Source organism: Clarias gariepinus, chromosome 15 (assembly GCF_024256425.1).
Source record: "Clarias gariepinus isolate MV-2021 ecotype Netherlands chromosome 15, CGAR_prim_01v2, whole genome shotgun sequence".
NCBI lineage: Eukaryota > Metazoa > Chordata > Actinopteri > Siluriformes > Clariidae > Clarias > Clarias gariepinus.
In genome coordinates, this window is record NC_071114.1 from 25784485 (window position 1) to 25856573 (window position 72089).

Here is a 72089-nt window from a genome sequence, read left to right on the forward strand (position 1 = left end):
ATGTCTTTTAGAACCTGTTATTGTTTGCATCTTTTTCATTTCAGCTCTTGTCACAAGTTTATGCTCTGATTTTACGATGTTCCCGAGTCACGTGACTAAGTATGCTTTTTAAAAACATTTACCACATTTTTGCCAGGTTATTCATTACTAATAAAAAATATTTGAAATGAACTAGCAGGTAGCACTGTGGCCTCACACCTTCAGTTTCCTCCCACTGTCCAAAGACATGCACATTAGGCTAACTGCTGTTTCCCAAATTTCCCAGAGTGTGTGTGTGTGTGTGTGTGTGTGCGCGTGCGCGATGGATTGGCACCCCGCTCAGGGCAAGTCTCCTGGGAAGGCCCCCGCGAGCTTGTGTACAGGATAAGTGGTATAGACCAGGGGTCTCCAAAGGGCCAGTGATCAGCACAGTTTGTAATTCACCAACACCCACTGAACCTAGTAATTAACAGATTAGTTAATAATCTGTTTTTGAGAAAAAGAATCACCAAACTGTGTTGGACACTGGCCCTCCAGGACTGGATTTAAAGACTCCTGAGTGAGTGACTTTAGATTGTGTTCTCGATACTGTCTCATTGACATGTCCTGCAGAGGGCGCTGCTGTCAAAATAACGAGAAAATGAAACGCTTCTTAATGTATAGGAAAAAGTAGTTGTTATATAATTAATTATTACATTTTGGTTTTAGATATAAAAACTACATATAAAATGAGTAAAATATTATAATAATAATATATAATAAGAATAATTTAATGGAAAAGAGGAAGAAAGGTAGCAGTGGTGAAAATATAATAATAATAATTATTGTTATTATAACATTTGCACATTGTAGTTATATTACACATTTTTATATTTCTAAAATAAAATACACATCGAGTATAATAAAAATAATAATCATTATTATTAATTTTATAACAATAATAATTTAAGGAGGAAAATAGGAAAATAGTGGCAGTTATACAATTATTATTATTATTATTATTATTATTATAGGCTAATCATGGTTGTGATAAAAGGCCAGCACTGGTAAGCTAGCGAAAAAGCTCGTGAGTGACATGTCTGTATTTATCTGGATCCATCAGCAGGAAGTGAGTGATGATCTGACGGGGTGATTAATGTAATTATTAAGCGGATGTGAATTATATAGTTATAGACTGATATTTTTATTGCTAAAGTCGAGGCTGGTTATATAAATCATACTCTTGTTATTACACCGCGAGACTTTTATTTTGAATTCCAGTGAGGCTCGCTGACCGGAAGTCGGTCTGGTTAGAGCTAGTTCACGTTACTTGGAGAGAGCAGTAAAGAAAAGGAGGAAAAGCAGCCGCTACCTGGAAGGACACGGGCTGTAGTTTTATATGTTGTGATTAAAGATTATTTCCGCGTAAAGAAAACGACGAATCCCAAGAAGGCAGTTAAAACAATCAGTTCGCCCGGCCGACAGCTCTGCTCCAGCGGCTGTGTGAGTGAGTAAGTCATTAGAGCGTTGCTAACTGATTAGTTGCTAGGTTGCTAGCTAGCAAGCTAATCATGGTTGTGTTAAACGACTAGCATTAAACGGTTAGCTAGCTGAGTGACAAGTCTGTATTTAGCTGTGTTTATAAGCGGTGAATGCGTGAGAATCTGACGGAGTGAATAATAAAAATGTCAGCTAAGGCTATTAAGCATTTCCGCGAACGTGCATGTTACTTTGAGTTAGCTCGTTAGCAGGAAGCTAATTTTTAATAGTATTTTCGTTGTATTTCTGTTTGAGTATATGATCTTAAAATTGCGGTTTTCTTATCATAATCATTATTATAATGCGGTGTTGCTCCTAATTATAATATTTATATTGGCGGAAAGATGAATCTCTCCCGGCTTACAGCTTGTACGAACCGAACAGTGGTAGTGTTCCAAATTGCGCCGCTCTCCCTAGACAAGTGCACTTCAAAGATGATAAGATAATGACTCGTGCTTTCTATGTAGTGCACTCTGCGCTCAGCATGTAGCGGATTAAGACAGCGCCACTGAGCTGTTCGTATCGCCATTCATAAGGGCTTTTGTCCTCACTGGGGGGGGGACTCAGAGGTTGCTAACGTTAGCTCACTCGATCATGGTAGAGAGTGAGATACTGTCAGTGTTGCATCTTATATGATCATTGAATTTGTATTTTCTATAGAAAACTAGTGATGAGTGAATCTTACAGGCTACAGGGATCCATCATCATCATCAGGCCTTGATGTTCATTTAATTTGCTCTGTGTTAAATGTTAAATCAGCCTACGATCAGGGCAGATCTTCCTTACACACAGGGTCTCTGTAGGAATCCATTCGTGATGCCGGGCTTCCTCCTGAGATAATCTCTCTTCTAAAGGTTAATGACTTTAGGTCAGCATTTTAATGGGTGCAGGAATTTCCCTCGTGTGCATCAGGAAGTATGTTTTTCAGTCACCTGGTAACATCCCTAGTTATATTGTTATCTAATACATATTATCATTTACCGATTTCTTTTGTGAATGATAAAACCGGTCTTTCTTCCTTGATGTTACTTATGAAACCCCGGAGCGTTTACTTTTGCTCAAATTGGCTCTCAGATTTCACGAGTCAGCACATTCAGTATTAATGACGTACGCGAGCTGGAGCTGCTCCCGATACACTGATAATGTGTGGTGTCTCTTGTAAAGGCAGGGTTTTATGTAGGAATCAAACACACTCGTACACATTGTGGAGATGGAGCGCACTGTAGGAAAGCACCTGATTGTTCCTGTTTAAACAGCGACATGGATATTCTTCAAGAATGGGGAAAAGCTCAAGATTTATTTATGTATTATTATTTTTTTAAATCATAAATAAAATCATTGTTATATGAACACACAAGTAAGAGGAAAGGTTCTTTTGTGGAGAGCGTGAACAAGATAAAAATGACAGAAACGATATAGACCTTTTGTAGATAAGTGATGGTTAATATTAACATGCACTTTATCTTTAATACTATATTATAATAAATTTTTTAAGATACTTGTATCATGAGGACTCTGTCGTCATCGATGACTAATATTAAGGGGACTTCTAGTTATTTATCCAGCGTATAATTGCTGATGTAGTGACATTTTCTGTCATTTATGGAAGGAGTCTTTTAAACAGTAGGCCCTTTTGGATGTGCACAAATTTTCGATAAATCTGACGGCCTCTGAACATGTTTGATTCATGTCTTCTTTTTTAGACCCTGTTTCTGGTTGGCCCTCTGGACCTCGTAACAGGTTGGATCTATGGACTGTGGACCTCATAAACGTTACTTGATCACTTTTAACATGGAACGTATTTTAGTTTTTTCTCAGCTCCCAGTGTACCTGGTTTAACTAATAAACTAATTACCAGTGTTATTTTATGCAATTGAAGTGGGTCTGGTAGTGCAGTCTCCTTAATCCAATGTTTCTCGACATTATTCCTAAAGGACCACTTTCCTGCGTTGTTCGTTACTTGTGTTTTTCCTGCACTACCACACCCACTTCAATGTTATATATATTTTTTTTATTTAAAAAACAAACAAACACCCTGGTAATTAATTTATTAGTTAAACCAAGTACATTGGGAGCTGAGAAAGAACTAAAATAGACATGAAAGGGCCCCTCTAGGACCAGGGTTTAGAACCCCTGATTTAATGCATCGGCATTCGCAAGATTATGATGTACTGACCTAAGACTTACTGGACCTACAAGACGCAAAACTTTAGGGAATGAGTTTTTAAAAGATGGGCTTTTGTAGATAATGAGAATTTCAACTAGGGATTTGTATGTGATGGACTATAGTTTTCAACTAGTTGGACTTTTGTAGATAATGAGAATTGGGCTTATTTCAGTTTTCTACTAAAATAGTAAGTGAACACGACAACTGACAAGAATTACAGGAGTTTTTTTTAGCACTGCCCAGGTGGGATTTTGTCAGTGTAATCTGGCAACCCTGACTGCACCTTAATCACAGACACTGTTGAGAAGCTGCTGGTATAACTGAAAGGAAGAATTATTTTGACTTTCGAGCAAAAGCAAACAAAATGGCGTTTATATATATATATATATATATATATATATATATATATATTATTCATAAATGATTTGAAAATTCACAATTTATTTAATAATGAAAATATGCATAATCTTTATCAAGTTACAGTATTATAAAGTAACAATGCATTAAACACTATAAAATGCTATAACATCCTGTTTTTTTAGTATTTGTTACATATCAAGCTGCATTTCAAACAGCTAAAATTTGCACATCTGTATTTTTTACATGCTTGCACATCTAGCATGTTAATGGGAGTTTGGTGGTATGAAAGGTGAAACCAGGTTCATATTTTGATGTCTGCGCTCTCTCTAAACACCACCAAGAATTCCTGCTGATACAGAGGTCAACCCAGTCGGCCATGGTGTCAATTACTCGAATGTTAGTTCGACTTTTCAGCAATGCAAGTTAGCGTGCTGGCGATAGGACCATTATTGTCATGCTTAATCATGGGTTTAGAAGCTAGCAATGCATTGTTAATTAAAGGGATCTGCTGTAGACAGCTCAGTTATTTATGCAGTGCGTTTTACAGTACAGAAAAAGTTTTTTTTTCACTGTGTTAAAGTTTGAGACCTCACACCAGCATACAAGTCTAAATAGTTACTTGGATATGGTGAAATGTAAAGTTGCATCTGACTAAAGCGTATAACTTAAAAGCATTATCTGACTGGCCCTTGAATGCCGAACGAGATCTAGGAATTTCTACTTCAGGGGTGGGGAGGGAATCAGGAATCCCAACCACAAGTTCAGCAAGTTTCATCAAATCAAAATGGCTGCTCAAAACATCAAGGATAAACAAATGAGGATATTGTGTGTGTACTACCTTTTGCTTTCGATTCATTAACCTAATGACATGTTTGCTTCTTAAATCTATAACACTGTAGTTTGCTTTTTTGAGGAGGTTAATAGGCGTGTTTCATCACAAGCACTGTGGCATCCACGTCTCTGAAAGAGTTTTAATGGTACATACAAATTTTGCTTGTTTGAATTAGTGTACAATTATTATTTTATTTTAGAATATCGAATTAGGAACATTTGTTGAATATTTGTTGCACCCTTAAAAAAAACAAACACAAGGAAAGTAAAATGTAGTCATAAAATTTAAGAAGGTACTGTAGGTTGGATGTAGTTTATGTAAAATATAATCAGTCATTAATTAATATTAAGCAAATTATTAAATAAAATGGTTAGTTATGTAAAGCGAGCCAAATCTGTCTACATAGTATTAAAATAAGCCAGTTACGTTTAAAATCTCACAAGGTTGTTTACACTGATGGGAACAACTAAATTATACTATTTAAATAATATAGTGTGAGTGTGTGTTTCCCTGTTAAGCAGTACTCGTGACTAAATGTGGTCGTTAAAGCACAGCTCGAGGATTCATAATCAGACAGTGTGTCGTGTAGTTTAATAGGGATGCGATATCATGATACCTGGGTGTCGAATCGATTTGTATCGTAATTGTATAAGTAACACAATTTTATACTTATCCCAATTAGTTATTATTATTGTTTTGTTTTTAGATCATGTTAAAATTCTAAACAAACTTTACCTTTAAAATTATTTGTTGCTAAAACACCAGACACTGTGCTGCGATGTGTAAATAGTTTAGTACGCACCACCTGTATAGAGGAAAGGCAACATTATCACTTCAAATTCAAGCACGTATTAATATATTTTTGGGGGATTTTTTGGGGGATAGTGTGGCGCTATACAAATTTTCACTTAAAAAAATACAGATACTTCACTGAATTGATTTTTTTTTCCTTATCTCTTTCATCTCTAGTTATTATACTACTCATCTGTATGTTATTAGCTTTCCCCTCCCGCTGTACATCAAATCCGTTCATATCTTCGACCCGACAAGCCAATGCTGTAAAGCTAATAAGCAAGACCATTAATCTTATTTATTTATGTATTGAGTTATTTGCCAGGTTTTTATGCCTACGTTTAAACTTTTTCGTGCCAGAAATTCTAGAGCTCTTCTGCTACTACTAATATTGCACCAACGAAATCTGACTGATCTAGAACCAAGAAATGGTTAGAGCTTGAGGGTGGAGTCGACGGTGTCATCACTGTGGCAGTAAATCAAACAAATTAAGGTTTGTTTAAAATGCAAACAGGACTAAATCGAAGAAGTGTTTTTTAATGAAAAATTCTCATTGTCAGGAAACAAATCAGCCATTTTTGCCTCCGTTTAAGCAAACAAAAATCTTTAAGAACTAAAGTTTTAATTATAAGATGTCTGTTAAACCCCTTCAGTCAGAGCGTCTTTACTTTGGAAAGTGTTTGCATTTCCGATCTCTCCGGTCGAAGTAAATGCTTGCGGGTTCTCCGCACCACATAGCGTGTCTGTTGAAAAGCGATCTTTGCATCTTCGTATTCCCTGAGACGCCCTTGTAGCTGTTTATTTAGTCATGCACTGCGTTAGGTTTTATGCAACCAGAGCTCTGTAACACTGCCCTTCAGATTAACAGACTCTCTAACACAGTGATTTGTATCTGATGGAAGTGATGGAATTTATTTTCTTAACCGTGTGGCCTTCATTATTATTATATCACGCAGCATGGACTAATCAGACATTATTATTATTATTACTGTACAGGCATATGTTATGAAAAAAAAAATCCTATACTGCACATAAAAAAATAAACCTTGGCGGTTAATCCTTCCTCTACTTCTATTTATAGCAATAGTAAACCTTTATGGTTTGAAGTGAAATTAATCTACTAGGTTTTTACCCAATCTTTGTTTTTCCCCCTCTTTGTGTGTGTGTTTTCTAGTGTGGTTGTGTACAGGTGCCTTCTTTTCAGCCTGGTAGTAGTGACGGGCGCGGGGCAGTCGTCCCATGAGCTTTCTGTCAGCCTGACGTGAGCGCTGTGGGCCCAGGCCTGTTTTCTCTGGATCAGTGCGTGTTCAGCACTGCAGTGATGGATCACCCCAGAGATAAAGAAGGCGAGAGGCCGGCGAGGAGCAGCAAAGTGGCCCAGGGACGCAGCGGACACTCGCGGCCTTCAAGCTCCTCCACGTCCTCCGGTGTCCTCATGGTGGGACCGAACTTCCGCGTGGGCAAGAAGATCGGCTGCGGAAACTTCGGCGAGCTAAAACTCGGTAAAAAGCTGGGATTTTTTATTATTTTCATTAGGGCTGTAGCGATACACTAATCTCACGATACGATACGATACACGATATTCAGCTCACGATACGATATATATCACGATATTTAGCCAACGATACGATTCGATATAATTCGATACGATTCGATATAATTCGATACGATTCGATATAATTCGATACGCTTACATCATTTTCTGATCGATTTAAAAGAGACAGAGTGATTTTGGTGACATCATGTGAGTGTTTCATTTACTTGGATTGAATTAATTAAAATAAACTCAAAAAACATCAGACAGCTTGCAAAATAAATGCTGGACAAAATTAATCAAAGATGTGTTGAGAAAATTAGTTTAACTTAGCTTACAAGCGTTTGAAAAGTAAATAAAGTGCAACATTGCAATTTGCAATTAACAATGGAGAGTTAAAGTGCAAGTGGCCTGTTCTGAACAGTTTCTTTGACCTTAGGCTGTAAACTTGTCAGTATTTTGTCTGATATTTCATATCAAATATGCCTTTTCAGCAAAACCATAATGCCAAAATAGAGACCCATCAGATACAGTCTCAAGACATTAATAATAATAATAATAATATTACAATAATAATAATAATAATAATTATTATTATTATTATTATTATTATTATTATTATGCGAGATAATTAGCATTTTATCCGTGTGATGTCAATTCACTAGGTCACATCTATTTAAATAAACCCAAACTGCATATGAAAGAAATCAGCACTCGTAGTGGTCCATTTATTTATATTAAATATATACTGTATTTTTTAAAAATCCCTTGATAAAATAGCATAAATAAATAAATCATGGGTAGTGTATACCAGTGATTAAATATAAACAATACAACGCATGTACTGACATGTTTACAGCCTACAAGTGACTCAGCCGAGGTTCATCATTGTAAATATGTCCAAGATAACAAGGGAAACACATCCTGATGGCTCGAGTTCGTCAGGGATTAAAAAACGCTAACTGTCCGTTTTGGCCTTTACTGCGCTCCGTAGAATCTCAGTGGTCCGCGCATAACCCTTCGCGGGCGAGCCTTCTACTAAATGCGCGTTCCCTGTGCCGATTTCACGGGGGTGGGGCTAAAAAAACGTATCCTGATGGGGGAACCAACTTCAACACAGCACCGGAATATTTAACGTTAGTGCCACATAGCTTAGTCGTTGCTTTTCTTCTTTTTTTTTTTTAACCAAAGTGCTCCCACACATCTGCTTGTAAGCAGGCAGGTGCTGGATTTATATTCGCCGCCATTCTCTGAATATAGGTAGAGATCTGCGTCTGTGTAAAGTTAGTACGGGTAACTTGCTCTACAGCAACACTAGCGACTGGCTGACCAAATCGCTCTTCCTGCAACGCGAACGGGGGTAAACAACACGGGGGATTTGAATGGGACGTATATATCGATACTCGCGGCTAAAAAATCGATACTTTCTTTGGAAAAAAATATCGATTTATATCGCAGAATCGATAAAATCGTCCAGCCCTAATTTTCATGTGTTTTTTTTACCCGGTAACTGATACTTGACTAATCAAGCATTCTGAATTGTAGTTGCCATGTTGCTTTGTTTTTGGAGTTTATAAATAAATAAAGAAATACAGTTAAAATATTAACTAAGTTTGTACATTTGCATGGTGGGATGTTTAATAGTTGAAGCATCATCAGAATCATCTAACGTAACAACTCACTTGACTGAGTTATCACACATAGCATGATGGATGTCTTTTTTTAAACTCTGAAACTGCTTTAAAACATGAGATTTTAAACAGTATGGCCTCTAAAACCCTTTTTTCTTTTTATTCAATTGTATATAAAATGTTTGTTTGTTATTGGAATCCACAAAATTATTTTTGTGTTTTCTGGATAAAATTTGCATTGCTAGCAGTTGCTTCTTCGCAGTATTGCGGGTCCAGGTTTGCATCATGTTTCTTAGAAATGTAATCAACGATCTTGATATGATATACAGTTGAGTCTGCAAAATGTAAAAGAATAATTGTGACCACTTACCACGGAAAATTGCTAATTGAATGCAGTCTGTAGGAAACGGGGTTGAACAGCATCGATTAAAATTTAGGTGAGAAACGCAGTAATACTGAGATGAGTTTTAGAGAAAATGTAGAAATGTTGAATAGCTAGCTAATCCCCCCCCCCCCATTCTATTTGTTTATCAATCAACTTTCAAAAAAGTAAACGAATTTCTAAAAAAGCAAATGAAAGTTTGGGGTAAGAAGTGACGCATCATTGAAACCAAGAGAACAAAACTGACCGTGCAGTCTGGGTAGCACTTTATCCAAGAAAGCAGAAACACGTAGTAAAATAAGTAACACTGATGCGTTTATTTGTCGTATTTAATCCTGATAAATAGTTGGTTTTTTTATTGTCGGGAGTGTTATTACCTGTGGGCAGCACAGCAGCAGTAGTAGTAGTATGTGCATTTTTACACACTGTGGCCATTTTTTGTAGCTTCTATAATATGTAATATGATTAGTTTATTCATTTTAACATTTATCATACCATGTTAGAGAATTTTTAAAGGTCTACACATAAAATTGTTCTGTAATCTTCTTTTGTCTGGAGAAGGAACATGATCATTGCAAACTCTTTCCGTATGAACATAATAGAGACAATCATGAAGTCATGCAAAATCATGCATCTGTATGTAATTTCTTTGTCTCAGTCCATAATCCGCAACATCCCAATTTACTCAACGCCCAACATTTTATATATATATTTTTTTTTTGCTGGTTTTGTTTGTTTTATGACTTCAATAGAAAAATAATAAGAACCATATTAAAGGATTCAGTCCAGCATTTTCAGGAGTACAAATGTAATTTAGTCCCATCATCTCGTTCATCATTTAGGGTCATAGTTTAGTTTAACAGTCGAAACCACCATGTAGTCATGACGCTAAAATGCTTATAATAGTGCGTTGAAAATGGAAGACGACTGTACGTCCATGTGTAATGGTGTATAATAGGGCCCTGGTCCGATTTAAATGAAAACGAGATACAATAGAGGAATCGGCAATTAGACACGAGTTTGTTATTTTAGACATGAAAATCGTTCGGCTGGAGTAAAGGCATATTAACAGGGTTTTGTAGCTTGGTGATTGTTGGCGATATGGAGAATAACAGAGTTCCAGGCGCTGCTTAGCTGTCTGTATGGATTGCATCAGTGTGTGGGTGCTTTCTCAGGGTGCATTTGTTTTTAGATCACGCATCTGAAGTTTGGGCGTTTTGTCCCGATTTAGCTCATCGTACAGGTTTGGCTGCCTGAAAGCAAATGTGTTCCAGCTGAGTGTTTGTAACGTAGAGGTGAAAAAATATTCTTGAACTTGGAATGCTTAGTGCTTCTCTGTGCGCCACTGTTTGATCACATATCCACATATAATCACATAGTATTACATACCATGTACCTGAGATGAGGGAAAATAGATAATGTGATGTATCATGATTGTTTCGTCAGGCGGCGCACTCTAAACTATTCACACAGCATCCCGTGTGGTAGGAGCAAATTAATTGCTGATTTAATTTAGAATTTAAGCAAAATCAGAAAAAAAATACTATTTAATTGGTGTGTGTATGTATATATGTAGCCCATGGGAACAGCTTTTGACACACAAATGTAATCTCATAAAAGAATCACAGAAAATGGGAGTTCTTCTCTTTTCTTCCCTATAAGACACGCCTTTGTGATGGTTGGTGTACTAAAGTGTTACCCTGCCATAGTATTAAAGAATCAACAATAACAATATGGTTGACTTTTTTTTTTTTTTCTGTTTCAGGAAAGAACCTCTACACGAACGAGTATGTTGCGATCAAACTGGTATGTACACATTACTTCCTAACTTTCTCTTTTATCCTGAGTCTAAATAAAGGCGCTTTGATAAATTGCGTTGGTATAAAATACGTGCGGTGTGACTGTGTAACCATGAGAACAAGAAAATGGTTTCTGAGAACAAAGCGCAGAAAGCTCTGCCCAGCTGTGTCGAATTAAATCACTGGATGCTGTTTCCTTCAGATTCCAGCCAAGACCCAGGGCACGGGGGTGAACTCGGATTCTTGGCTTACGAAATCCGCTACCGGAGCCCTGACGTTTTATATTTTAACTCCAGCCAGTAATTAATAAGGAGCGTCTTTAACGAGCACACAAAAACTGAAATATTAGGAAGATGTGTTTATGGTGGTCTTATTTTATTTTGAAATAATACTTGTGTGCAAATCAAACATGGATTCAGGTTAGGATTAATCTGTGACAGATATTGGTAATAAGTTAGGAGCGTATAACGCACGTGGGGATGCAAGAGTAAAATACATGACGTTAAACAATAGCTGGTGAAAATGCTGGCCTGCATAAGAGTCCTGTGACCTTGGTCGAGTAAATTCCCAGTCAGGAAATCTCTATGGTGTGGTTATAACTGCTGAACTGAGATTTACATGGACTGTCTGAACACCTTCTAATCATTTTTCCATCTCCACCCCTTAAAGGAACCCGTGAAATCCAGAGCACCGCAGCTCCATTTGGAATACCGGTTTTACAAAACGTTAGGGAGCACAGGTAAGGTTTTTAAAACGCTTCTCGTTTCCTTTAATTCCTTGTTTCAGCCAACTCCTGTTGCTTTTCAGCTTTGTTACAGGGTGTGTGTGTTTTTTTTTTTTTTTTTTTTTATGTATAGGGCAATAAATGGCAGGATTTACCAGGTCATGGGTTTGTCCAAGCACTAAAGAGACGTACTGTTGGCTTTGTGGTTTGAACTGGCACAACAGGTTTCCCGCTCTAGTTGTTTGGCGTCTGAAAAACGCAACAAAAGGTTGGCAGGGACGAAATACACAAACGCGCCAACGATACACTGGAACGACACGACTCAGTATCAGAATATTCAAATGCCGTAGTCATCAGCGAGCACAGGCATCAGGTCATGTGCTGCACTGCGGGAAGAACAGCAGGCCATAAAAGGTTGTTGGGATGTGAGGTGATTCTCCGCGACGCAGTCAGCCATTTCTGTGATTTCTCACCCAATTCGGAGGCAGGTGCAGAGATGCATTTCCTTACCCCTAGAGCGCTGAAAGTAAGATGGCCAGATCGGCCGCCCGCACAACAGCGTCGTCAAGCCTGATAAGTGGCTCATCAGTCGTCGTCAGTAGTGTGACTGATGGGATCACTCTTTTTTTTCTGCGAACTTGTTCTCCCTGGCTCGATCCTTTCGCTCTGTGCTCTAATCCAGGAAGTGGCAGCTCGGGCGTCACTGCGCAGCTCGGTGACACCGTTTCCATGGCGACGTCATGCAAATGCCCTCGCTACTTTCGGAGCGGTGCAGTTTGAGAGCTGCCGCTGTACAAGCCCTTTTGAGCTTACACGATAGAGTTGCAGTACTATAGAAAACAACAGCCGTACAATTTTGCTGAGTTTTTTTTTTTTTTTTTTTTTTTTTTTTTGTAAGGCGATCCAGGAAAGGGAAAAGGAACGTGGCGTGTTTAGTTTGTCTCGGCTTCCTTTTTTTAAAAAAGCATCAATGCTCATTGCCCAAGGGGAACCCGTGGGAGCCTAAAATCTCAGAAATGAGCAAGTTATTATTATAATACATATGGTTTGGTTAGGATTTTACGTAATAATACAGAGGGCAAGGATTGCTGGCTTCTTTACGGCAGTGCGTAGAGGTAAAGGGTAGCAGCATCCGACTGAGCAGCATCTCATCAATAATTCAGAGCACAGTGCTGTTTATGCACCACCCTGAAGTCTGTCGTTGGCTCACTCAGCCAGCCTTTTAAAATACTGCCTCACATAGTGTTGTATTTTTTTTTTCTTTGTTTTTTTTTTTGCAAAAAATGCAAAAACCGAGTTGTTTGTAGCTACTGTACTTTTTTTTTTTTTTATTTTTTTTTTTTTACATTTTTTATTTAGGTGTCTCTTTTCTAGCAGCGTGCAGGTTTTCAGGTTGTTTCTCACAAAATCTGGTTCATGCCTGAAATTCATTCCATTGTAGTGATGCGTTATCTGGTTCGCATTTCTTCGTGGCAGCGTTACAGCAGGCCTTTTAAGCCTGGGTAGAGAATCTGTGGTAGTGATGAATCAGTACTTCTGAAAAGGTGGCATTCGTGCCAAGAGCAGTTCCTGGATACCCTCTAAGACCTGTAGTCATAGGATATTGAGAAGGAATCAACTCATTAAACTAGAATTTTGAAAGAAAAAAATAAATAAATATATATATATATATATATATATATATATATTTATATATATATATGTGTGTGTGTGTGTATATATGTATGTATGTATATACGTGTGTGTGTATATATGTATGTATGTATATACATGTGTGTGTGTGTATATATATACATATATATATATATATATATATATATATTTATTTATTTATTTTTTTTTGGCTGTGGTTGGTCATTGCAGTACCGACACCCAATCAATCATTTACATGAGTTTATTTGTTACTACTAATTCCTGTTCTCTTTGTTTTTTTTTTTTTGCTTTGGCCTGGCTGGCATTGTAAATCCCCTGCTGAGTGCCTAATGATGGATCTAAGCGAGAAATGCTGACGCCACCCTCATGACGTGCGTGAAGGACTAAGGCTTTATCAGATCGTATCAGAAAGGCTTGATGTCTCAGCACAAGCAAAAAAGCTGTAGAGATGAGAACACCAGCCGTATGAAAGTTGATACAATCCTAGACGGGATGCGACCGACTCCTTCCTTTTAGTCGATAATCAGATTGGTTCCCTATAACCCCTCCTATTACGATCTGGAAAAGCACTATCACGAAGCGGCGTTGTCTTCTTCGACCACGAGGCTCGATTGAAGTAATGCTGTAGCAGAGCAGTGGTGCAGGGTGCCGTTTTTATTTATGATCCACTCCTTGTTTGATGCAGCTGTTTGATCAGTCTGGTGTAGGAAAATATTACTGTTACTACAGTGAAATTTCACGTCTAAGAAACACTGGGGGGATGTGCTGCTGTTGAAAACTTAATCAGTGACTTTAATTTTGTAAAGCAACACACATAAATATTATACTGTATGTTTAAATCACAACCATTTTACCCTATTTTCTTTAACACATAAATAAATAAAAAATTTCATTTAGGCCCTGTTACACTCCGATGTAGACCCCATGCATCCTAAACATTTGAATTCAGTGGTCAAAATGGGAAAATATTAATTTATATGTGAAGTACTACTACCTAGCTACATCCCTGTCAGGTTCTCTATGTGTCCCCTCTGTAGTCACTAATTTCCTATCATGGACTAATCACACACGTTGAACTGCGTTGTTTTGAAGTTGGCGGGCAGGAGTAACTCACTAGAAGACAGCAGGCAGGGGTATCTCGGCAATTAAGGTGAACGCAAGGTCCCAGTTTCAATCTCCAGCATCAAGAAGTCACCACCTGTTAGGTCTTTGAGCATGGCTCTTAACCCTTGACTGCTTATGTGTGTAATGTAATAAGTGCAAGTCGCCCCAGATAAGGGTGTCTGCCAAATGCTGTAAATGTAAAAGAACGTATTATGAAATCAATGCTGTCTTCTACAACGTAGCATGAACCTACCATGGTCATGGTATAAGCCAACTCTGTTGACGTAGCAGCAAGTCAAATAACAACTCAGTCAAAGCGCCAATGCTTGTAGTGCGTCAGTGAAGTCCCTAAAAGGTGTCTTGCTTTCTCGGCAGGTTTTTTAAAAAAAAATTTTTATATAAACCTTTTCCAGCCCCTTCAAGGTACACAATACTACGTCATTACCGGTTCCAACGAAGTTGCACATGTTAATGCTGCATTCACCCATTTTTGGCGGACATAGCGGGAACATTTATAGTATAGTTACATTTAATATTATGAACGATCTGTGAAACAATACAGTTTCTGTTATCACTTGGCATGTCCTGATTTGTCCAGACGTAGTTACTGATTTTGACTTTTACAAAGTACTGACACTGGAGACTCCTTCCCCCACTAGAGAACTATAAATGCTTCCATAAGTCCCCGTGTAAGCATTAATCAAATTCCTAAGTAATAAATTGTTGCTAATTGATCTTATTTAAGAATTGAACAGCAGAACTGCCATTATAAAAAAAAAAAGATAGTAAATATTTAATATTATTTAAATTATATTTCGCAAACAGTTCTCCCGCATGAAGAAAAAGATAAGGTCTCTGAGATCATGTTGTAGCAACTCGGACAAACCATGTTTAGGAACCAGTCAGACAGCGTTAGACGTCCTTTTCTCATTTCCATGTCCCAAGAACAGGATGAAAGCTTTAACAGATAAGCTGAGATCATAGCCACGAATTAGATTACTGCTGTATTCATCATGTTGCAGGCAGGACAGAACAGAGGGAGAGGGAGAGAGATCTGTCTGTTCCTAAGCCTTGCCATTCTACAATCAAGCTAAACCTTTATTCCCTCGATAGTTTCGTGACCGTGGGTCGACTGAAGGCACGAGGAAAATGTCATCACATGCCGGTTTGCATAGTCAACCTGTTTCAGTTTGAAACGTCCATTCTGTCCATGTCATTTAATCTGACAGTCTCCTGATTGGACCTATTTGATTGTGTAAACTTTGAGTAATGTGTCATTTAAACAAATACATTTTTCAATTAAAACACACTCACTAGTATTGCAGAAATGGTATATGCTAGGTGTGTAACGGTACGCAATAGTCAGTTCAGTGCGCAAATAAATGTCTGTAGATTTTATTTCATTTCAAACGCTGCTTAAGAAAAAAAAAAAAGGATGTAATTGTAAACCCATATACTGTACAGTACTGTACTGCTGTGTCTCCCTCAGTACTTGAATGTAAAATACAGATGTTACCCCCATATGTACTGAAATTCATGTAAGTTTTTTTGGATATGAGCGGTCGTTTACTTTGGTGACCATCCCAAGCTGCATTTTCCTCTAGAGTTGCTTTATGTTCTCTCTACAGTACTTTATAAAATTTATACAGTATTATATTTTATATGGAAATTTAGTTGAATTTACATTACTATTTGTTACAATATTAGTTAATTATAGTAGTTTTAATAGTTTAGTTTTAAAACACATGAAAATTATATGTTGGCACAAAAAAAAAAGCATACAACAAAAAATTACGGACGATATTGCGGATTCCTCAAAATTGCAGGGCTTTCTATGAAAAATTATTGGTTGGTTTCTAAGGAAAATCTACTAACAACTGAGGACACACACTCTGAATCGGGGTCGACTGTATCTGTTTATCATTTCTGAATTATTGTATGTCCAGAACAGTTTAATATTTCCACACATAATTAAAAAATTAATAAAAACATATTACCATTTATTTACCAAATATCATTATAATTTATTTGCATGCCTGTAAATAAATCAACATAATACTTGACAGACCAGTTTTCAAATAATAAAAAAAAAAAGGGTCCTGGGTTTTTAATAAAAATAGAAAGTTGACAAAGTTATGCATGTTCTCCAGAATGCTCAGTAAAACCTAACCAATGTTTCATCTATAAAACTACACAAATCTATATCTAACACTACTGATTATTTTCAAGCAAAGATTTTCACACCAAATATTGACTACTGGGTTTATTTTATTACTCTTCAGTGCTCTTTATTGATGTTTCCTTCATGTAGAAATGTTTTCAAAGTCAATTTAAGGATTTGATAATTTCCTTGGATTTTTATATAAATTTGGCTTTAGAGTTGACAAACAGGAATTAACTCAAATAGGCACTCTGTACGATCATGGTGAGCAGAAAAGTATCTTAAAAAGAATCCTTAGCACATTGAACCTTAAGGCAGATCTGCTTTAAACGGTAGAATTTTACATTGGATTCCAATTCTGTTAGACGTGAATTGTGATCTGAAACAAGAGTGAATCTATCCCCTAAACTGGACATTTGAAACATTGCTTGGTCTGTGCGTGAGCCTGTTTCAATCGTAACCTCGGATAACGACGCTGAAGGCAGAGAAATGCATTTTGGGATGGAAATACTGTGACGTCTCTTCTTACTGATGGACCTCAAGTTCCATCTCAAACAGTATAAAGTATAAAGCAGCCCTGTCAAGTGATTAATTTTGGCGAGACCAAAGCGCCGTGGTGAATGAGTAGCTCTGGGACAGGTGTAGGAGATGTGATTGTGATCCTGGCGTCCTCAGGATGTACTTCCCATGACGTCCTCTCCAGCTGTGGAGCTGATCCTCGAGTCCGCCCTTCCCTTCCCCCGCCCCCCAGACTGAACTTCTGGTGTTAAAGGAAGTGCTCCTGTTTTTCGTCACCCTCCGCTGAGCGCCAGGGTGGAAATCTGAACACAGTTTCACGTGGACCCTGTAGACCAGGCCTTGAAAAAGTTGGATCTAGTAGATAACGATGCAGTTGAAAGCTCAGAGGTTAAGCCTAGAAGCCTAGAATGTGTGTGAAGGGAGGTTGGACCAACGCCTGTAAGAGTTTAAGCTCATGCCTTGTGGATAAAAATGGGTGGGGGATGGGCCGAAGAAGGCTTGATCCCATTTTTTTTCGACTTCCCCTCTTTTCTTTTTTCTTTTTTTCTTTTTTTTTAAACTTACTCGGCACTTGTGGGGGGCTGATGGATCAGCAACATCTGCTGTGTACCATTAAGAGCACTTTTTAGTTCTGTGTTGTTCAGATTTCTTGTCCAGACATTTTAAGAGGCAAAAACTATAGTTTCCATCCACTTGTTTTGATGTAAAGGTGATCTAAGGTAAAGTTGTTCCAGACGGGAATTTCCACAGACTGTGTTTGTACCTGAGCCTCCAATAATGAAAGTGGGCTTCATATTAACTTAAACACATTTTCTGTTATACTAAACTTAAATGGATTCCCTGCTGATTCTGGTTTTTTTCAAGGTTTCTCTCATGGAGGTTTTTTTTTCATCACCAACGTTGCCCTTAGCTTGCTCAACAGGGACAATCTGATTAGATTTATACATATTTTTTTCTACGTTAAAAGCACTATATAAATAAAACTAAATTTAATTAAATTAATCTTATTCTACATATCAGAAAATTCATTTGAGGCTGCGGATTGTCTTAAGCTCTTTTGTCACTTTTCTGGCCATGAGCTTCAGGATCTACAAAGTTGATCTATAAAGTGTCGAGCAGGTCATTTCAACTATTTGTAAAAACTATGAATGCACAGGTTCAGTTTGATAGAAAAGAATCATTATTTGGTTATTAAGAAAACAACTTGAATACACTTAAAGTATTTGAAAATATAAAGATATCTTTATGGTCTTTCTCAAGGACACCAAAGCGTGAACCATGTTTCTTATTTCAGTCATAATCCCTAGACAGTTTCCAAGGGGTTTGCCCGAGTGCGATAATGGCTCCTTCGCCGAGCGCTCGTCGCACTAACATGTCCAGACACGAGCGCGGCTTTTCTTTCGGGTGGCATCGTTTACTTACTCTTCATGGCTGTAGCGTTAATCTGCCGGAGAAGATTGCAATCTGTTGTGTTGGACTGCGCCGTTCTCGCATTTGGAGGAAAAATAAAACGGCCTTTTATCAGCTTTGAAAGGAGGGAATGTGAAAGAGAAAACGTTCAGCCTGAACAACAATACATGTAGCTTTTAAAGGTCTGATGGAGCTTTTAGAAAGGATCCATTTCTTATAAAGGTAAAGTGGAAGCTGTTTTCTCCTGTGCGCTAATGTACGCACTCACACACATAGGACGGCCTACATACCGGCATGTTATTGATGATTAGTCATCTTCCCCTGCAAGCGCACGGTGTAGGGAGATCATAGTGATCACTGTTTCGCTCGTGCTTGTTCTTATCAACATAAGGGCAGGGACATGTTACTCGTGAAATGGAAACTCCACACGATTGGCAAAGATGAAATCATTTTTTTATTATGATCACGTGCCTTGCGGTATTTATACTTTAAATAAATGATGCTTGTAAAGATATAAGGAGACAAGTTGAATGTCATGGCCTTTTACACTACGAGAGAGAGAATGAGAGTTTAACATATTCACTAAAACAGCACCATGCTCAAAAGTTTGCGGTCACCTCACATCACAAAAGCACGCAGTTGTACAGGATATCTGTGTGCTATAGCTTTACAGTTTCCTTTCACTAGAGCTAAGAGCGAAACTTGTCCCGCCTTGTCATGACGCCGCTCCAGCTCGTTGAAGAGATGGTTTGCCAAGTTTCATGTGAAAGACATTCGAGAATCCTGACCTCGACCCAAATAAACACCTTTGAGATGTATTGGAATGCCATCCAGACTTCAGGTCCCCTGCTTCTAACCTGCTGGTGACTTAAAAAAATTTTTTAAATTTAATTTATTAAAAAATAATAATAATTGCACTCCTTTAGTTACAACCTTTCTACTCTTTTATTCTTGTTTCTTTGTTTCAAAATTTGTGTGTATTTGGTTACATCAAACATAGTGGAGTGGTGGAGTAAAAAGTAATTCATCCTTTCAGTGGGAAGTCCAGCAAGGAGCGAGACACGCACGCAAACACACACACACACACAGGCAGCCAATCTACCAGTGATGCTGATTGACCGGCTGCGTCTGTTCACCAACAGGAACTTGCCCCATCCACTCTTTCCTTTGCCGCCCTTTGTTTGTTTAGCAGTGGTCTGGAGGTCCCACGTGGCCCAAAGCTGCCGAAGTTTAGAAATCTCTACTTCCAGTCAAGTGGGCAGCCTGCTTAATCCCACTGCTCTGACCAGAGTTTGCAGCGTAGGAGTGCAACCGTTACTCAGTAAAGCCATGGGTGGCTGGTGGGAGGTGGCTGTTCTCTCAATCTCTCAGTGCTTATACAACCATCGTTCATCCTCTCTGTCTGTCTTTTAATCATGAATCAGTACCATACACACAATGGTTTAGGTTTTTGACCAGACGTGTTTCCTGTGGAAAAGTTCGGAGCTTTACTTCGGTTTGTATTTCTGTCGCTTGCTGACTTTGCCTCTTGTCCGGGAGCGAGGCCATGTTTATTTATGACACTGTTCATGTCTCATCAGCGTTCCAGTAACCATCTAGTCAAGGCACTGGATACATGAAGCATCTTGGAATTGTACTTTTAATTCCCTCGTGCAAGCAGTAACTGGCATTTTCTGGTCTTAAGACACATGGCGATCATTTGTGGATTTGAAATGCACAAAACTGCAGAAGTGAGAAATTCATAGTGTTTTTATTTATTTATTTTTTTTATCATTTTTCTTTTTTTCCCAAAGATTGTACGAATCAAATGATTTACTCTCTGGGTATAAAATGTATTTTAATGACCTTTTTTCGAAGAACACCTACATAATTTTTTAACCCTTTTCAATAAAACATGTTCATCTTTAAACAAGCTTTCGCATTCCCACATTAAAAAAAAATGTTTAAGGCTGAGCTGCGTGTCACAAGAGCACCGCTGTCTTCACTTCTTCTTCAGAATCCCAAAAAAAATTTTTTTTCAGCTGATGGTCGTCATTTTAACTTTTTTTCATTCGGCGATTAAGGATGTCTCCGTTTCAAATTCTGCCGTTTACTCTCAGGCTTGTCATGATGAATCCATGTCACCAGTAATGATTCTTTTTAAGGATGGTAAAAGTTTCTTGGAGTATTCTGTTTAAATTTTGTTTGCAGATTTGTCTGTTTATCCAAACACTTTTATTTTGGCACCAGAAACAACCTTAGACCACAAAAAAAAATCTCTGCATGCAGCTTTTCTTTCATGTCATTGCATGACAGTTACAGATGTACTGATGTACCACGTTTACACCTGACTGGGGAGACAGTAGCCTTGAACGGAAGCGCTGATGAGAACTAACCGGAGTGCAAATCATTTTTGACTCGTGTTTTTATTTATTTTATTTTGCAACACAAAGGATGGCACTGTTATTATTGTGTGAAAAAAAAAAAATTTGCTATACCATCCGCATTTCTCCAGTGGGACATGTAACCGTTTATCTTATAAATAAACAATCATTGCATTTCTGTTGAGGCAATAATTAGCAACCTATCCAACCATATGTGTCATTCTGGCCGAGTGCTCAGTGTGCGCTGAAGCCCAGCCATGTGAAAATCCCCCCCCCTCACTTGCATCGTGCCTACTCCTCCAGGAAGAAAGCCCATCCCTGAGGCCCAGTACAGTTCTTCTTTTGTTTCTGGTTAATGTGTAGCTAGTATTGTGCTGAACTCTGATACTCCTCCTGGCTAGAAGCCCTGGCATTCTGGCTTAACCGAATGCTTTTGGCCGAGCTTTAGCTTGGCCACCGATCAACCGACTCTTCACACAGCAGAGTGGCCGAGGCCTTCTTTAAGATTTGTCAGTGCGTGTGTAGGGATGCTGGTGTGGCCTCGGGGTAGTCTGATGCACTGTATATAAACTAGAGGTTCGCATGTTACACTCGTGCATCTCTGATTCAGCAGGCGTGGGTGGGTGGTCTGAAACGGGCCCGCTGGCAGATGGTGCTTTGTTGGAGCAGAGAGGCCGAGTGGAGCTGACTGTAAGGGGGGAATGTACAGTTTGACAGACAGACAGAGCTCGGGTCTTGTTCATGACTGTATTACGATCTCATATAACGTACATGTTTGTTTGGAAAATTACAGTTTAAAAAGTGTGAGTAATCAACATGGAATTAGTCTGTTTATATATATTTTTTATTTTATTTTTATTAATACTACAAGCACCGTCGTCAAAGCTTTTTGTATTCTGCAGTTTCTTTTCAAACTGCATTCTGATTTATAGACTTGTAAGTAATGCCACTCATCTTCCCCCATCTTCTGAACGTCTTAGTCAGTGTTAAACGTCGCCGGTTTGTTTGTTGCTTGTGTTTTTTTGTTGCTTGTGCTTTTTTTTTTTCTGGTGCGTTCGCTACTTTTCTGCTCCTCTCGCTTGTCACCGGTTCAGCGTGTACCAGCGGGTGTAATCAGAGAGTAGCTAGCGAAAGTGTTAATCACCACGGAGACACTCTGCCGAGAACGTGCGACGTACAGCCCCGAACGCGGATGAGTCATCGTCAGACCAGCGTGCGTTCCATTCTCAGGGGTGTTACAAACATAACCACACAATGCTCTGTTCAGGACCACGCCACCGCTACCCACTGCAGCCTCGCTGGATTCACAGAGACGATGATAATTATACGATACAAGCCCAGGCGCTGGCTTAGAGATGGGTTTCATGCATTATATAGAGAGGTATGAAATATATACCCTCGTGTGTGCGAAAATGAATCTGCTTTACACACAAAGATGGAGACATGGCATTGTGGATTCAATTCTGTGGAGTTTTATCGTGCACAACATTGCAGGTGCTGGTATGGTATGGCATAGCAGCTCGGATTCTACCCAGTGTGTGTGTGTGTGTGCTTCTGTGTGCTTTCTCACACTTCTGCCACCCAGTGGGAGGATGAATAGTTAATTGGATGGCTTGGACTGGAGTGCAACCTGCTAGAGAATGAGCAGGTTTTTTCATAACCTAATTTTTTATTTTGTACATCAGTGATGACGCTCCATCAATTCAAGACCTTTTATTACTGATCTTTCACTGCACTCATACTGACAGTACTAACCCTAACCCTAGTGGTGGCTAAAAGCATGTATTAAAAAGTTTAAAGATGTATTAATTATTTAATTTTTAAGAATATTTTGAACTAAATGTGGATAAAGAAAAGTTCTGACTGAAAAAGATGCGCTATTTTCGATTTATAAACAAAAGTAGTATTTTTGTCTGTAGGAGAGGTAGTCCCCAACTTACAAATTCAAGTTACGAATTTCCGCAGATGCGAACGGACTGCGGTTCTACTTCCAGTTCAATTACGGAAGTAGCTCATTTGTATTGTACAAAGAAATAAGCACCAGATACCAATATTTACAATTATATACAATATTTTCAGTGTCTAAGTGAATGTATAAAATGTCTAAAGTTTGGTGTATTGTATGTGTGCCCGTGTGGGGGTGCTGGAGACATGAATCAGGGAGCACGATGATAGAAAATGTAATGCTGTTCTAATGGGGAATAATCCTAATTTCTGAAAATCCTCAAAAAAAAAAAGAAAAGTTCAGTGTTATACAGTGGAAAACAGCTCTGATACAAAATGGCGTCCGGGATTCCTTTGCCGATTTAAAGGCCCTGAGACAATACTTACATTTGTGAGATTTATTTCCTTAGGCGTGATTACAGTCCACATGTTGGCAGTGATGGGGAAGAGGACAGATTTAGTGAAGTGGATTGGCTATGCTTTACATTGTATATCTGTGCCAAAGGTTTACAAGCCTTACTTTGTCAGACTTAAGAACAAATCGGACTTACAAACGTGCCCCCAAAGTGGAACTTCTGTTTGTAAGTCAGGGACTACCTGTATAAGACTAGGCTGGTTGGCAAAATAAAAAGAAAGGGAGAAAAAATTTCACAGGGTCCATCAGAACTCAACAGACCACATCACCCTTTTTTCATCGCTCCAAAATCGAACCCGAACGAGCTAAAGCTTTTTTCTTATTAACTTTACTATAGGGTGGTTTTCTTATGGGGACATGGCTGTTTAGTCCAAATCCTGAGAGTTCTCGTCAAATTGTGTCTGTATGGAAATGGTCTTACTTTCACTATTAAACATATCTGTAATTTTGATCATTTTTATGTTTTCATTTTTTTAATGATGCATCATCGCTAAGCGATTTTGATTTTTGTTGATCTTCAATGACATTGATGATGGTTCACCACGATCTTCCTAGATTTTAATATGATGTCAAGCTGTTCATAATCCAGTTTCCAATTGTTTTCTTTGTTTGCTCTTCTGAAAAGGTGACTGTATATAAAATGTTTGATATTTTAAAAATAAATAAACAGATAAATAAACATGATTCAGTACACAAACAGACTGGCCCAGGGACTTTAACAATGATCATCTGAAATCTAATGAGCTTCACAGCAGAATTAGAGCTCCAAAGTTGGCTAAAATGTCTGGTTTCTGCGACTGCTGTAGTGCTGTTTAAAAGCTACTCAATAGCTTTTTAACCATTTAAAATGTGAAATGTGATTTGGCTACAGGTATCAGTGCAAAATGAGGAATTTACAATGTAAATAAGTCAATGGTCTTGCTGATAGAGAGGGCGGCATGATGGCATAGTGGTTAGCACCGTAACCTTGCACCTCTAGGTCCTAGGTTCGATTCCCGCCTTGGGGTCTTTGTGCATGGAGTTGGCATGTACTCCCCATGCTTGGTGGGTTTCTTCTGGGTTTCCTTCCCCCCCCCCCCCCCCAAAGCTACCTAATGTGTCCCCAACTTGACCCCAATGTCTATTTTCTGGGGGTTTTGGGTAAAACTTTTATTTTGTTGCATGAATAAATGTTTTTTGAGCAGACAAAACTGTTTCTGTGCATATAGTGATTAGGGTGGTGTGCAGTGATTGGATTTTGTTGTCCCTTTTATAGGAAAGGTCATTACAGTAATCTGTGCAAGAACACAACTCGTGAGTCATCCTTTTATCATTTTGCAGGAGGTGAGGTCAGAATTAAAATAACCTCAAGACAAGTTACAGCCACGCTCACTGTTCAACAAATCTTAGTGAGAGGAGAAGACTAAAATATATTTGCCTATTCTTTTTAAAAATCTGTCTAATAGAAATATGCCATCCGTGATTGACTTGTGACTTCAATCTCTCGATAGTTCAGGATTGAAATTTTTCTACAGTCTGCCTGAGCCTCCAATAACGAACTGGACTCCGAACACACAGTATGATGCAGATCAATCCCTGCTATCTGTTATCACGCAAATGAGTTCCCGTTTAAGTCCGGTTCCTCTCAAGGTTTCTCCCTATTGCAATCTCGGGGAGTTTTTCCTTGCCACCGTCACCCTCGGCTTGCTCCGCAGGGACAATCTGATCATTTTGATTCATACATTCACATTTCATACGAACTTTCATAACTTCTTTTAATTGTGTAAAGTTGCCTTGCGACAATGATGATTGTTAAAAGCGCCATACAATTAAAATTGAATTGAAATGAAACAAATGCCAGCTGCCCTCAAAAGAATAAGAAGGGCGTACTGATGATTGCACATGCTTTGCAGAGACACAAGATAAAGCAGGAAGATTAAGCCACCAAACCCAAGCAGCATGTAGGACCGAAGTAATAGCTACTTTTAAAAACGTGTACATTTTTCCTGCTACAGAGATATGGAAATGATGTTGCAGAAATGTTGTGCATTTCACAAAACGCATTTTTTTTTTGTTTTGGTTTTGTTTTGGTCATAGAAACATAATTTTATGAATCTGTGCTTTTTCTTTGCCTGTGTAATCCATTAAATTCTTTCTTTCTTTTTTTCTTTTTTTTGCTCAGTCATTTTGTATAGTTGGTTAAAATGAAACAAAATTGGGATAATGGGAGAGTAACCTGTACTATAAAAACAACTGTATAAGAAAAATGTAATAGTTGTATGTGAGTAACATGAAGTAAAAAAAAAAAAAAAATTGAGTTCATCATATTGCCTAGGTTGGGCCGAAAAAAGGATACAACAAAGTGTGTTTAGTTATTTCCTTTTTTTTTTTTTTTTTTTTTTTAACTTCATGTTACTCAGTGGTGGTGCAAGCGGTTAAGGCTGTGGGTTTACTGAGTATCTGAGCGGAAGGTGGGGTTCAATTTCTAAAATTTGAAGTTAATAAAAATATAAAATAAATCAAAATATTGGGTTAAAGGGCATATGTATTTGTTTGTGCTGGAAGGGAATGCCAAAAAAAAAAACCCAACATACTGCTTTTCTTAAACATCTGTATGGAAATGAGAATAGGCTGTATATGTATAATTTCAAAATTGCTTTAATCTGTGGTTTATTAGTCTGGAATTTAATAAGAGAATATTTTAAATAGGTTACCCTTTACAGCATTTTATTATTCTACTCATTTGAATTATCCTTTGTTTAGATTATAAATGCTTACATGTGGTTGCATATGTACATATGTATGTATGTATGTATGTATGCAGTATGTGGTGTTCACGATTAAGTCAGCACTGCTTTGTGTTAATAAATGTTGTTGTGCTTCCCCGCAGCGGAAGGCCTGCCCCAGGTGTACTATTTTGGGCCGTGCGGGAAATACAATGCCATGGTGCTGGAGCTGCTCGGCCCCAGTCTGGAGGACCTCTTTGACCTCTGTGACCGCACCTTCTCCCTCAAGACAGTTCTAATGATTGCCATTCAGCTGGTGAGTTCACTCCACTGCCCTTGCTTCGTTTCAATACAGCCTTTATGTTGAGGGCTTTATGTAGGAGACAGTACTTTGCTTGTGTGTTTTCTAATAATAATGTAGCCCTGCTTTTGTGTCATGTAATACCACCGCCGAGCTGAAATATTTGATAATGTTATGTACAGTGTGAAGTAATTTAGAAAATAATAATGAATATTGGTCCAGGAAAAAAAAAAAAAAAGAAGAGGAAAAAAAAGTTATGGGGAAAAAAAAGTTTAAGTTGTTTGTTGTAACAGTTTATTTAGCAAGACAAGATTATGTAGAGAAGAAGGAGCGTTTTCATTATGCCTGTGCTTTATTTAGTTTGCATTAGCAGGTCTTGTTAGAGGGATGTGCCTGCCTCGGAGTAGTCTGAGAGTAAATTACACGCTGCAGGCAGAACTGTGTATATCTAGCTTTACTGGGCGTCTGTTAAGATCCTCGTCTGCGGTGGCTTGTCTCGTTTTTGTCCCCAAGGACAGAGCTACATTCATGCATGTCTGCCTAATAATCAAAGTCCGATTTAGTTTACATTACTGGCTTCATGCTTTAGGTTCAGTTTGATTCTCGGACTATATTTTGAATGAAATCTGGAAAAAACAAAAAAAGAAACAAATTATGACTTTCTAAATCTTGAATGATGCAAAAAGAATGTGTGTTTTTGTCTGTTTAAAATTAAATTGTTGGACAAAAAACAATTTGTGGACAAAATGTTCATCATGCCTTAAAATTAAATAAGCAGTAAAATTAGAAATTCTGGTAAAATGTTTGATTGAATAAACAAAGTCTTTGACCCGGGAAACAGATTAAAACACAATGAGCTCGGTAGTAAAGCCTGAGGCGTCATTTTAACTGAAAAACCATGTCCTAGATCACAGTAGAACGGAGCTCTTGTCATCTAAATGCTTCTGAAGATTCTTAAGTGAGATCAGTCACTTCAGAAGTGCACATAATTTCCGGGATTGGCGCTGGCTCTCCATAAAAGAATGCGTCATTTGACCAGTAGTGCACAATTGAATTGATGATACAATACAATCTAATCTAATCTAAATGCTCTAAAACTGAAAAAATAAGACAAATATAAACTGCTTATATGTTCTGCAAAAGATCTTGTGAAATACTCTGGTTTGGTGAGACTATTGCTTCCTCCTTCGAGTTAGTGGGAAGTTGGTGCAGTACCGGCACCTAAGATAAGAGATGAGATAAGATTCAGTTATAATAATTATTTGTCACATGTCCATGCATTACAGCAGAGTGAAATTTTTTCATGTATCCCAGTCAGGAAGCATGGGTCAGATTGCATGGTCAGCCAGGATACAGCGCCTCTGGAGCAGAAAGGGTTTCTGGGCCGGGACAGTGTCAGCTTGGCAGTGCTGCGGCTTGAACCCACAACCTTTTGATCAGCTTTAACCAATTGAGCCACCACTGTCCTAGGAATTGAACCCAAGTTATAATAGGGTTGAAAAGATTAACACTTTGTATGAGGCATCACATAAAAAAAATAAAATAAACATAGTATTCGATGTTTATTAAATACGTTTAGTAGTTTTTAATTCTTGTAATAAAAATAACGTAAACAAAAATTGCAGCGGTTACATAGATTCAAGGCGATTCTGGATCAAGCCTACCTATAATTGACAGCTGTACCCATGATGTACAGCATGCTGTCTGTACATTTTAACGTGCATGGGTCGTGCAGATTAAGACCTTCAGCGTTTAAACTGGATGCAGAATAAATAGCATGCTGATTTTCACAGTTTGAATTGCATCTCACATTACAGTGTATCATTGCAACCATGTCATAAAGGACATATTTGATTGCAGTGAAAACAAAGAGCGCTAATGTTTCAGAGTATTAGTATGCATGTTATAAGTATGTGTGATCACCAATGGTATACAATAATGCTTGGCTATATGATACATCATCAATATCCTTTACATTTAGCATTTGGCAGACCTTTTTTTTTTTTTCCCTAGATCAACTTACACAAGTGCTTTAAAGTTTCCATCATTAGATATACTGTATCCTTACACTGGTTCATTAGGTTACTGAATATAAGTACCTTCAGTCAGACACTTTTGTTTTTTATTATTTTTTTATTTTATTTTTTTTGTGGGGAGAGGGAGTTAACCCAAATATCTAAGAAACCTAAGAAAGATGGATCTTTAGTTTTTGCGTGCAGTGCCTAGATGTACTGAATGTGCATGTAGATTAATTTAGAATGAGACTGAAGTGTATGGAAATTATTTTATCATTCATACCAGTTTCTTATACTTTTTAGCATCAATGAACAATTTGTCTTTATTGTTGCTCAAGTCATGTCCCTTTTTTTTTTTTTTTTTTGACAGATATCCCGTATGGAATACGTGCACTCAAAGAACCTCATCTACAGGGATGTTAAGCCAGAGAACTTTCTCATCGGTCGGCAAGGGAACAAAAAGGAGCACATCATTCACATTATAGACTTTGGCTTAGCCAAAGAATACATCGATCCTGAAACCAAAAAACACATTCCTTACCGGGAGCACAAGAGTCTCACTGGCACAGCGCGATACATGTCCATAAATACGCACTTGGGGAAGGGTAAGCTTGCAGTACACATGGTGTACACAATCAGTAACAGGCCGTAATGTGTTGTAGTGACACTTGTTGGATCAGGCTTCACATGATTTGATTTTACAAGTCGTTGCGTCGTGTGTTTGTTTCAGAGCAAAGCCGGCGGGACGACCTTGAAGCCTTAGGTCACATGTTCATGTACTTCCTCCGAGGCAGCCTTCCATGGCAGGGACTGAAGGTGTGTCAGTCAAACCGCGCTTCATTTCTGCAGAAAATGTGGTGTTTTTTTTATTAATTTATTTATTTTTTCTGTTCCATGCACAAACGCATCAATGTGTGCCTTTACTTTTCAGGCTGACACATTAAAAGAAAGATATCAAAAAATCGGGGACACAAAAAGGAACACTCCAATTGAAGCTCTCTGTGATAACTTTCCTGGTTAGTTCTTTATTGCATGTCTAGTCATGTTTGTTGGCTCCATGGGCAGAGGGGAAAAACAGTTGTTGTATAGTATGAGATGCCGTTTGGATTAAATGGTTGACACAATCCTTTTTTTTTTTTTAAGTTTTATTTTATTTATTAAGTTGTGCTGTGCTGTGCTGTTGCAGAGGAAATGGCGACGTATCTGCGCTACGTTCGGCGTTTGGATTTCTTCGAAAAGCCTGACTACGAGTACTTGAGGACCTTGTTCACTGAGCTGTTTGAACGCAAAGGATACACGTTTGATTATACGTACGACTGGGTCGGCAGGCAAATTGTAAGTTGACATGATCTTTGTCCTGTAACTCATAAAAGTGTCTCGTACAGAAGCACTGTTGAACTTGCAGCTGCGAATGCTAAATGGCACATCACAGACTTGTGTTCCACATGTGCCGTTATAACTTATTGTTTCTATAGTAACGGCTCGTTCATAGGGCCACATAATCTACCAATTTATAACAAACGGGTTAAGATTTTTTCTTTACCAAGGAGAAAACAAACAGTCTTTGATATGGTGAAACTTGTTTGGAGGACATGTTTAGTTAATATTAATGGAAGGAGTGTTCCAGGGTCAGCGCTTTGACCTGGTTAGTAGGTTTACACCATGAAAGGTGTTTTTTTGTTGTTGTTGTTTTTTTCCCCCTTTTCATTCCTTTTCTTTCTATTTTTTTAAATGTTTGTTTTTAAAAAAGGGAATGACTAATATGACTAGTATGATGCAGATCAATCCCTGCTATCCATTATCAACCAAATGAAGATGGGTTCTCTGAGTCTGGTTCCTTTCAAGGTTTCTTCCTACTGCCATCTCAGGGAGTTGTTTTCTTGCCGCCATCGTCCTCGGCTCGCTCATCAGGGACAATCTTGTCATTTTGATTCTTACACATTCACATTTCATACAAACTTAAATAATTCTTTTAATTGTGTAAAGCTGCCTTGCGACCGTGTCAATTGTTAAAAGCGCCATACTATTAAATGGAATTTAATTTAATTTAATTTAATTAATAGTAATATAAGCTTTAATGTAAATGACAATAGGAAGTAACATGTTTCAAAGAGAATGCAGGTAATGTTAAAAAAGCATCTCTTTCATCAGTTAAAAATAAAATTGCTAACACATTGCTTCCTCCTTTGCTTTTTTTATTTTAAATTGATAAATTAATAGAATTTTGTTAAAAGCTGTCCAATGCAGTCTCCTTATTAATTTATTTTTCTTGATGCAGGTTAATAAGTTGACCTTTATTTTTTAAATAGTTTGTGGGTTTTTTTTTGTTTTGTTTTTTTTGTTAGATGACAGTGTTATTTTTTTATGACCACACACCATGTCATGCTTTATTCTTTCTATTATATAATTATGCATTGTTCTAAAATTTTATCCTTTACCATGTTGCTTGTGTAGCCCACACCGGTTGGGTCCGTGCATGTGGACTCCGGAGCGTCAGCCGTGACCCGTGAGAGCCACGCACACAGAGACAGACCTTCTCAGCACCAACCTTTAAGGAACCAGGTAAGATTTGCCCTTGCTTTACTAAACTGAGATCAGCTTGCAGCTTTGGCACAGCTCTGCATTCCTCCATTGAGGACTTGAACCATTTTTTTTTCTCCCTAAACCACAATGAGCTCAGCCTGGGTGTGTGCAAAGGTTGGCACAATCCACCAATAGTAATTATGCATGGTAAACGTAATCTAGAGAGTTAACTCGGAGTGTGGAATCCCCACGCTGTAATCTCTCAGCACACTGTGTACCAGGGCTGAAGCTGTTAAGCGAGCGTGCAAGGCCGTACAGGGCACATCCAGTGCTTTAAAATGCATGCAGGGCATGAACAAGTTAAGTATGCTTGTTTTGACGCATACCTAATTTATTGCCCTTTTTTTTTTTGACCATGTTGGTTGGCTATGTTTTTAAGTATTGAGCAGCTTTGCTTGTACGTCCCCAACAAGGCCATGTTTTGTTTTGTCTCAGATGCCCAGACAAAATTACCTTTAAAAAAAAAAAAAAAAAAAAAAATTTAATTCTAGAAGACTCATAACCCAAGATGATGTCACTTCCCTCAGCAGTTTAATGGACACAGCACTGATTATTTAACCCACAAAAGGGATTAAAAAGTTTTTTAAATGCCTTTGTGTATTTGTATGTTATTTGTTCACTTTTTTCATTGGTTACATTTTTAGTAGCTGTTTTTGTTTCTCATTAATTGCTCATTTATCATTTGCACAGTATGATGACAAAGTACAGTGTTGAATTAAAGATGGAAAGTTGAGGCATTTAACAAGCAAATTTTTATAATCAAGAATAACAAATATTTCCTTGCTGTCAGAAAAATCCACCCATAACATGATATTTTTTTGTTAGACAAACTGAATGCACATTTATGAATCTAATGCTGATTTGTTGCTTTGCCTTGGCTCTTTTTGTTCTTGTTCCCTGTTGGTTTCCATTACCCTGCATGCCACCTGTTCACGCTCCCCCGTTCCGCCTCCTCTTCCTCCTCCCCTCGCTCCCGCGCCTCCTCCGGCCCGAGCAGACGGCCTCCTCCGACCGCAGAGGAGCATGGGAGGTGCAGCCCAACCGGCAGGCCAACTCTTACCTGACCTCCCACCTGGCATCGGACAGGCACGGAGGCTCAGTGCAGGTATCGCTCTACCTCCTCCATCCCTCAATTTCCCAAACCCACTCTCGCTTTGTAATCATTTTGTGCCAAAGCAACACGATCTTTCTACACAAACCAGCAGGAGTGTATTCTTCATCAGGATCACCAAGCTGGTAAAAGGGTCAAGCGTTATCTGCTTTCATGATGTCTTTCCCTTTCTCTGCTCTGGAATAAAGGAGGCTCTTCAGTTAGAGAGCAGTGTAAAGAGATGATGCATCATGATGCATAGCATTTACGTCATCTGGGTTTTAACATGTGCTCAACTCCATTAAAAAAGGGCAAGTATCCCTTGCGCCAGAACCAAATTCCACACTTTTTCAGTGTGTTTCAATCTTTTTAAATCAAAAGGCTATGGGTAATGGGTTACGGCTAATTGTTAAGGATAAGGGTTATAGGACTTGGTCCAGCCCCAACAACCAGGAGTTTTGGTTCTGTAGCATGGATAACCTGAGAAACCGAGATTCAGTAAGAAGGAGGAATGTAGAAGAATTGAAAATTTGTTTAACCAGTTAATGAATAAGAATAGAAAGATGTTTGCCCATATGTTGTTTAGTGATCATTTGCTTATGTAGGAGAGCAGTGCCAGGGTAAAGAATTGTTTCACATGTATTTAAAGGAATACTCAAGTTCATTTTCTCTCTATCGTAGCTGTAAAACATGCAGTTTATAAATAGCTCTTCACTAAAGTGATAATCAATTATGGTGAAAGTCTAAGGGCACATGTTGGATCAGCTGGATTAGCCAAATAAAAAAATGACAAACCTAACAGTAAAGAGATTTAAGTAAAATTATTTTTTAACATTGAAGAAATCCTTTTTTTTTTTTGGAGTGGGGGTTAGTAGTGTTCCTTAAACATTTGGGGAACTAAAATGGCCTTGATTGGGATCTACACAATACTAGAGTTGCAGAAAACAGCAGTGTAGTTTGTAAAATTGTTTACAAATGTGGTGTAGCAACATTTTCGGGACTCCCTAAATTTGTTCAAGTGATGTCCCAATTAGATGAATAGAGTTGACAGATTTTGTAACATTTCAAATATCCATAATACATTTTCTGCAAAAACATGTCATTCTAATAAACATTTATATACTGTGTCAAGGACCGTCTTACTTTCTAATTGAAACAAAACGGTGTTTTTTTTTTTGTTTTTGTTTTTGTTTTTACCCACAAACGTGGGATTTTTGTTTGTATAGTTAAAAAAAAACTCGAGTATTCCTTTAACTGGCATCCTGGACAATAAACCTAGCTTCCATTCTAACTCTTCGGGCCTTGTGCTGCAGGTGGTGAGCTCAACTAACGGCGAGCTGAACGCAGACGACCCTCTGGCGGTCCACTCCAACGCTCCGATCACAGTGCAGGCGGAGGTGGAAGTGATGGACGAAGCAAAGTATGTGCCGCTTTTACAGTGTTTCTGTACTACAAATCTGTGTATTGTTTTAGTAGATTATAATAACGTGTTGATACCCACCGATAGGTTGGAAGACACAGACCGTAGCTGAGAGTAAATGACTATAAATGAAGTTTATCAGTTTTATTTAAACACATGAATCTGCTTAGTTTTGCGTATAGAAATCAAGTCTTTTAGTCTGATATAAATATAGAGGCTTTTCTTTTCTGCCAGTGCTTTGATGTCTTAAATAAATGGCCATCTTTGATTACTGATGCAGACTTGAAAGTAAGCAGGCTGTGTGCAATTAAAAGCCTGAAATAAACATGCCAGGGTTTCTATGGTTGTCCCAGCATTTAACCTCATTAAAACCCTTTCCTGTGAGCCATTCTCTCTGAACCTCTCACTTTTCTCCCCTTTAGTTCCAGACCTTATCTCTCTCTCTGTTTATCCCTCCTTTTATTCCTCCTCCATATTAACCATCAAATAATCAGACGATTACTTCCCTGTCTGCAAGCTCCCTTTAACAATACGAGTGGAACCCAGCTACTGACCCACGTCCTTTCTTCTCTAATTCCTCCTGATTACATCAGATATGTTTAGATCAATATTCTGACTACCTCCCCTCAAAGTCTTTTTTTTTCTCCCTACTTTTATTTATTTTGTCCTTTGTGTGTCCGCTTGTTTCTCTTATGCGCCCGGCATGAGGTTTGTCTCATCGTCTCACCACTGTGTAATAATCTGTCTTTTCTCTTTTCACACTTTTTTTTTTTTTTTTTTTTTTGTAGCTGCGTGAAAATGCTCAACTTGTGGTGAGTCCCTCTCTCCAGTCCACATCGAAAACCCAAGGGGAGTGGACCAGCCTAGACTGTGGGCGAATAGGCCTAGATTACATGAAAACGCAAAAAGCCCAAAACAGTTGCAGGCATTCTGGAAATGTTGGCCGATTTAGTCTCAGTTTAACCGAGGGAGGCCTCTCAACTCACCATTATGGGGTTTGAATTGATGGGAAGACATTATATAGCCTGTAATCCTGCAATACAGATCCAGATTTAAAAAAATAAATAAATATAAATTGCATTTGGGACTATGGCACAGTTTTAATCTTAATTCCTCCTTATGGCGGATTTCTAAATTGACAAGCGTAGTGAACTGCATCACTTTTCTATGTGTCAGTCTGGAGCTGTTCTCTTTCCTCTGCATGCTCCTTCAGTCATTCCCATGGGTTCATCTTGTCGTGTTGTTGATGTCTCAACTCTCCTAACTACACTAAGCATAAGTGTGTTTGTGTTTGTTTGCGTGTATTTTTGTGAATAATGCTAGATGTGTGCTTTCTGTATCTAAAAAAAGATAATGAAAAATTTAACAAACCAGCTTGAAGAGATTTAAGCTTGCTGCTGTACATAGCATTTTAATGTCACTAGGCCCGCAATGCCTAATTTTTGCATCATTTTTAATTAATCAGACAGAGTACTGGGTCGTCCTGACTGTCCTTTCGTCTCTGTGTCCTCAGGTGCTGCTGCTTCTTCAAGAGGAAGAGGAAAAAGAACACCGCTCGGCACAAATGATCCGTTCTACCCGCTCCACCCAGCCCGGTTTTAAGAACGTTCAATAAAGAAATTTTATTCAAAAGAAGACAACAATGCCCTCAAAATGAATCGCCTCAAAGGGACCTGCCTGAGAGAGAGAATTGAGATATGCACATATCGTGTAACGTGGATGCAGGGCTCATGGACAGTTTCCTTGTATCGGATCATACACACAAACGCATTCATTTGGATCTCTAAGCACTGGAACAGCATTGCACTCCTTTACACTTCTCGTTTAGTTTCTTTATCTGTTTTTTGTTTTGTTTTGACCCCCCCCCAAATCCATCTGTCGTGCGAGAGGCGAGGTTCTCGGATGGAGCCCTCTCGTGTCCTGCATTTTTGCGACAGACCCAGCAGCCCAGGAGGGGATTTTGGAGGGAGTTTCACTTGAACAGAGGAGCTTCATCCACACTGGAGTTCATATATCCATCCTTTTGCGCCGCCTGCTAGCTTTCACTACTTCTGTCCTCTGCATTTTCTGCTCCTCCTGACCGTCGTGGCATGGTCAGAGCCTTAGAAATTTTTCGTGCATCTTTGGGACAGAGTCAGCATAAACGTCGTTAAAAAAAAAAAAAGAAGAAACCCTAACTTTCTTAACATAAAGCTAACAGGCCTTCGCTTGTCGACTCTGTAAATGTGTAAAATAAGCAGCCAAGTGTAAAGTGACAGCGTTGTATTCATGGCCGTCGACCCCCGTGCTGATCCGACACGCTGCCCGGCTCTGTCCTGAGGGACGAGGAGAGCGTCGAGGTCCGATGCTCGGTCCGAGACCGAGAGCTTCAGCACATTCCCCAGTTCTACTGAATGCTATTTAAGCTGCTTGTTCTAAAGCACTCCACCCACTCCGACCTGCCAGCCAGCCATGCTGCTTTCTCCTCTTGTGATATCGTATCGCTTTAACGTGAAACTGACTTTTCTATTAGCTGGAATTCAGAGCTGAACTCGCCAGCGAGATGCTCCATGGTTCTCTTTGTATCAAACATTTTATTTTATTTTGTTTAGTTTTTTCCTCGTAATCGTCTTATTTTTCACAACCTATTCCCTGGTTTAAATGTGGCATTTTTCTTACTTTTTTTTTTTTTTTTTACATACTATGATAATTGTTGTTATTATTATTATTATTATTATCCCATGTAAATGGAAATGATTGCTGACGAGAATAATTATTTAATGCACCCACACTGAAATCCAGTCAGTCAGTGGGTGAAGTTTTTTTTTTTTTTTACGTCCCTTTAGTATGCATTTCTGCACACACCACATGTCTATATGAACAGAGCGTCCGAATAGGGTAACGGTTAATAGGAAGCTTGCTAACATTCGTAACGTGTAATAATGGCTGTTTATGAAGTGTTTCCTTGCCTCTTAGTAGTTTTTTTTTTTTTTTCCCCCTTTCGGGAAGGCAAACTGATGGGAACTCAAGCGCTGTTTTAGAGAAAGACTCTCAAACTGCCAATGCTAAACGTCTCATCTCAATGCCTTAACTAACACTACACAGCGGGGCTGTTTCACCCGGTTCTGCATTAAGACACTACAGAATTTCTGTCTCTTTTGTCACCTATTATTCTCAGTAACGTAGTAATCTAAGGCCCCTTAAAGTAAAAAAAAAAAGAAAAAACAGATCCAAATGAACCCGACTTCAATATAAAAACCCAGTGGATCCTCAGTGCATACCGTAAATCACTAGGTATAACGTTTGTATTTTCCTTACTGCTCCATCACAGGTAGGCCCGTGATCTCTTCGATTGTAGGATGAGGCCACCGTTAGAGCACATGAAGTCTATAAAAAAACACAGTTTTAGTATGTAGGGTCAGTTCTGAAAAGAGCTCATCTAAAATTTCACACTGATCCGAATCAGGTTCGTAAAACAGTCTTGTGCTCCAGAAATGGATTTTCTTTACATCAATTAAATGTACCTAAAGAGTTTTTATTTTAATTTTTGCAGAAAGTGACTTCGAAGGAATTCCTTTTTTTTTTTTTTTTGGCCCCTCCATTCATCACATTGTGTGCAGGATAATTCAGTGATTTTGTGGTTTTTAAATGTACAGTAAACGTGAATTGATGAGTATAAAAAATTCTACTTTTTTTTATAGATTTTTTTTTTTTTCATTTTGGTTTTTCATTATCTGGCCATACACAATTTGGGAAAAGAGTGAGTGTGTGTGTGTGAGAGAGTGAGAGAGAGCGAGAGAGAAAACCATGGAAGATTGACTGCACTACACTTTCACTACCTTCAGTCCTTTTTCCTCTAATATTTCTAGAAATTTCTGATTGAGTAGCAGAATGATAACTCAGCTGGAATACAAAGCGGGCGTGGTCTATAAGAAAAAGGTAACTTCTTTTAAAAGATCCTGATGGACCTATCGGACTGAAAGAAAAATAAGGATGATGTTTGGCTAAGTTCTGGTCTCATGGTTTTAGTGTATTTCCGGAATTATTCATATGAAAGCATGGATCGACTAAAACCCGGTGTTGTTGCAGCTGAGAAAGAGATGTCGGTGTTTGTGGAAACAAAGTATCAAGAACAGGAAGCTTGCCATCGAACCAGTGCATATGCAACATGCATTGTGAGCAATACATTAAATGCTTGGCTTATCAAGATTTTATATATTTTTTTTGCTTTAATATTAAATCTCGCAATAGTCCTGTGCAACTCATCCCTTCACTTCGGTTCTAAATTATTTTTATGGAAAGTACTTGAATCCCTCTAACACCGTTTGAACTCCAGTCGCTGAATCTCTCCCAGGGGTATCTAAGGAGAGGCTTCTTTCATAATTTTTTTTAAGCTGTTATTTCTTGTATTTGCATATGATGTGCCTCCACGTGAATGTTTGCTAGGAGTTTAGCGTTTGTTTTGGACGGGTCGCTCCTTGCTGCGCTGCTGTCGGGTGTGCCTGTGCGCTCGCTTAAGGGAGAATGACTTTGAGAGAAAACAAGTCTATACACTTTTTCTTCTTCTATCCCACGTCTTTCGTTTCCCTTTGCCAGCTTTCAGAATTTCAGGTTGTTAACACGTCTGTGTGCTAGATTTGCTCGAATACAGGATCAGTGTTATTAAATGTAAGGTTCAGATGAGTAAAATATCCAGATCTGTGATCATGTTTTTGGGATTTGTTTGTTGAAGTTTATTTTTATTTTTATTTTAAGATGGTTAGGAATCAAGGCAGGGCCATTTAGAAAAAATGTTTCGGGGTAGGCAAAGGGAGCCATCTTCTGACCAGTTTCACTAAAATGAAATCATGTTTTTAAAATTAATAAAATGAAATAAATAAATGAATAACACTAAACATTGAAATTCTTGACATTTTGTGTATCGAGACGCCGGTCATTTTTACTGGCCTCTTAACCGACGCCGGCGTACTGACTACTAACCGATTTCAAAACTTTTGTAAAGCAGCCAGGTTTCATGCTAATCATACAGCAGTATAAAGGTGGGAAATAAACTGTATTTATCCTCAGAATAAAGTAAAACAACCCTGTGCTTTATAGAGGCTCTTAATCATAGTTCCATTTGCATCATTGTAATGGTCTCTTGAAGGGTTAAAACAACAGATTTAAAAAAAAAAAAAAAAACATTAAGTGATTATCATTAGGCATAGAGGGTTCAGTATTTCTGCAGTTTCTACTACGCATGGCTTATGAGTAAGAACGCAGCGGTAAATACACTGAGACGGGGCTTTAGGATATTTGATGTACAGTCTGAGCATGACCTTTCTACACTTTCTGTTCAGTCGCAATCGTACAGCTTGTGTAAAAGCTGCTTTCAGTTTTGAACATCTAAGCTTTAGTCCTGCAAGTATTTTCTAGCTCCATGTTTTTTTTGGGGGGGATCGGCATTGCTGTCCATCATCGTTGGTTTTAATCAGTGTGAAAATCTAATGTGAACAAATGCATAGATCTGCTTAACGAAACAGCACATTGTTTCTTTAACAGAGTTCGGCTTGATCAGCGCTACAGTACTCTAGTTAACGTCCATATTTTATCACTACGTTTTTTTTTTTCCTTCAGTGTTTCTTAAACGATTCTGTGATTTTTATTTTTTTATTTTTATTTTTTTTCTTTCCCCCGAGTAATGAAATTTTGACTTGTACAGTACTGTAATTCCCTTTTCCGGTTCTGGTCATATTTAAGGAAAAAAAACAAAAAGAAAGGGAAAAAAAATCCTCTCATGCATTGAATCTGAAGTCATAAGTCTGTGCTGAAATATGAATGTTAATGCATTTGAATGGTTTCGTTTAGTCAAGGGCTTTCGGTGACGAGGGACCCATCCTTGTTTTTCCGGTTGTCTTTTTCTTTTCTTTATGCAGAAAGAAAATTGTCTTAAAGGCTATTTTTCCTGAGGAGTCATATGAAGTACCACATATAACCTTTCAAATACAATTTTTATTCCCTCCACTCTAAAAGGGAAACTCAAGTTTGCACCCTTTTTTATGTAAAATAAAGGAAATTGTCTCAACTTTCTGTGTCGGTGTGACCTTTTAGGCTCTGATTTGTTACATCTTACATGATTCCACTACTTTTGTTTTTATTATTATTATTGCATGTTTTTAATGCTGAGAGCTTTAACAGTATTATTGTCATGTTCAGCTCTTATAGAAGCTAATTTATCTTTATATTAAAGCTCTGAAAATAGATCACAGGTTTATATTAATAATCTTGTTTTAATGTTATCGTTTGTACAGTGTGACAAAGTCTGGATCCATATGCAGAAATGCATTTAAAAGTATAAATTATAGAAAATGTTATAATTGAAAGTCTTTTATTTTTATGCCACTGAGTACAAAAACTCTCTCTCTCTCTCTCTCTATATATATATATATATATATATATATATATATAGTACCAGATGATAAAAATTTGGACACACCTTCTTATTCAGTGTTTTTGTTTTTCTAATTTATTTTCTATATTTAGAACAATACTGGATATTTTGAAACTATGAAATAACATTTATGGCATTATGTAATTAATTTTAGAATTTTTCTTATTTTAGGACATGAAAGTCAGCTGTTCTAGAGGATCATTTAGAGATCCAGCCTCAGAAATCACCAGTTACCGGTACCTCAGACTAGAGCCATTATGAAGGCAGTACAAGGACATACAGATTAGGCTAATGGGTGTCCCAAAGTGCCCAGTGTCTCCTGGGATAGGCTCCCAGTCCCACCTTTCACCCTGTACACAGGATAGGCGGTATAAAAGATGGATGAACGAAAGATAAGGCGATAAGGTCTCTCAATCACCCCACCACACACGAGTAACATCTTTTTAAACATTGACATTGACTTAACGATCATGGACACATTCATGCACTACATATTTATATATCTGACCATTGCCCATGACACTTTCTTAAGTCACTTTTCATGCTTATTTGCACAGCCATTGCCACTTTAAAATTTTTATATATAACCCTAACCCCCCCCCCTCCATCCTATATTTCTTTATTTTGTAATATTTTTATTATGCCCTTATTTGTACAGTTTATTTTACTAGTTAAATTTATTTTCTTTCTTATTTCTTATTAATATTTATTCCCTTATATATAGCTTTTATTTTCTTTTTAAGGTCACTGGCGGTAGTACAAGCATTTAACTGCATATCCTATTTGAAGATTATTAATATAATTAATAATTACAATATTCCAATGTGCACACAAGGAGTTATTTCTTTTTATTCTTTTATAATTATGTTTCAATTTTTGGTGTAAACCCTACAAAAAATATATTATTTTGGGAATTTAGAACTTTACAAAGTTTGGGACTTTTATTCTACTTCCGCCAAAAGATACTAACTTCCGCTCTGCTCTGAGTCGGGTCCTTTTCTGAGACCTAAGCCAACATGGTGGGTTGTTTGGGAATCCGTTGTCATCTGCGTATTTTCCTTGATTATCCGTATCTGAAGCACTAAATACCATTTAAACACATCATCAGGAAAGATAAGCAGCGCAAAATTGCGGCGTGTTTCATTTTAAAAACGGATAACTTACCGAGATGCAGAAAGCGCGAGCGCTTTACGGAGCTGATTTGCCCTAAAAAATCGTTACAGCTAAAGTTTGTAAAGCTATTTTGCTTCATTTAATATTACTAGAAGAGTTGTAAAAATTATTTTAACAAAAATCGGTGTATTTCTGGACAGAATATCAGAAATAAATAAGACTATACGCACTCCCGGAAGTAACTATTTGTTGCTAGGTTACGGTCTTTCATTAGTAGCGCGTGACTTTAACGTACAGTATTCTTTGGAGTTAGCGCGAGTTGCTAAGTTAGCTTAGCACAACAACAGGTAATTGCATTCAGTACTAAAAGCTGAAAGAGCAATATCATTAAATTGCTATAAAATATAACATTTGTCATTTATAAATCGCGCTGTAAATAATTTGGTCCACCCTAAAGTGTGGTATTGCCCACCATCTGCCAGCCCTGATACTACCAAATTTAGCCAAAATGTTTGAATGTAATTTTGTCAAAAAAAAAAAAGGTGACTTTTCAGAGTACGTCTGTGAGTTGTTTGATCTTTCTTTGTTTGCTAGCATAGAAATAAAAGTCACTTTTTTAAGACAAAGATTACACTCAAACATGTTAATTAAATTGGACGCATTATTAATATTTATTAATAATTTATAGGGTGTTCTAAAATGACATAATAATGTTTTTAGCTTTTTTTTTTTGTTTATAGCTATGTAATGATATCGCTCTTTTAGCTTCTAGTACGTAGTGCTTAAAACCCAGAGCATTTTAGCCATTTTTTTGTTTTGCAGGTTTTTTTTAATAAACATATATAGGGATCAGGATTGTGCAGTATTTTTTGCACAACCTATACAAACATTTTGAGAGTCCTACATTTTTGTGAAGTTATTTCCATATTCCGGTAGTGGTAACTGACATATCTAAAAAAACAAATGCACAGTGTGATGTCTGAAGCCTTTCCGTTAACACACACGGGCAAGGCTTCCATATAAGAAGTTTTTAAAAAAAATTTAATCATCGTTGACCTATGCTGTGTTGCCTGCACAGATCTGTGCCCCTTGCGTTTTAATACAGAAAAGAATACACACTAAAGTGACGAATTACATTAGCAAGACTCATATGAATTGCACGAGACACCCTCGTTAAGGTGTTTCCGAGTTAATATATATATATTTTTTTTACACATCACTGCTCGGTGATGCGGGTCAACATCACAACTAGTTCTCTAACTCCTTCGAGAGGTTCTTTGGATTCTTCCAACCAGAATCTTCCTGACAGAAAAAATTAAAAGGATAAATTTTATGTTTAATTTTTATCTACTGCTTTCGCATATCATAACAGTTGATATGAAGCTGTGGGATGGATGGATGGATGGATTGATTGTTTTTTTTGCATTTTTCAGGGCCGTGTAAGGACAAAGACCGTAAAGAAGGCTTCTCGGCTCATCATCGAGAAGTACTACACCCGACTGGGCAACGACTTTCACATCAACAAGAGGGTGTGTGAGGAGATCGCCATCATCCCCAGCAAGCATCTGCGCAACAAAATCGCAGGGTGAGTCAAACCTTGCCAACCATCATGTGTTTCCACAGGAAAGGAATTTGATGATAAAGGTAAAACAAAGGCTAAAAGATTTTAAAGGAAATGGTTTCACTTGATCTAAATGGTATTAGTCAGCCAGATTGGTGTGACATTTGTTTTGTACAGAAGTCAATATAGCTAATGGTAGTCAATCTTGCTATTTTTGTTTTCCATAAAAACTGTTATTTGTAAACATGGATCAAATTTCATCATGCAGATAAAGACTAAAATGGAATGAGGCAGCCATTTTGGATAACCACTGTCACTTCTTTAATTGTTAATTGACACATTCTCCTGTCAATACATTTAATAGACTTGACAATGGTCTTAAGATAATATCAAGTGTAGGCGAAAATGTTCTGTTACACAAGGGGCATTTTTTTTTTTTGGATTGTGCAGAATAACTGAAAACAGTTTTAGAAACGACCTCAATCCATATATAATAAAACTGTAAAGTTAGCATGTCTGTACATCAAAAATATTTGGCAAAAAAATTGGTGGGGCGGGGGGGTTGGGGGGGTGTGACAGTAAGGGAAGTAACAGAACACATCAAGATCGCTTTTGGAATTTTTGTTTGTGTGCATCACGTGAAAACTGCTAAACAAATTTTATAGAGGTTCTCACACGTGTATTTGGCTGAGCTTGTGGTAACATATAGGCTTTGTTTAATCACAATCGGCCTTTGAAATTTAAAAGGAAAACACCCTTGTATCATTAAAAAAAATCAACCTTGAACATTTTTTCATACAAGCTTAAGTGTGCAAATGAAATCTAATTAAATAATTCCGTGCACTTCATGGTAACTTGTAAATATTTTAGTTAATTCCAAAATGCAGCTGATGGTGTTTTTTTTCAGTAGAACATTATTTTAAACATGCTTATTAGCAAACGAAGTTGCGGGCACATCACGTGTCTCCATATTATACCCTGCTACACTAATGCACTTATCCCAGTGTTTCACTAGTGCTTGGATACCATCAAGGTAGGTAGATAGGTAGCCTGCTTCACATCTGAAACCCGGGTCTCCCAGGAACTCCTTTAATAGCTCAAATATGTGGAAATGGCTTGGAGCGAGATCAGGGCTGTACAGGGGATGTGACGATAACTCCCAGCCAAGGTCCTGTAAGTGCAAGTAGTGTTGGTGAACAATTGTGTGTGCATAGTTCCCATAGACAGATGTGTTTCGTCCGCAAGTTAGAGACAAGTTATCTGTTGATTATTACGGATCAGACGTTCGACACTCTGAATGCAGGAACGACTGCAATGGGCTACGAGTTACCTCGGCCAGAATTGTCATTCCTGGGCATACGGCCTTCTTTAAAAGGTTTGAAATTCTAACGTTTTACCGCGGTCAAGGATCTCCACACCATACTGTGCTTGAGGTCTTCTGTAAATGTCAATTGTTTTTATGCCAAGTCAATTTTATTGTTTTCATTACAAGTCCTGGTTTGCCTCAAACGACGTTTATATATATGTATCATTAATGTATCAGAATTGTTGTTTCACATATTGTCACATTTTAGACAATTTACAGCTTTAAGTCTCTTACTAAGTGCTGACACTGGAGACTCCTTGCAAATTTTTTTTTAAACAAATATCTCCTTACAGAAATCTTAATCAGTTTTAAGCAGAGCATTCGCCATACAAGTGCAGGTTGTTGCCATAGAAACATGTTAAAAGAAACCCGTGATTTTAATTACAGCAAGGATCATCGTCAAAGATGCTTTTATGGAAAATTAGCTTTCACCTTCTGACCAATCAATTAACAGCACTGTGGTATAAATACTTTCTTTTAATGAGTTCCATGTCTTGGCTGATTAAATACAATTGTAATAAGGAGAAAATTGCAAACGATTATTTCAATTGTTGTCTCATCTTTATTTGTATGAATACAGGTACGTGACCCATTTGATGAAGAGGATCCAGAGGGGTCCGGTCAGAGGCATCTCAATCAAACTCCAGGAAGAGGAGAGGGAAAGGAGAGACAACTACGTCCCTGAGGTTAGTATACGGTTTCCCCGCCGCCCACCCCTTTCTAAGGTTAAGGTTTGCTTCATTGTCATTATACTAGTACTACGACATTGAATGCAATCATAAAATGGTGTGATAGGTGACGTAACCCAACATAAAAGTCAAATAAAACTAGTCATATAACTATCAAAACTAACTCTTTTTCAGATAAATTTGTGCAACGTGCATCAGTCGTGTTAAATATAAGACCAACTCAAAATAATTCTTGTCCACATGGACTATCTCTTCTTACAAAGAGTGATGAAAATTAAATGAGATCTCAAAACTGTTTAATATATTTCTTTAGCCTTTTGATTTCATATCTAGAATATATTTCTTTCCACTCTGACAACTTTAATTGCTTGTATGTTTAAATTTAAAATATATAAGTTAACTAGAATTAAATATATAGTCAATATTGCATTGCACTGCCGTGAAAGATTTATGAACTAACTTCCTGCTTGCTGTTTCAGGTCTCTGCTTTGGATCAGGAGGTCATCGAGGTCGATCCTGACACCAGAGACATGCTGAAGATGCTGGTAGGTCTATTCATTTTATTTTGTGGATTTCATTGTGGATTATTATGGAAGAAGTAGTAATAATAGAATGGAAGTGGAAGGAAATCTACAGAAGAGCCTGTCCACTTCACACATACAGTGGTGTTCAAAATAATAGCACTGTGTTGAAAAAAAGTGAGTAAAGCTCCATATCCATATAATAACTTTTAATTTAAATCGCAAATGCATTGGACACCCTGCACATTCTATTCTGAATCACAACATGAAGAAAAATGTGCTAAATGTATTATTAGTTTTAATGTAAGTGAAAAAAAAAAACATAGTCTGTTCAAAGAAATAGCAGTGTGGAGTTCAATTAGAGAGGTAAATCATTCTGTGAAAAACAGGTGTCAAACAAGTTCCCCTTACTTGCACTATTATTTTGAACACCACTGTATAGCGGCATTTAAGTAGTTTGATTACATCTAAATAAGGATTTTATAGGTGAGTGAGTAGCACCGTCTCCTCCCACAGTCCAAAGACATTCAGTATTGGCTGATTGGCATTTCTGAATTATAACCGTAGTGTATGATGTGGGTGTCTGTACCCTGTGATGGGTTGGCACCTTATCCAGGTGTTAAGCAAAATTAAACATAAAAAATGTAATTAATTTATTCAAAATCTTTGTTGATTGGATAGTTAAGTCTGGTAAGACACCTGCTGTTTTGACTCTAGTAAGAAGATATGGCGTTATTATATAACCATATGCTTTAATGTTAAATATGCAGCTTCTCTAAGCCTTAGTATGAGTTTAGTTTGTTTGCTGTCATACAAAGTTTTAAATACTTTCTAAATATGTGTTGCCTGCGGAGTAGGGATCACTTGTCTCGCATCATTTCACCTTGTCGTACATCACACTTTGGTTTCAGACACGATGCAGATAAAAAAAATAAAAATAATTTGGGAATTTGACCAAATCTTCACAAAACCTTTATTAAAAAGCATAGATGTGCATTAGCTATTCCGTCACATTTCCCCCCTGTACAACATTCAAAAACACAGCGTGTTCAGTGGGCAGGTGACATTTATTAGAAAACTATTTTTCTTGTTGTAAATCAGTTTTAGCTGAATTCTGTTTACCTAGAAAGCAAATACAAATTTGGTACAGCAGATTAAAAACCATTTGTATGTTTTTATGAAAAAAAATAACTCTGACACAAGATGGTGTCACAGTCATATTTTAATAATCTCATCCATCTTTATTTGTGGCAACCTGAACATATTACATTCTTCTGTATTTTAGACTACTTATTAGTGACGCCATCAAGGGGAAACAAATTTGATCCCTTAAATGTTAAGAGCTGTGGGCACAGGAAACTGATATCAACCGGTGTTTTTTTTTTTTTCAGGACTTTGGGAGCCTCTCCAAACTGCAGGTTTCTCAGCCAGCCGTTGGAATGAACTTCAGGACACCCAGAGTATAATTCCATCCAGTAAAAAAGGAAATAAAGACAAGTCAATTCTCAAAAGCATGCATTGATTTTTAATTGTTAATCTAAAGCTTTTTTTTTTTTTTTTTATAAAAGGTGACCATTGGTCTGATTTAAAACCACCATATAGCTGAAGCTATACAGACTCTAACACTGTCTGTAAAGTAATTTCAACAGTTTGTGTGTTTTGCATTGTTGACAAATGCATTTCATGCAGCAGGGGATGGCTTCATCTGACATCAAGAATTGGCTAAAGCATTGCTAAAGATAGCTTAAAGGAGTAAATTTTAAAAAGTAAAGATACAAGTTTAGAAAATAGTTACCTACCTGATGAGAGAAAAATGTGACATATCACAAGTCAAGTGTTAAGTATGCAGTAAGTGAAATACATCAAAAGTTTGAATCCTAAACGTGGTTTTACCGTACTTTTATAAATACTATGCAAACAGGTTACACAAGTAGTCATAGAAAAACATTAAAATGGCATAAAAATGGAGCTAATTAAACCAGAAATCACCCAAAGTGACAAAGTCTGGATGTGTAGATGAAAATGTATTCAAAAGTTTACCGTCACCTTGTGTCATATAATGACCCTTCTCTATCACTTTGATGTACAGTTACAGTCTAAAGTATTCCCCATTGCAAATTAAGTGTATTGTAAAAATTAACAAACTTTCAAAAACAATCTAGAAGAAGAATAATTACATTTCTTTAAATTCAACTTAAAATGCGACTTTTAATGACTGCTGTGGTCTCGAAATTATATGATAATATTATCATACATTTGGCAATAAACCCAATTTGCAATAAGGGTTGATTAATTTTGACTGCAACTGTAATTATACAAATATTTTTAAGAGCTAATAACCCCAGACCTGAGGAGAAAAAAAAAAAACGTTTTAGAAAATAACACGTGACCCATGAGCATATTTTAGAACTTGTTTTTTAAAAAAGCCACAGATTTTTCTACAGACAGCGAAAAAGATCTTTGTACAGAAATAAGCAACAATAAAATTCCTCATCGGCAACACAGTAAAACCTGTCGCTCGAATACCATTTCAGAGGCAAAAAAACAAATGAAAAAAACAAAAAAAAACATGAACAAGACCAGCTGCCTACTGCTAAGCTATGACACTACAATACACAAATATAGCTTTATATTGAAAACACAGGATATGTAAGAAATGTTTTTTTTTTCCAAGAACCTGTTGAAAAAAGTGCAAAAAAGGTTTACTGTCTAACACCATATTATTTTTATCCCAAATAAGTAATCTCGTCCAACTGTTGAACGTGTTCATGTAACCCAGCGGTTTCTTACAGTCATACTGACATTCGAGAAGAGAAAGGAAAAATATGACACGAGAGTAATCGAAGTCGAGCGAATGATTGCAGCGATGCTGTTCTTTGGGTAAAAGGGGAAAGGGGAAAACGATTTCCAGCAGGAGAACATTTGTGTTGGCGGTCTGGGAAAATCCTTGATGTGGAGAAATTTGGTTGTTTTTTTTCTCTGATGGATTCTGACTTCTAGGTGCTTTAAGATCTAGTGAGCTGCAGAAGGGAAAAGAGCGTAAAAATGATATTTTTAAGATTTAATTTCAACTGCAGCGCAGGAGCATCATGAACAGTTAGATAGTCAGTACTGGATTACAAACTGAATGATCAGCCTAATGTTTGATTTATTAAGTGAGGTTTTAGACAACCTTTTAGGTTAAAAAGTGGCAATAAAAATGTTGAAACATTTATGCTTTTTTAACTCTATGTACGAGGGCTGTTCAAGTCAAACCAGGATTTGGGATGAAATTATCCACATTTTGGGCTATTAAAGGAGTTCCTGGGAGACCAGCGTTTCAGACATGAAGCAGGCAGTCCTATCACGGCTCCAGGGTACTAAGTAAACTTTCTACCTTGATGCACTAGTAAAACACTGGGATAAGTGCATTAGTGTAGCAGGGAAATATATAGAGAAATAAAGATAGTTATTACTCTCGTACCTATGCTTTTATTCTGCACAATAACAAAATCCTGGGTTAATTTGAATGGCACTTGTATATCTCTGTAGCGCTCATAGGGATGCAGAAGGCATTAGGCGCGGTACACCCTGAACAGGAAGCCAATCCGTCACAGAGCAAAAACAAAAAAGAGCAATTTGGAAAGGTCAATTACCCTACCCCTGCATGTCTTTGGACTGTGGGAGGAAACCGAAGCGCTCGGAGGAAACCAAACAAGCACAGGGAGAACATGCAAACTCCATGCACACAGACCAGAGATGGGGTTTTAGGCAGAATAAAATCTTTTTTTTTTTTCTTCCCGCCACAGCGACATCTGACAGGTTTTCCCAGACAACCATGTTTTCATTCACATTGAAATTCTTCATATAAAATGGCTACATGAGATTAACAAAAAACAACAACAACAACCATCAGGAGTCCCATTCAAAAGATTTGCACTTGACATACCAAAATTCTGAGTACGTGTCTACAGATCACATCATAGACCTGAAACAGTCCTGGACCGACACTGAGACGGTGTGTACTGCATTTATCCTGCGTAACATCAGTTAACAAGTTCCAGTCCGTATGAAATCGAGTTGATAAAAAATAATAATAAAAAAAAAAAACAGCTGTAGAGCACTTGACAGGAAACAGAACGTAAGCTGAAGTCTAGCAGCCAGGGCACTCAGGATCTCGCAGCTCCGTACCTCAGTACAAGTCTGTATATCACAGTGGCAGGTGACACACAAGCGGTGGATTTTTGCTTTCCTCCTTAAAGGATGAGTGTCCGTGCAGACAGAAGTGTAAGGCAATATATTCTGAAAGGAGCTCCCTTTAGAGAAAAAAAAATCTGAAAAAAGTAAGAAAATCGGTTCGTACCGAGGACAAATCGTCGCCGCGCCGTCCGACCTCAAGAGAAAAACGGAGCATAAGGCTGGCGCAGTCTCCTCTAAAAACATTGCTGTTTTGAAAAAGAACTATGAGGCAGTTTTGACTGTATATACATATCTATAAATGTATATGTATATAAAATAATACAAAAAAAAAAAAAAAACATAGAATAATAACAACATGGCACAATAGACGACGTACTTAAAAAAAAAAAAAAAAGAGCAAAACAAAACAATGTAATACAAAAATGACTTTTTTTCTTCGAAAATAAAAGGAACAATGTCCAATGTTCACCTCACTGGAACGGGTGGAAATATATATTTATATATAGAGAGAGAGCGACAGAAAGAGAGAGAAAGATCGAGAGAGAAAGAGAAAGATTGAGAGATACAAAAACGCACAAATAAAACACTGTAAATTGTGCCTTGAGCACCAGCACGAACACCAGCATATTGTAATCTTCCTTTTTTTTTTTTTTAATTAGTAAAGAAACAAACAGCGTCTCCGAAGCGCAAAAGAAAGAAAGAAAGAAGAAGAAAAAAAAAACGTTCCCGAAGGAATCAGTCCCCAAAATGGTTTTCATTCCTTTAACCGAAGGCCGTTTCCTTCCTGAGAGTTAGCAAGGCGAGCCAAAATGTTCATGTTCTCTCATTCGGTTCTGTAAAGGACTGAGAACCCTGTCCATGCCGTGGCGAGTCATGGATAAATGTAAGCGCATATGTGTGTGTGTGTGTAGCGTGTGTGAGAGTGTAAGGATTGTGCTCAGGCCGTGGTGATGGCGTTTAGGTCCTTCATTAAGCCCTCCAGGTGGGCCATCTCCTCCGACAGTTCGTCCTTCTCGTACTTCTGAGAAAGAGGGAGAGGGTTAATGCAGGAGGGAGGGGAAAGAAAACGGGCTTCCAGTCAAGGAGGTTAATTATTTTAGTTTTTTTTTTGGGGGGGGCGGAAGGAGAGAAAGCTCAGGAATGGAATTTATAGAATTTTGGGTAAAAAGTTATAAAGGTGACAGGCAGTGGAACTGTAAGAGTTCAGAATCATCCAGAGATACAAAAAAAAATAAAAAATCAAACGTTCACAAGCACAAGCATTCGCCAAACAGGATTTGTTTTGTTTTGGTCATTGATGCGGGACAAACACGGATAACGAAACAGGTTTCAAACCAAATTTCAAAGGATGCAATAACGTCGATTTCACAAGCAGCAAAAAAAAAAAAAAAAAGGTTTCGTAGTTAAAAGGGAGGGCGGAGAGCAGAGATGTGAGAGAGAGGAGATAAACCGGATTATAATTTCAGTATATTTTAACACCCAGATACAGCACAGTGTCACAGTTTAGATAAAATACACCTTCGATTAAATGATGTTTAGCGAGTTAGGATTCACAGACTTTAGAGTTTAACAGACTTTCTGTTGGTCAAAAAGTGCTGACACTGGAGACTCCTTCGAAAAATAACCATCTCCTAACAGAAGGCTTACATCACCATAACTACTCAAGCTTTTAAAATGGATTATTATTATTTGACTTCGATTATGTAGAGCGTCTGCTACAAAAGCCTTTGCAAACGAGCGGTTACTATAGAAACGTTTAATAGGCTCGGACAAACTTTAAGACGTTTTATTGGCAAAGAAAGGGTTAACAAAGGGTGCCAATAATTGTGGTATTAGGGATTTTTTTTTCCTTAAAGTAAATCTCTGAGTTAAAGGTTGGATTTTCTTTTTTGTCTAATTTCCAACTAATCTTTACAAGGGGTGTAAATACTTGTGCAGTTTCCATGCGTTGTATATCAGACACCAGGACTTTGAACAAGCTGCTGGCAAAACTAGCTTTTGCTTCGACCAAAACTTTTCTTCTAGTTACAGGACAAGCGTAACACGTAACAATGCTTGGTCAATCAGTAACCAAATGGGGTTACTGAGTTCGTACAGTGTGTGTGTGTGTGTGTGTGTGTGTGTGAGAGAGAGAGAGAGAGAGACAGACAGGGATACTCACACTCTCGCACTCCTCCAGCATTCGGCTGTCTGGAACGTCTGGTGCATTGGGTACGATTACGGGCATCGGCGTCCTCGTCCTCCCCAGCGTCCCGATGGAGGCGGTCTTGACCGAGTGAGGACCTAAAAACGTCACAGACATGTTTGATGTACCTGGACAGTATGGTACGGGAAACGGTTCTCATCATGATGTTTATTATATGGCAGTCAAAACACAAACGCTTATCTGTTAATCAGGGTTGCCAGATATGCGACAAAGTCAGCTGAATGGGCGATCAAAACTAGCTTTGCATTACCTAATCTAATGAAATATTACAATTTATTATAATATTATACGGAGGATGTTCAAGTCAAACCGGGATTTTTGATTGCGCAGAGTAAAGGAACACCGTTATGCGAGTAAAGATTCCCTTTATTTCTCTTAATAATCCCCCGCTACACTCATGCACTTATCCCAGTGTTTCACAAGCACTTCGAAATCATCAAGGTAGAATGTTTCTTACAGTACGCCGGAGCCATGTCTGAAACGTTGGCCTTCCAGGAACTCCTAAACATGTGGAAATGGCATGTTGAAAATTCCTGTAATGTGCAAGTGGTGTTTGTGAATGATTGTGTGTACACCACAAATCTCGGTTTGACTTGAACGCCCCTTATATTAGAAACATCTCACAAGTGTTATGTGGATTTCTTTCTTTCTTTATAACCTTTATACCATCACATGCTCTAAAATTACGCCAGGTATCTTTTATGTCCCCTCTGCCTCTAAACACCCTTCATCTCATTTCACTAGATGAGAATCCCAAAAAAAACCCTCGTACCAGTCTGAGAGAGCAGGGGCGTGCTGGGCAGAGAGACTCCCTCGTAGGCGGAGCCGTGGGCGGGCACGGAGGGCACGGCGAAACTTTTCAGAGGGTGCGTGGGGCGCACGTGTGCTGTCGGGGGGTTGTAGCTGGGCTCGTCCTCGGCCGCTGAGCTGTGATAACTGACGTCGGTCTCCGAGTGATCGATGGAACAGGAGGGCTGAGCCGAGGCGGGCAGCAGGTCTGTAGTGGGAGTGTCTGTAATCACAGCCGGAGTCACATGACCGCATACACACAAACACATCATCCCTAATACATCCTGTATATCTGCTAGGATAGAGGCTGCTGTTATGTGCGATGGAATTTGATGGACATGTGACTACTGTATATATGGAATAAGGCAAGAGATTATAAGAAAGCAGTATGTATTAAAGGTTCAGGGGGGAAAAAATGCTCTTAATGCAGTTACAATGTGAAAGTAATTTAAATCAAAATCTGAATCAGGGATTATTTGATCACAGCAGAGGTGTGCAAGGAAAAGGTGCCGCTTTACTTTACACAGCCTTGATTTTTAACTAATATTTAGAGTTTCATTGGCAGATTTTATGTATATCCTAATATTGTAAAACATCATCACTAGATATATATATATGAGGTGGTAAAGCTCCAACAAGGGAAGGTATGGGCTCAGAAATATTTGTAGAGCATTCAGAAGAGCAGTCAGGGGGCAGTTACTGGTTAATAGTATGTTACTGATGCTCTAAATTACTGATCAGAAAGTTGACGGTTCGAGCCCCAACTCCATCAAGCCCCAGCTCCACCTGTCCGGCCCTTGTGTGAGGCCTTTAACCCTGTCTGTGCCGTATAATGGCTGACCATAACGAATTTCCCTGTGCATTAACGTATATGTGATAAACAAAAAAAAGTAAAAGTAATTTTAAAATATTGTAAAATAAAAGTAATTTATTTGTTTGTATTTTTTTATTAAATATATAAAAATATATCTCAAAATATCTATCTGAGAGTATTTGTCACTATATACATTATTTTTTATCACGTTATCAATATCATAATCATATTGCCGAGCCCTTAGAGCAGTGCACCTGACCCATCACTCTTACACCACATACTGTAACTGCATCAAGATCCTTCACTTCCTGTAAACACTTCTTTTTTTTCCTCTAAAACCTGAGAGTGTAAGAAAAGACAGCACGAGCTGCTCCTGCAGTGATCTAGTGTCTTTTCTCCTCTCTGCAGGGTGGCTCACCTGGCGACTCGGCCCTGTCTAGATAAGAGATGGAGGAGGTGAGGGGCCGCGGGCTGCTCGAGTGTTGCAGATAGTTGTGGTTCGGTGAGGCCAGGCTGCCCAGGTGATAATGGTGGTGATGGTTGTCAAGGGAATGGATGGGGTGAGCACTAATCACGGCTGCGGATGGACATAAATAACACAGAGGCCATGTCTTTACACTGAGACACACATACACAGAGCTATGAACGCATGGGGAGCGCCGTTTACGTATGATACACAGCTCATGCACACACACACAGAGCAATAAAACACATTGCATTATCATAACCAAGCATGAGGACGATTCTCAATCATCAGCTCTGGACAAATAGACCCTTAGAAGTATTGTGTGCTAAAAAAACAATATTTAAAAAAGGGGGTCCGAAGAAGGAAGGACCAGGAGGACTTACGCTGAGGGGGCTGTGCGTCAAACGGCATCATCATTTTAGGCCTCATTCCCCGGCGCCCTGCCAGTGTAGACATGCTGTCCTCTGACTCATGGCCTGCAAACCAGAGAGGGACCAAGCCTTTGAGAGAACGAGCCAGGCTTGACCACTGCCTGTTGTTTGCTAAGCTATTTTCCCCCCACTAGGGGGCACTAAACATCCATTCACATAGCACTTCAAAAGATAGTCCAAAACTAAACTGGCTGAAGGGCATTTTTGCAGCAAAATTAAAACATCGAGAACAAACAGACACACACACTTGCAAGACATACAAAGATTTTAAGCACATTTATGCAGGTTTTCAGAAACAAAAACCAAAATGGTTAGAAGCAATGAATGAAGCAGGGCCACACGGCTAGAGATGGGGTATGAACGACGGTCTCACCGCGGTACGAATTCCGTCTCTGGAGGATGGGATCCAGGGTGCTGTCTACAGGAGTGATGTCCTGGGAGGAACGCGGAATCGGCGTGTCCGTCATGACCGGATTGGGCTCCGGGGACTTGTCGATGGGTTTGAGCTCCAAGCGCTCATGATGGATCCAAAGATCAGGCGGCTTGAGGTCTTTAGAGTTGCCTTTGTACTTGTGAGATCCATTGCTGGACTTGCAAGCTGCCCGTTTCCTGAAGGGCAAATAAATCGTTTAGTGGTCAGGGGCAAAAACGTGCTTCCTGGAGAATGTGTCAGCTCAACTCAGCGCAGTGTGTGTGTGTGTGTGTGTGTGTGTGTGGAACAAATCAGAACCTAACCCCTGCAGATCACCATTACAGTGAGCGTTGTACTTACTTCTTCTGCTGGGAGTTGGAGCGTCGTGAACACAGTAAGGCTCCCACTACCAGCGCGATGATGATGAAGCCTCCCACAGACACGATGATGACGATCACCAGGATGTGGTTTTCACTACCAGGCATCCCCGATTTCCCTTGAAAGCATCACAATTACTGCCGTTAGCACATTGAAGACTTTCAGAAAGACTTTATACAGCAGGAGTATATAAAGTGCTTCCCTGATTATGGAAACAGAAAGATGAAATGTTATGGCAACGGGCAGACCAACTAGTATCAAAGGGGTGTGTATGAAGGAGAGGTTTGAAATCGGGAAAATACCTTATGATCACTTTGTACATCAACCATATAACATGTGCACGTGTTTATTAGAATATGGCAGGATTTAGTGATGTATCGTTATACTTTTTGTATTGCCACACTCCAAAAACAAAAATTTGGCAAGTTTGTTCAGAATTGTAACAACATTTTAAAAAATTAATAAATAAAAAATGTTGATATCAAATTGTGATATTTATAAAACCGTGGTACTTGCAATACAAATTAAAGCCTCACTCAAGTATCGTGATAATATTGTATCGTATCGGGTCGCCCCTGGCAATTCCCATCCCTAATGTTTATATTAAATAAAATATAGTAATATTTTAAAATGTAATATTATTAAATAAATATAGAAGAAGTATATATAGTATATAGAAGATAGAAGCATATATCCTAGAAATGAGGATAAAATACCTATTACAGTGTCATTAAATACGCTTCACAGATACTATATGCTTTCCTCAGCTGAATTTTCTCAGAGAGTTAATAATAAAATATTGGATTTGAGCTCCGAGCAAGTTAATGACCTACACCCGGACAGCTTTCCTACATAAGCTGTTACTGTATTGCACTATGTACATTTTTAAGGAAGCTCAAAGTCAATGTCATTATTCTTCCAGAGATGATTCACCCCATCACGCCTGGTCCTGGAGAACCCTCTGTCCCGCATGTTTGAGGTTTTTCAATCTCCTTACACACCGTACACACTACAATGCATGTGGCAGGGTTGTGCCTCTACAACTATCCATCGCTGGTGTCTCTCCTTTAATAGTACCTTGCACAGGTCTACTTGTTAAAATGAACAGTGTCACTCTTTACCAAGCATCAAGCAAAAAGGAAATAAAGAGACTTTACCAATACCAGGGTCTAGTGTGGAGGTTCGGCCTGGTTTCCCGGGGATTCCGGAAGCTGAATAAAAAAAAAAAAACAGGTGAGAAGTTATCGAATCGGGTTTCCAACCAATCTTAAGCCATTAATCAGCAGGAATTATCCACCTTTAACCTTCTAACCACGTCACATACACACATCAATGTGTAAGAAGATCAGAGTTCTTTACACATGTCTCACGAACCAGCAAAGGGAAACCTTAAGTGTCATTACTTGAGCTAATCATCTGATTTCTGCATAAACACCAGCACCTGAATCTATGGCCCAAAGCTCATGCGAACAGAAACCCAGAGCAGAAACAACAAGCAGTTGGAAAGATAAGGAAGGAAAGAGCAATTACCTTGATCATTAGCCATTTTGTCAGATGATTCAGCTAGCAGGCCAGAGAAGAGAGAGAGAGAGAGAGAACAGAGCAGAAATGTTAAAGGGAGTGCCGTGAAACAAGAGACGGGCCGTGCGTGTGTGAGTATCACAGAAGAAAAGAGACAAGCATAGAGTCACTAGAAAATAATGACACCCAAAAGCAATAATGTCTGTCTGAGCAGTTGATAATCTGGCATTTGTTTCTTTATGAATCGGAAATGAAGAGATCAGAGAACTGCGACACTCTATGTCTACAATGTGTTCGCTTCGAAACCTTCTTGCATACCTTTTTGAGTGCGGAAGTGGACGGCCTCAGACATAGGCCCCATGCCTTTGGAGTTGCGTGCTTGGATTTTGAAGTAGTACGTTGTGTCGAGGGTCAGCTCCTGGATCTGATGGGTGAGTCTGTTCCCCACCACCGGCTCGATCACCCAGTCGTGTACCTCAGCATTGACATCAGTGCTGTAGTAGATAATGTACCCTGTAATATGAAACAGAGGCGCGTATTTACCAGCTATGGTAATGAATCGCTTGCATGCAGAGAAAGGTTTGTTACTGTTGCACCTCGGCACCTGTGATTTTGCCGTTGGCTTCAGAAGGAGGCTGCCAGTTGACTATAATGGTGCGTGGACGTCCCTCCTTACTGACCACAGTCACGTCTTTCGGTGCAGAACTAGGAACTGAGATAAAGAAATACATTATAATCGATGATTTAGAGCATGAGTGGGAAAGGAATTCAAGCATCAATTCATGGCATGTAGATATTTAGTGCTAATGGAATTATTCAGACAGAAAATGAGTGGTGAATAAATGACATGAGCGCCTGACTGGCTTACTGGCTTCTAGCGTCGTCCCATGAGCCGTCATGCTCCATGTGCTAGTCTTCTTGCCTTTTGTGACCATGACGGAGAACTCGTACAGAGTGTTTGGCTTTAGACCAGTCACTATGTGATTCAGGTTGGTAGTGTTGGCCGTCTAAAAACAAGTCGGAGAGATGACATACCGTAAGGTACCAGAGAGGAAGAAAAGTATTCTGCAATCTTACCTTCACTCTATCTAAAAGCAAATAACTAGTCATGCACATGTATAAGTATTCGTGATTAGAATTCTAGTGAAGACTCCTGAACAAAATGGAAAACTGAAATAGAAAGCCAATCTTTTTTTTTTTTTTAATAGCCATTTCCAAAACAAGTTTTTGCCCTTCCACTTAAATGGACTATACCTTAAACTTGGTGTTTGCTGGTATGTTGGTCTTCCAGCGCACTGTGTAATAGCGCGCATCCACAATTTTCTGGTTCTTGGCCAGCGAGTTGTCGGCCCATGTGACTTTGATGGTGTCGTGGCTCAGAACCGAAGCCTGAACGCCCACGGGAGGCATCATGGGAATGGGGTCTGGTACTGGAGTGTATGGAGGATGGAAAAGTTCGTACAAATCAACATCAGGGTCTATGGGGTCTGCAAGGCGTTAACAAAATGTCGCATGGCAAAAAAATTCATAAATAAATAAAAAAAAAACGGGATAGAAATGAAATGCAAGAACGGAGAGAATAGAAGAATAAAACAGATTGGGATAAGTGAAGGGGTGCACAGTGAAGTGGTAAAGCAATGGATGGTTAAAATAGGAGAATAGGGAGGCAGGATTGGGAAAAAGAAAGAGAAAGAACATTCGATTAGTACAGGATATATCAGTAGAGACGGTTACAAAACATAAGCGTTCATCTATTTCTACAAGTGGAGAAGAATGGCTATATTAGTTATATTATATTATAGCTATATTAATAAAAGTAGTAGTAGTAATCAGTGAAAATCGCACTTTAGAAAGACATCTCTAAAGTGCTGTATGAGGAAATGCAGTTCTAGATATTCAATAAAATGTTCAAGTATTAATTTTTATTCTTCATTCAATCAAACCAATTTGAGCTGGCATTTTATTCGTACTGTACAGACTAAAGAAGCATCGCACCGCTGTACCACAGTGTCCTCCTGAACTATGAAAACACGGACCTTGTCCTGCTCAAGGTTTCACTTTATTGTGCCTCTGCACTTTTTCCACTGAGAGACCCGGAGCACACACACAGTAATGCACGCACACACACACACACACAATTTAGGGGCCTCTTAAGAGCTGGAACAAGCATGCTAGTGTGCAACACGTATACAGACATGTAGTATATCTAACTATAATCTTTCTAATCCTGGTTGCTAGGTCACGAACACAGAGCTAAACAGCACCAGGACAAAACAACCCTGTTCAGAATCTGACGCCAACATATCCGTCACAGCTCACCTGACAATAAAACACACTTTAAACCACCTGTTTTTCCAAAACACTGGTGCCAAAAACGATTTGAGTGAGTGGGGGGAAAACCTATTGCTGGAAAAACACGAACAAGTCTCTGGCTCGAGTTCATCGTGGCACAAATGACGGAGAAACATTGGAGCTGCTTTAGACACTGATTTGTAAAGCTCACTCTGTTAGCACTACCTGACAGGAATCGTAAACATACCTCGAATAAGACTTTATTTCAACCCATAAACTACAAATTATTAATGCCTAAAAGATACTAAAGCCGCTTGTAAATGTGTTATTTTGATCAGTACCATTAGCTAAGTCAGCTAAATCAGCCAGCCAGGTAGTTAAGTGCTAATAAACTAGCCTGCACTTGTTACAGTATGATTTTAGTATTATAGTCAGTCATATTCTCTCTTATCAGCAAAAAAAAAAAAAAAAAAAAAAAAAAATTATATATATATTATATATCTTATATAAATTAAGATTCTGTTCTTCAATACTATTAGCTTTAAGATATACAGCCTAGCATGGGGTTGCTAAACACTTCACTTAGCAGATGAATCAGCATTTTCTTAGTTGTTTTGCTGGCACTGCTAGAAAAAAAATATTGTTCAAACAATTGGATTAATAACTTTATAATAAACCACAGGACAAATGTAGAATAATTTTTTAAGCTTGAAAGCACAATATTACTAGATTTAATGAAGTCCCCATGACTAGCCAAGTTAGCAAGAAAGTTAGCTAACCCATTAAACGATGAGTTAGGAGAGCAGACGAGGAAAACTAAAGATGTCTAGATGATAGTCTTGCTTATAAAAACAAATAATAAATATAGTTGCAAGTAACGATGATGGGCCCAAGCACCCTGTGCCATCGCCACCCCGGGGGCACCGCACAACTGGGTGTTATTTGAGTTTGTTAAGGCTAAAATAATGCGATACTAAAAGAGCCAACACTATCTAGCTAATTCCAAAACACAGATTGTGTAATGTCAAAAACATTTATTTGCAACTTTGCATATTGCACAATGATGGTTCAAGCCATTAAGCTTTTTTTTTTTTTTTTTTTTTTACATTTATTCTTACATGAAATATCTTTTTAACGTTTTGACAGATTCTTGATTTTTAATTAAACTAAATAAAATAGCAATTTTATCAAAAAGTTTAGTTCAGAAATCTGACCCAAACTCAATCAGCCCTTGCACAGATGCTAGCCAGCCATTAAAATTTATTCAATTTAAGAATAAATGAAAATGGGAAGATTGCATCTAGTGCATTCAACTCATGTCTGATTCATTACGGAAAAAAGTTTCATTCAAATCTAGGTCAGCATTTTATACACATCTCTTCTAATTCCAAATATCCCCAGACACTAAAACATGAAGAGAATTCGTATCTGATAAGAGAGATTGTGCGAGTGGGAGCGGCGGGTGGTCCTGGAAGAGCTGTGAAGCTCGCTGTATTTCAGTGAGAAAGAAAGGCATGACTCAGACCCAGCACAGCATGGCGTGCTGGGAAAGAAGAGGAATGCACGAGGAGTGAAAAACCATGGGTGTCTTCACAATCCCAGGCACCCAATCTGTTTTCCTTACTTGTTTTGGATCGGAATGCTTGCTAAATTAATCTGCCATTTACACGTATAGCACAAGGACATACAGAGACGCACTGAGATAAAACCTTGATTTATATCTCAAATGATTCCTGTTGTCCCTTACATGTGTTCTAGACCCTGCAGAAACGAGGGGGAGAAAAAAATCATCAGACCCACTCGATATTAAAAGAGAAGCACGAGAGAAGAACAGTTACTTATTCTGGGTCGTTCTTCATTCACAAAGCATATCACTATCATGAATAATCAACAAAGTTATGACTAGCCTGCATATTGGATTAGTAAGTGTTTAATCAGAGCTCTGCCTTTGCCTCTCTCTCTCACACACACACACACAATCTTTTATTACGCAGAGCTGCTTAAAGCCGTCCCTGAAGTGCTAATGGTTTGGTTGGAAGCTTATAATCACGGGATTGTCAGAATGAGAACGCTGGCAAGAAGCAGAAACGTTAAAAGAATTACGACTGAGCCGGCATTCATAATTCATCCTTTTACTGGGTTTTAGTGAGAGGCCATGCATGATAGTAATGCTTTAAAAAAAAAAAAAAATCTTTAGCAGTTTTCCCACATCTTAAGTGTACCTGACAAGAATTACGACATTTCCTTGTACTGAGACAAGAAGCAGGAAAGCAGTTTCCTTTAAAATCACTTAAAGTCTATGCACAGCTGTCAAACCCAATACATATTTATGTTAAATGCTTTTTTAAAAAGCACTTCCATAAATTTGCTCGTTACAGGTTTGTTGAAGGTGAAACGCTACTTATTTAGAAGTGGGAATATGTAGTAACTGCCAGCCTGTTTACACTTGTTTCCTTTCTCTTTATCTCGCTCTTTTCCTCCCTACATGACTTTTCCTTTCATTTCTTCCTCTTTACATTTCCATTCCTTCTTCATCACAACATTTCCAAACTCTCTCCTACCTCACATTTCATTCTTCCATTTATATCCTCTCTTTATCTTTACATCTCCTTTCTGGCCTCCACCTTCCACTGCCTTGTCCTCTGTCCCATCTTCATCCCTATATTTCCATTCCACCTTCCACTTACATCATCATCCTAACATTTTCTATCCTTCTTCTTCATTTTTACATTTCCTCTTCTTTATTCTATTTCCATTCTCTCTTGTCCCTTACTCATTCTTTCCATCTTCACTGTTAGATTTCCTTTACTGGTCTCCAGTACATTTCTGTTTCTTTTCCATCATTACATTTCCATTTCCTCTTCCCTAATCAATTTTTAGCTCCATTCTTGCACTTCCTTTCCTTCTTCATCGTTACATTTCCTTTCCTTCATACCTTTACATTTGCATTTCCTGTTCCTTATTCCATTTTTTGCATTCTTTCCACTCCTGTTTTCCCCTTTTTATTTCCAGCGATTGCATTCGCCAAGTGCTTACTACATTAAAACTAATGTAAAAGTTTTCTTTAACTGTTTAGTGACAGTTTGCAGCTTTTATTTGCCTCAATACGAGTGAAATCTTCTTCATGGTTACAGATCAGATAAAAAAAAGGCTTTAAAGAATAGCAGAGAAGTGTCGATCTAAGTTTGGCTTTGCAGTCTTCACATGATAAATGGTATTGCCACAAATCAACACTGAAACGCACGCTGCCAGCTCTGCTTCCAAATAAAGAAAAGAAAAGAAATAAATAAAAGCACTTTTGTCAGGTTATAAATCAGTCATGGAGTAGCATGAGGACTGAAGCGTGTGTGTGTGTGTTTGTGTGTGTGTGTGTGTTCAGAGCTACATTAGTAATGTGAATAAAAATGATGGCGATGGTGTTAGTCTACCTGTCTGGGGTCGTGTGAGGGCACTCTCGTACACCGGGATACCCTCACCCACGTTGTTGAAGGCCTTCAGCGCGATCACGTAGTGCGAGCTGGGATCTGGTGAACGCAGAAGAAGAAATCATTTAGCTAATCAAGTCGGCCGCTCCTCGGGGACCCTCGCTCATATTCATCACCGTGGCGGGGGCGCATATTTAAACACCATTATTGATTCTCTTTCTCATGTAATTAGGCGAATTATGAGAGCTTCAATTATGCACATTTTCTTTGTGTGATTTTTTTCCCCCCTCTTTCCCCTTCTCTGTAAATTTAATTACAGTCAGGAACGGCGATGGTTACTTGGAGATCTCTCGCTTCCCAACATCTGTCCCATGTTCCCCTGTTTCTAGAATAAATTGCGTTTACTGTAACCTGCTTTCAAATGTAATCAGTCACTCAGTAGCTCATGTTAAACAGAATAATGAAGCAAATAAACACACGCTTTAATGAGATTCTCCATTAACGGAACACAAAATCATGTTTAAAAAAATATCTTTAAATAATAATATAACAGAATAGTGTCTCACCAAGGTTCTCGATGTTGTAGTATCTCTGCTTGTAGTCAACTTTGATGGTTTGGCTATGAGGGTTACCGATTCCGTAGCCTATGATGTAACCTCGAACCACGATGTCCTGGTTCTCTGGAGGAGACCAGCTCACCACGATGCTGTTCACCAGCGGCCGGACGTGTAAGGAACCGGGCACGTCAGGGACGCGGGACTCTAAACACCACATACGGGGGACGTTAATAAATGAAACGTTGAGTCTGCGGTAGCCGGAGCATGGCAACAGTGAGCGTAGTAACAGTTTTTACCGTCCAGATCGCTCTCGAAAGTCTCAGCGGTGCTCCAGTCTGTCGCAGGGCCTGAGCCGTTCACAGTTATGGCTGCCACGCGAACGGAGTACTCTGTGCCACGCTGCAGTCCTGGAAAGCATAGAAAGAATCACGTATGGTGTGTCTGAGCTTTAAAGTTACGGCTTTAAATCAAGCCAGGAAACAAAAGCACAGACTCTTTATAGAAAGAGGGGGCGATGCCTTCAGGCGTGTTGTCTGAGGGCTTAGATGAATGAGACCAGGCTTTGTGTTCCTGAAATAATTTAGGGCTAAACCCTCCGGGTAAAACAACCCAAATCACCTCCATACTTCACCTGGACGTTTCTCCAGGAATATTAACCGCGGCGAGATCAATACCGCTGCCTGCCAAGAGCACCCTCATATTCTTAGTTCATTTTGTGCAGAAATGTTTAGCGATGCCCATAAAACTCCATAAAACGCAAACCTCGCATTCACAACAATGACTAAACAATGAAAGAAGTTAGAAGAGCATTAAATCTCCCAGTCACGCACTCCGTCGTTGCAGCTCATCAGCACACACTAACGCTTCCTCCTTTTAGAGGGAGCCATTACGGTTATCCTGAACTGATTAGACAGACTTACTTGTGGAATTCGGACCAACTATATGATTTAAGCCCTAGCAATGAAGGTTCACTGACCTCCTTAGCATTTTCAGAACGATTACCATGTTTTTATGCAAATGCTCTTGTAAAGGATTTACAAATATATTAGTTATTAGTGATGTTGAAATTTTTTTTTCCTGTGATGTATCAATTCTTTTGTGTGGCAATTCACACTTACTTCTTAAAAATTATATTTTTGCATTTGAGGCAATAAAATGTTGCGTTCCCTCTATAATACTGCAGGTGGCGCTCTAAAACACTCACACATTGTCAGGCAATTATTTATCACATTTTTTTTTAGAATTGTAACAAAATCGGAAAAGTAAGAAAAAAAGAATCGCAGTCGAAATCGAATCAGCACCTGGTTATTGAGATAATATTGTGTCGTCTCTATTTCCTCTCCTAGTTAACATGCATGTTATTAAACAAGGCCGAATGTCTCTTAAAGGTCCCATATTTTACTGCTTTTTTTTTTTTTAAAGTGAACACAGGTCTTAGAGCTTCCCTACAGGATGTGTTAATGCCTCGGCTGAAATATGATGATGCATTTTTCATACCACAAACCCCCTCTGTTTCACTCCTCTTCCAAAGATGCCGTTACACTGTTTATGTAAATGAGCTAGTGTTAAGCCCCGCCCACAGCAGAGAACAGCACAGCCCATATATCCTCCTATAGTCAGTCATTAGGTTTTTTAGAGCTCAGTTAATATTGAAATGGAAAAACACCACACACACACACACACACACACACACACACGACCCATCCTTAATGTCTTAAAAGGGAATTTTGCATAATAGGTGCCCTCTACAAAAAAATAATAATAAGTTGCCTGAACAAAACTAATCCCCATTTTGCAATGTTTTGCACAGGAAGCCATGGTGGCAGGTTACAATGCTTGCACATATCAATGCAACAACAATGTGAAGAGAGAAAAGCACTTCTGCTGCCTATAATCTCCGAAATATCAGCAATCTGGTTTGTGCCTTGGGTCTGTTTTGGAATTCAAAGGCACAGAGGGCCGCATGCTGTCTTTAAATAACACGTAGCTCTTGTAATTGCTTTAAAATGTTAATAAGCGTCTGCCTCACCAGCGTTTGAACACTAAATGCCGAAGAGCCCCGGCTCTCCCCGGAGCACTTCCGGCAGCCGCTGACGGGGAACGCGGTTCTGTCCTCTTCTGAGGCTCGGTGTCTTGCTGTGATGCCTTTGAACTAACAAGCGTCCCATCATCTCGGCCCGAAGGTAATCAGGAATGCACATTAAGTGTAAAGTCTCTCTGCTGCCGGTCGCTGTGCCAAACACTGAAAGCTGCTGAAACTGCATTCCAGTTTTTATTTAGATTTTGTTTTTAGGAATACATGCTATGTAAGGATCAAAGCTGGGGCTGATTCTACGTAAAAGCTAGGACACTTTAAAGTAAGGGCGGAAGTGGAGCTTTGAGATTTATCTTGCACTCAGCTACTCTGTGGGAGAAGTGCAGGATATTGTGAGTTTTTTATTTTTTTTTATGGTTTTGGAAACAAAATAGGAACAGAATTTGCAGAAATCAACCGAGTGTGACGATCACAGAGCAGGTGCTAACCAACACCACATAAGGGCTAAAACAGGACAAGGCATGCTGTTATAGTTAATCTATTAAATAATTAAATATTATGTTTATTTTACAATAACAGCACGTTTGATTCCTCCTACACCACATCAAATAAGATGAGCACGCTGTACTCTTCACCCTTTTATAGTTTCATTTTAATGCAATAACTCACTTATATTCTACCAGGGTCAACAGACATGCTTTTTATGCTCTTTATTGAAGCTAGTGGAATAAAAAAAATAAAGATCCTCATTCACAGGCGTCTTTAAAACGCTTGCACCATTCAAATGTTTTACTGCGGCTAAGAGTCTCATGCTCGTGCTGTGCTTGTAGACTGTAAATGTCAATCGGTTTCGCGTCTTTATTCACAAGTCCCGGTTTGACTCGAACGCCCAGTGCCATTGTGCTTTGCGTTTATTAATTATAAAACACCTTAGACTGATGAACGGAACTTTCGGGAATGACCTTCACTGCAAAAGTGAGATCTTAGTAAATGAAAATCACTTGAATCTATTTTTATATAAGATTACAAAACTTCATATATAAGTTCACTACACCTACTTTAAGAAAAAAAATGTAAACGTCTTTCTATTGGAGGATAATGGTGTCAGTTTTAAACTTTATTTCTTAAAAGGCTTATTAATCATATACTTGATTTGCTGAATCTTAAGTTTTAAAAGTTAAATTAATTTAATCAGATTTCTTAAAGTTAATTTAAAGTGCAGTATAATGCATGATAAAGCCCTTTTTTCTTTCTACTTTTTATTTCCGTTCATAATTGTTCAACAGAAGAGGACAGTTTCCTCCTTATAAGCAGAAGTGCAGAAAGACATTAATAATAACGTGCTTTGATCAGGGTTTCAGCACCGCCTAGGCAGGATTTTGTCAGTGTGATCTGGCAACCCTGAAGAGCATATGCGAGAGAGAATTTAGCGAGCAAAAATATGCTCATGCAGGAGAGAATTCGAGTGCACAATTATATCATTTCACATCATTTTAAAGTTTTCTTGGGTCCAAAACATTATTTTGTGCTATGATAAAATATTAAAGCTACGATTAATATGGAGTAGGGATGCACCGAAATTTCGGCCGCCGAAAATTTTCGGCCGAAATAGCATTATCGGTTTCGGCCGAAACGTAAGAAAGCGCCGAAAATAAAAGTTGAAATTGTCGCCACGCCTCTCCCATCCTCCCGTCTCGCGCTGTCATTACGCATCAAACACGAAGTATGTCGGCGGTTTGGAAGCACTTCAAAGTTTCAGATGAGGACAGCAAAGTTGCTATATGCAACATTTGCTCTGCAAAAGTTTCAAGAGGGGGTCACGTGCTAAAGCACGTGACATAACAGAGAAAGTAATGGAATTCATTGCTTTAGATGACCAGCCGTTTTCAGTTGTGGAGGACATCGGATTTCGTAGGCTAATACACCACATTGAGCCGCGTGATTTTATTCAGTGCAGTATGTTCTTCATGAGAAGAGGAACTGTGTCTTCAGCCAGAAAACTGAAAAACTTTTGTTCATGAAGATAAACCTGCTACTTTTGCTTAAATTAAAAGCAGACCAGTTTAGTGTGTATAGTTATGTTGTTTACAGTAAGAGGTTGGATTTATTTATTTTTCTTCTGTTTGTGCACTGTTGTTTGGTACAGTAATTTAAAATTGAAGTAAAAAAGCAGCTAGCATTTTTTTTGCACAATTTTGTTACAGAAAGAAATTTTATTTAGTTTTGTTACTGTTAAACAGCCTTATTACTGTTATTTATTATCAATAAAAGTTTGATTGCTTAATTAATTTGTAGTTTTTTTAATACAAACCAAAAAAAAATATTTTAAACATGTTTTGAAGCCATTTTCGGTTTCGGTATCGGTTTTCGGCCAAGTGCGTCCAAAAATTTCGGTTTCGTTTTCGGCCCAGAATTTTCATTTCGGTGCATCCCTAATATGGAGGTCACATGTGTGCTGAACCGTGGGGAGGGAAATCAACTACAGTCTGTTACGACACAAGTTACAGCAGTTATACTGGAGACTCCATCAGTCAATGTTACGGTAAAAACATGAACTAGAACAAGTGCATTAACACAAACCTGCGCTTTCAATTACAGCCGTCGTGTTGAAAAAACACCTTCTAACCAGATCAGAATTAAGCATTTTTTTAATACACTGCTCTTCTCTCACTTCAAACAAAGACCTTAGACGAACCAAACCAGGCAGACAAAACACACGAGCGATCACATCCGAAGGTCGGGACTCCGCATGAGTGAAAGCACTTACCATCTATGAGCTTGCTGAGCTGGTTTACTGTAGTCATCTCCAAAGGTTCGCTCTTCCTCGTGCCTTTTTTGTAGCGAATCTTGTAGTCGACGATCTCTCCGTTTTGAGCGTCGGCTGGAGGAGGCTGCCATCGCACCATGATGCTCTGAAGGTTCACACAATTTCACATAAACATCCAGTGCATCACTATATACAGTACATATGCATTATCCATATACAAAAGAATGATCATCTTCAAAGACAGTGTGTGTTATACTCCTAAGTGAATACCTGAACCCCATGAGGTGGCCATTAAACAGCATGTACAGTACTTTCTCTGTATGCTTATTCCTAGAAGGTTCCACTCTAAAGGGCACTGAAGGGAAAGTGGACGCTGGTGCACACCGGGCGCATGGATTTATTCCTACACACAGCCGGGAGGAGCAGGCACCAAAGAGATGAGGGCTCCGAGGCCCGGTGATGGAGATGCCTGCATTGCATGCTGGGGAAACTCGAGGTAGGGAAGATGGGAATCCCAGCGTGCGAGTGGAGTTAATTAATGGTGCACGCCCACGGCCTTGTGTTCACAGTCCAGAGGAATAAGCCAAATTAAATTTCCACTAAGCGTGCAATTACCTTATTTTCATTTTCCACTTGTTCCAATTTAACTCAGTGTTTTTTTTTCTTCTTTTCTTTTCGCTCTCCAAAACTCACTCGAATTAATTAAGTTCTAAATTAGCAGAGGGAGGAGCAGAGGTCGGCGCTTTATTGGGTGTTTACGGCGGAAAAAAAAACACGCAGCGTTAATTCTTTACCCGGTAAACTATGCAAATGCACACGTGCGCACGTCAACCTGCAAACAGACTCCTCCGCATCCGCGTGTGCTGAAGCATGAGTCGAAATAGACTCCGGCTACTCGTCAGTACGCGAGCCAAATCTCAAATAGACTTACTTTTAAACCACTCCGGTGACAAGATGCGACCGAATCTCTGCGCACGCTAAGAAAATATCAATTGTCCTCATAAACAGCTTGCGCAGGGGGGAGGAGAGGAGACCAGAGGAAGAGTGATTGAGGGACTAAAGCTGTGTGACAGCCCTGGAGTCGAGCGCAGATGTGCTGCTCGATGCAGTTAGGACGCACTAACAGATGAGAGGCAAAAACGGATGCAGTGCATGCTTCACCTAGCGTGTGTTTAGCCTGGGAGGCTTTATTCAGCTCAGGGTTTTGTTTTTTTTTTGTCAGCTGGGACCTGCTTACCTTTGAGTTTAGCACCTCCACCGTCATGTTCTGGGGTGCTGCACTAGGGACTGGAAACACCACACACACACACACACACACACACACACACACACACACACACACACACACACACAAAGGGAAAGGTTTCAATTTTCACGAAAGAATAGTCGCTTAATGTTTCGTCTTAATCCTGATGTCTCAAAAGATAAATCCTTTAGAAATGGAGCCACGATCTTTAAAAGGTTGGATCACTCACGGGTCGAAGCTCATGGTGTACACGAGCTGTAAAACCGACGTCGAATCAATTGAGTGTATTCTCGGCCATACTTGGTATTTAACACATGTTGGGGGAGGAATAAAACCATTCGGGATGTACAGTTACAGAAAATCATTTTACAAGAGGCGTTCAAGTCAAAGCAAGACTTTTGATAGTGCAGAATAACAGAACACAGTTATGAAAGTAAGAACTTCCTTTATTGCTCTGTATAACCCCCTGCAAAACTAATGCACGTTTCCCAGCGTTTCAATAGTGCTTGGACACCATCACGGAAGAAATATTACTTAGTATGCTCCAGCCATGATCAGACTGCCTGACTGGTTTTCGAAACGCTGGCCTCCCAGGAACTCCTTTAATGGCCCAAACATGTGGAAATGGCTTGGAGCGAGATCAGGACTGTATGGGGGATGTGGTAATAACTCCCAGCTGAGTTTCAGTAATGAGCAAGTTGTGTTTGTAAATCCGTTTGTTTTTTTTTTTATCCCAAAAACGGATGAATCTCATCCGCAAGTTATCCATCGATTTTCAGGGATGAGAAGTGCCACTCGCTCAAAAGTCACAGGAATGACTGCAGTGGACTCTGAGCCAACTCAGCCAGGATCATCATGGATATACAGCCTTGTTTAAAACGTTTGTGCCATTTAAATGTTTTACCGCGGCTACGAGTCTCATCACCGTACTGTTCTTAAAGTCTTCTGTAAACACCAATCAGTTTCATTCATGTCCTGGTTTGACTTGAACGCCCTTCGGGATAAACCTTAGGGTGGTAACAGATAAGCACGCATCACACCATCTTGTCTTGATTATGCACAAGTTGTGGGCTCTTCTTTCTAAATATTGATTTGCGCTTACACTAGACATTTGATTTGGAATTTTTATTTTTTAAAGCCAAGAATTTTGTGTACCGTCTGAGTAAGTCCGCACTGTCACGTCATCCGTGGAGACTCCGGGTCCGTGCTTGTTGTGAGCCACGACTCTGAAGCTGTACTCTGTGTGTTTCTTTAGTCCAGACATGGTATAGGACAGTCCACTAACCTCAATGTCCTACAGGAGAGCACATACATCATATAAATGCAGAGACATCACTCTGAAATGTCACTTTCGAAATCAGCGCCATTAAGCTCTGTGAAAAACTACCTTCTCATTGCCCAGGCTTTTCTCCATGTAGTACACTTTGTAGTTCTGGATGTCGCCGTTGCCGGTCAGGGGTTTGTCCCAGCTCAGGCTGACGGACGTCGACGTCTGGACCACGGCTTGGAAGTTGGGAGCCGGTCCTGGTACTTGAACTGAGAGACAAAGAGAACAGGTAAGAACACTTAACTGAAGAATGCTTCATGGTACAGATTTACACCTGTTGTTTACGGGGATTTTTGCTCTTTTCTTCTCCAAGCAGGCAGGATTTGCAAATATTTTGTTCTTACAACAAACCCAAGTTCAAATGGTTTTGGATCAGAGAAAATCTGTGATTCGTCTGTGCAACATTCAGCAAGTGTTTGAACTTTGAAACATTTCTCGCACCAACTGTGCAAAACAACGCACAAATTGTTTTGGAATTTAATTGGGTCTGTATCAGTAAAATCAAACTTGTCATACAAGGAGACCCTATGTGCAAAATTCAGTTTTTATTTATTGCTTGACTTTGAAGGGTTTGTCCGATCTGCATGCACACAAAAAAGATTGAAAATTACTTAAGTGTTCAGCTTTTTTTCCCTTTCATTTTTAGTATTGGTGGGGGTTTAAACGAGCCAATTAGATTCGATATTTCCCCTATTGTGACCTCATAAGAGGAGTCTCTCCTGGCTTGTTGCTCAGCTCAGCTGATCTAAGTAGGGGCGTGGCGCAGCAGTAACTCATTTGCATAAACACTGAAACGGAATGTTTGGAGGAGGATTATAATACAGCGGTACCTAGGCATACGATTTTAATCCATTTCCGAGGCGAGGAAATTTCGCAGTGCGAAACGCATTTTCCTATAGGAAATAATGTAAATGCAGATAATCCGTACCAGCCGGCCAAAAATATTACCAGTATTTTCAATTTTCAACACTATAATCATATTTATCTATATAAAAACATAAAAAAAAAGTTATGAAGTCAAATATGAAATAAATATTCCCCTTTGCACCGGGTGCTTTAAAACCAAAACTGAAAGCGGCTCCCTTTTCTTCTTGCTACCATCCTTGCTTCTTGCAAAAAATGCATAAAAACCCACAAAAACTTGTAATCTCGCTTTGCTTGGCTTTCCACTGATGCAAACAGCTCCAGGACGTATGACGAAAACCGGGCTCGGTTCGTCTTGGTTGCGCATATGCTGAAAATGCTCGGCATGCAGAGGCTAATTTCTGGCAAAATTTCAGTTCTTAATGTATGCATAGGCATGAGCCAATTAGATTTAAGAGATTTAAAATGCATTATCTGAGGGGTATTTCAGCTCCTGCATTAACACACACACACTTTGGGGGAGCTCTGAGACCTGTGTTAACCTGTTCAAGTAAAATACTGGACCGTGAAAGTCAAATTCCAACCAATTAGAAGAGAAAGTGCTTAACTGACCAGCAAAACAGTGCTTTAAATAGCACTACGAGTCGGGTTGCCAGGTCTCATTTTTTTATTCCTGTAAATCTCTGCACTCTTTTTGGTGCGTCTGTTTTTTTTTTTGTTTTTTTTTTACAGATTCATCTCATTTCAAACCTGTTTAGTCAAGCTTTGCGCTATCCCTCACTCTGTTTGAGGAAGCTCCTCAATCTCATCAAAGCCCTTTGCTTCAATGGAAGGGTTTTGCAACACGCTTTGAAGGCAGCGAATGATCACAATGTTGCCAAACAAACTAACATTTGCTAAGAAGTCTGTTACACTGGAATGAATAAAGGACTTTTATTACATAGGAGAACATTACAACGTATCCTGCAACTACACCAGCTATTTCTCAACAGAAATAAAATCTTAACTCGTTTGGTTCATCCACAAACTGCTGCCTTTCACTGATTTCAACACTGGCTGTTTGCATACTGTCTCCTGCACCTGAGTTGACACAAGGAGGATTGTGGGATATCTTGGACAGTGACAAATGGATATATAAGCTACCCTGAAGGGAAAAAAACAAGCACATTAAAGGATCTCAGACGTCAGCATTCTGTACAAACATTAGATCCGGACATGACTAGATGCTCTGCTGATTTTGAAGGCAGCCCTAGTGTGTGTGGGATTTCATTTTTCGCTAGTTAACAAATCTTGTACTTTCATACTTTCTTAGATGGCTGT

General features: G+C 38.7%; 3 protein-coding genes across 10 annotated transcripts in view; 2 read left to right on the top strand and 1 right to left on the bottom strand.

Annotated features, from left to right (window-relative positions):
- Positions 1–1270: 1270 nt before the first annotated feature.
- Positions 1271–39444, top strand: csnk1g1 (casein kinase 1, gamma 1). 6 transcript variants are annotated; one of them, XM_053513111.1, is made up of 14 exons: positions 1271–1469; positions 6823–7150; positions 10961–11001; positions 11664–11733; positions 26157–26308; positions 28679–28913; positions 29039–29124; positions 29240–29324; positions 29495–29643; positions 30763–30870; positions 31889–31996; positions 33295–33401; positions 34190–34213; positions 34915–39444. In XM_053513111.1, the coding sequence occupies exons 2-14, from the start codon at positions 6970–6972 to the stop codon at positions 34967–34969; spliced, it is 1401 nt and encodes a 466-aa protein (XP_053369086.1). In that variant the 5' UTR covers positions 1271–1469; positions 6823–6969; the 3' UTR covers positions 34970–39444. The 6 variants fall into 6 exon arrangements, with proteins under 6 accessions (XP_053369086.1, XP_053369087.1, XP_053369089.1 ...); XM_053513112.1 differs by having other exon boundaries at positions 1271–1465; XM_053513114.1 differs by having other exon boundaries at positions 1271–1461.
- Positions 39445–40768: 1324 nt separating this feature from the next.
- rps17 (ribosomal protein S17) lies at positions 40769–46571 on the top strand. Its single transcript, XM_053512802.1, has 5 exons — positions 40769–40829; positions 42357–42508; positions 44431–44536; positions 45019–45084; positions 46452–46571. The coding sequence occupies exons 1-5, from the start codon at positions 40827–40829 to the stop codon at positions 46524–46526; spliced, it is 402 nt and encodes a 133-aa protein (XP_053368777.1). The 5' UTR covers positions 40769–40826; the 3' UTR covers positions 46527–46571.
- Positions 46572–49610: 3039 nt separating this feature from the next.
- neo1a (neogenin 1a) overlaps positions 49611–72089 on the bottom strand; it is a 133814-nt gene continuing 111335 nt past the window's right edge. For 2 of the 3 annotated variants that reach the window (XM_053512800.1, XM_053512799.1), the window contains exons 10-29: positions 69966–70114; positions 69734–69872; positions 68570–68619; positions 67333–67477; positions 62827–62937; positions 62540–62734; positions 61977–62072; positions 57511–57743; positions 57125–57263; positions 56861–56968; positions 56575–56769; positions 56266–56298; positions 55893–55946; positions 54718–54853; positions 54319–54554; positions 53898–53990; positions 53467–53625; positions 52218–52457; positions 51401–51522; positions 49611–50260 (exon numbers count right to left, since the gene is read on the bottom strand). In XM_053512800.1, the coding sequence (XP_053368775.1) occupies positions 50177–50260; positions 51401–51522; positions 52218–52457; positions 53467–53625; positions 53898–53990; positions 54319–54554; positions 54718–54853; positions 55893–55946; positions 56266–56298; positions 56575–56769; positions 56861–56968; positions 57125–57263; positions 57511–57743; positions 61977–62072; positions 62540–62734; positions 62827–62937; positions 67333–67477; positions 68570–68619; positions 69734–69872; positions 69966–70114 (2717 nt within the window). In that variant the 3' untranslated portion in view covers positions 49611–50176. The remainder of the gene's footprint in view (positions 50261–51400; positions 51523–52217; positions 52458–53466; positions 53626–53897; positions 53991–54318; positions 54555–54717; positions 54854–55892; positions 55947–56265; positions 56299–56574; positions 56770–56860; positions 56969–57124; positions 57264–57510; positions 57744–61976; positions 62073–62539; positions 62735–62826; positions 62938–67332; positions 67478–68569; positions 68620–69733; positions 69873–69965; positions 70115–72089) is intronic. The other variant, XM_053512801.1, reaches the window with a different exon arrangement.

Coding starts and splice junctions, on each gene's coding strand:
- csnk1g1 (XM_053513111.1), top strand. CDS start 6,970: ATGGATCACCCCAGAGATAAAGAAGGCGAGAGGCCGGCGAGGAGCAGC. Junction 11,734..26,156: donor CAAAACGTTAGGGAGCACAG/GTAAGGTTTTTA, acceptor GCTTCCCCGCAG/CGGAAGGCCTGCCCCAGGTG. Junction 31,997..33,294: donor GGCACGGAGGCTCAGTGCAG/GTATCGCTCTAC, acceptor CTTGTGCTGCAG/GTGGTGAGCTCAACTAACGG.
- rps17 (XM_053512802.1), top strand. Junction 42,509..44,430: donor CTGCGCAACAAAATCGCAGG/GTGAGTCAAACC, acceptor GTATGAATACAG/GTACGTGACCCATTTGATGA. Junction 44,537..45,018: donor GAGACAACTACGTCCCTGAG/GTTAGTATACGG, acceptor TTGCTGTTTCAG/GTCTCTGCTTTGGATCAGGA.